This window comes from Oryza glaberrima, chromosome 4, assembly GCF_000147395.1.
Source record: "Oryza glaberrima chromosome 4, OglaRS2, whole genome shotgun sequence".
Taxonomy (NCBI): domain Eukaryota; kingdom Viridiplantae; phylum Streptophyta; class Magnoliopsida; order Poales; family Poaceae; genus Oryza; species Oryza glaberrima.
In genome coordinates, this window is record NC_068329.1 from 2,363,020 (window position 1) to 2,431,809 (window position 68,790).

At 43.0% G+C, this 68,790-nt stretch overlaps 5 protein-coding genes across 6 annotated transcripts; 2 read left to right on the plus strand and 3 right to left on the minus strand.

Annotated features, from left to right (window-relative positions):
* Positions 1-885: 885 nt before the first annotated feature.
* Positions 886-2,619, minus strand: LOC127771406 (stress response protein NST1-like). The gene is made up of 5 exons (XM_052297317.1): positions 2,474-2,619; positions 2,300-2,381; positions 2,009-2,151; positions 1,626-1,901; positions 886-1,322 (listed from the first exon to the last, which is right to left on the minus strand). Exons 1-5 carry the CDS (start codon positions 2,474-2,476, stop codon positions 1,143-1,145), a joined length of 684 nt encoding a protein of 227 aa, XP_052153277.1. The 5' UTR covers positions 2,477-2,619; the 3' UTR covers positions 886-1,142.
* Positions 2,620-3,278: 659 nt separating this feature from the next.
* Positions 3,279-7,401, plus strand: LOC127769827 (uncharacterized). Of its 2 annotated transcripts, none has more exons than XM_052295482.1 (3): positions 3,279-3,680; positions 4,777-4,872; positions 4,980-7,401. In XM_052295482.1, exon 3 carries the CDS (start codon positions 4,986-4,988, stop codon positions 7,248-7,250), a length of 2,265 nt encoding a protein of 754 aa, XP_052151442.1. In that variant the 5' UTR covers positions 3,279-3,680; positions 4,777-4,872; positions 4,980-4,985; the 3' UTR covers positions 7,251-7,401. The 2 variants fall into 2 exon arrangements, with proteins under 2 accessions (XP_052151442.1, XP_052151443.1); XM_052295483.1 differs by having other exon boundaries at positions 4,983-7,401.
* A 2,849-nt stretch (positions 7,402-10,250) lies between these two features.
* LOC127769514 (uncharacterized) lies at positions 10,251-12,602 on the minus strand. Its single transcript, XM_052295103.1, has one exon. The coding sequence runs from the start codon at positions 12,594-12,596 to the stop codon at positions 10,251-10,253; it is 2,346 nt and encodes a 781-aa protein (XP_052151063.1). The 5' UTR covers positions 12,597-12,602.
* An 8,602-nt stretch (positions 12,603-21,204) lies between these two features.
* LOC127772120 (uncharacterized) lies at positions 21,205-22,078 on the plus strand. Its single transcript, XM_052298107.1, has 2 exons — positions 21,205-21,274; positions 21,406-22,078. Exons 1-2 carry the CDS (start codon positions 21,260-21,262, stop codon positions 21,793-21,795), a joined length of 405 nt encoding a protein of 134 aa, XP_052154067.1. The 5' UTR covers positions 21,205-21,259; the 3' UTR covers positions 21,796-22,078.
* A 31,122-nt stretch (positions 22,079-53,200) lies between these two features.
* LOC127770669 (protein argonaute 4B) lies at positions 53,201-60,599 on the minus strand. Its single transcript, XM_052296467.1, has 23 exons — positions 60,492-60,599; positions 58,324-58,571; positions 58,009-58,214; positions 57,692-57,916; positions 57,416-57,552; positions 57,174-57,271; positions 56,980-57,077; positions 56,657-56,822; positions 56,445-56,561; positions 56,234-56,341; positions 56,082-56,144; positions 55,885-55,998; positions 55,648-55,813; positions 55,464-55,576; positions 55,242-55,379; positions 54,983-55,110; positions 54,815-54,880; positions 54,623-54,686; positions 54,274-54,385; positions 54,102-54,175; positions 53,908-54,002; positions 53,793-53,824; positions 53,201-53,695 (listed from the first exon to the last, which is right to left on the minus strand). Exons 2-23 carry the CDS (start codon positions 58,561-58,563, stop codon positions 53,520-53,522), a joined length of 2,736 nt encoding a protein of 911 aa, XP_052152427.1. The 5' UTR covers positions 58,564-58,571; positions 60,492-60,599; the 3' UTR covers positions 53,201-53,519.
* Between the last annotated feature and the right edge of the window lie 8,191 nt (positions 60,600-68,790).

The window sequence follows — 68,790 nt, forward strand, 5'->3', positions numbered from 1 at the left end:
GCTAAGGTGGATCAGGCGGCGGGGAGAAGGTGGTGGAGGCGTAGTGAAGGGCGGCGGCAGGAGGCTCCTCGGCTCCTCCTTCACCACTACCGGGCGGGAGCAGCCGGGTGGGGGATTGAGCGGCGGGCGGGAGTAGGAGCCGCAAGTAGCTCGGCAGCGGTGGATATGGCGGTAGGGAGCACAGAGGCAGTAGATCTGTCAACGGGGAGGGCGGCAGCAATTGGGAGGGACGCCGGCGGTGGGGACCTCAGTGGCAGCTGATCTGGTAATGGGGAGGGCGGTGGCGGTTGGGAGGTGCGACAGAGGTGGATTCGGTGGCGGGGAGTTCCCCGGGAAGGGGACTCGGAAACACCGATGACAACGAGGAGCTGTCGGGCTTTGACGACAACGATAATGAGCTGTGCTCGGCTTCGGCAATGGCGACGGCAGATGTGATTTTTTGGATTTTCACTTTTTTTGTGAAATTAATTTTTGCGTGCGGGTGCACCAACCGTAGGAAAAGTATTGATTTTTACAAACATCTTCGGGCAGACGGACAGTCTTACCGCATGAAAAAATAGGTTTTGGTTGTATGCAAAAATGCTTTCTTTTGAGTAGCGTCACATGCTTGGTTCGTTCAGTCCACGTGCTGAATATTGTAGGTAGAGCGAGAGATGGAGCATCCAGTATTCCAGTGGCTCCAATCGGCTGCCAGCAATGAGAATACCGTCATATTTGTAAGGATGATGTAATTAATTAAGACACTTTCTGATAAAAATAAAGACCAAATAGATCAGCTTGGCTCAGTAATGCAAGGTTGGGTTGATAATTGAAGCTAGTTTGACTTGGTGTCTTGGAGACTCTTAAGGATGCCATCTAATAATCCTACCCGAGACTGCCGAAAATGAGAAAACGTTTGATGTCCATTACATTACATTGCCCTTTTCACATCGTTACAATTTCAGTCTCAGCTCAGACATTCAGTAGAACAAAACGGTTCCTAATAATGCAGCTTTCTTGTTATTGTTTTATTATTAGACATGTTATGGAAGAGAGAAAAAACTCACAACCGAGAAACACAAGCAAATAAACCATACACCAAAATAGGTTGGCACCCACAAAGCACACATATATATCTAGCGTTGGTAATATTTATAAGCGGATCAATTTCTTCCGTGGCCAAGCTGCTGCAGGAGTTGTCCATGCCCCCTCCCATTAGCGTTTCCATGATCGTTGTCGGATATCTTAAGCTTGCGAACGACTTCATGCATGTGTACCTCCTGATGCATATGATTCATCTTCTGATGCACCTCCACGCCGTGATACTCAATTGATGTCCCTCCCTGCAGACCAAAAAAGAAGAGGAAAATCAGCAGCACGAATGCACGCTTGGATGGACTGAGGCAAAATGTAGAACATCTGTCTGTAGCATGAGGGTTTGCAATTTCGTAAAAACCAAAATTCCAGGAACTTCGTTATTTTTCTGCAATAAATTATTTGGAATTTTACCAAATTTTGATTGCTTTTGAAAGAAATTAAATGAAAATTTCGGATGAGACATTTGCTTGCCCGGGGGGAGATGGGGGGATATTCCGAAATTTCTGTACCCTGCAGTATAGCATCATAGCATGGATTTAGCTTAATACCTTGTGCTTTTGCTCGAGATCCTTAATTTTTCGCTGCAATTTCTTGTTCTCCTCCTCGAGACGCCTGTTCTCTTTCCTCTTTGTGTCTACCTTTAAATTGAGATTTTCTTTGTCTCTCTTCAATCTTTTCTGCTCTTCCTCGGCAGCTGTTTTGTCGGCCTGGAGAACCTTTTTTTCTTCCCTTTTTTCCCTTAGCTTTAACTCTAGATCTTCCTTCTGTCTCTTCATTCTTTCAAGGTCTTTCTTGTATCTCTCTATTTCTTCCTTTACATCATCCTGGATTCATGAAAGATTCAAACAATAACCCAAAAGATATATTAACGAATTGATGTACCCGTCAATCTTGCACAAGATCAATTAAGATGCAAATAGTACATGCATACCGGAATAACCGATTCAATCTTGACACTGGATGCCATCTTCTTGAGGCGTTCGTAGAGCTTCCCCACATCCATAGTTCCTCGCACCTCCACCTTCAAACTGCTGCTCTCTGGATTTTTGCTGAAGTTTCTATAGTCGATAGATTCTAAAAATCATAGAAAGAAGGATGAACAACACAGGTAATAGTAAAGGAAATTCCTTGTATACCGCTGAAATTTTAGCTGATCCTCTCTGCACCTCTGAGTTTTGCTCGTTCCTTTTCGAGAACAGAAAATAAAAGATGGTAATTAAACCTTTGAATTCTTGACGAAGTACATTCTTGACCTCAGTCTCGCTTGCACCCCGAACCTTTAGCTTCACTTGTTTCTTGTCACCCTACCAAGTATATATACATCACCAAAAAAAATGTTGATTTGAACCAGAAAGACAACCGAGTGCAGCAACAAATATTCAAGAACAACACATACCATTTTGCTTCAGCTATGGAATGAAACAAAAATGAGAAGGAAGTCAGAGACAAGTGCAAGATCGAGCTAGCTAGTTCTGCTTCAAGCACAATATCGCCATGTGTTCTGAACTTAAATACTGAGATTCCTGAAGAACAGATTCTGGAAGACGCGTGCATTCCATCTGAGTACGCGGTTTGCTGAAGTGGGCTCGGTGACGACACATGAGTCAGAAGCAAATCAGGATTCGATAACGTTCATGCTTTCCTTGACTTGACCTATAAAGTAACGTTCTTATTACTCCCGTCAATGAATATGTATATCGTCGTATTAAGAAGATAATGCGCTGCATCATGCACCTAACCTGATGTTCTTTTTCAATACGGGTGAATCCGAAGAGAATGATGACTCTCTGAATAGTGGATGAATTATTAGATCGGAGGGATTGTGGTTAGGGAATCTTTTAAAACATAGACACTATTTTACAAGATATTTACAGAAATAAGGAAGCAAGAACTACTTAAAAAAGCATTTTTGCCGACGTTGGGTCTTTTTTCTCGCAGGTGGGTATGACCCTCGAAGCCAAATATCCGCCTATAAAAATGTAAACCGAGGTGGATTTTCATCGTCCGCCTGCGAAAATCAATTTTTCCAGGTGCACCACTTAAGAGGTCCGCCTGCGAAAAAACTTTTATTTCGTAGGCGGACCTCTTAATTGATCCGCCTGAAAAAATATGATTTTTGCAGGCAGAACCTTATGTGGTCCGCCTAAAAAAAATCATGCCTACATAAAAAAACTAACTCCTATTTTATCTTCTCCTCTTCCATCTTATTCTCTCCCCACCACTCATTCCCTCCTCTCTCTTGCGCGTTTCCCTCTGGCTTCCTCCCCTCCCCTTCCTTCCTTCCGGCGGAGGGTGTCGGCGGCTGCATCGGTGGAGGCGCGGGCAGAGGGGGTCAGCAGCGGGGCGCGGGCGGAAGGCGTTGGCGGAGGCGCATGCGGAGAGCGTCGCCGTCGCCGGATCCACCGCCCCCGTGCCTCCCCACCGCCGCCGACGCCATCCTCCCCTCTAGCTGCACCGCTGTCGATGCCCATCCCCTCCACCGGATCTAGGAGGGAAGCAAGAGGGGAGGGAGGGGAGAGGTCGTGCCGCCTCGTCCGCACGCTGCATGTGCTCCCCCTCTGGCCACGCGGGGAGGGAAGGAAGGGGAGAAGGAAGGATTAATGGTTAGCGCCATGTGACCGCACTTTGCTTCCATTCTCCGTTTCTCCCCCAACCCATTACTGTATTGTTTACTCTATTTGAGACTAGTCCAATAGCTAATAATTATAGTTCGGAACCCTGTGCTTACTTGTCTATTGTATCGAAGACTGATCTGATCTTACCGTAACTAGAAGGGAACGCAGCGTGCATCTGCGCACACAGACATGACTATAAACATGACTTGAGCATAAATTTTATTAGTTAAATTCAGAGTAGGTATATTATTGGTTGAAAATTTCCTGTAATTCCATTTAACATAAAATGGTGATTTTAAAACATTGTGTCATAATTGGAAGCATTCCACAAAATAATTCAAAAGGTAAGAAAAATTAACTAATTGCCAATAGGGGTGGCAATTCCCCCGCTGGGGCTAGGACCCCACCCCAATGGGGGCAGAGGCCAAGTCGGGTTTCACACCCGCGGGTGAGCGGGGGCGGAGGAGGTTATATTCACCTGCAGGTGACCCAGTGGGGCCCCGGGGCTGTTAACGCGTAACGCTGCAACCACCCTCCGTCCCTCCTCCTCCGAGTCGTCGGCTTGCCCTGCCCATCAACACGTGACGCTGCGACCACCCTTTATCCCTTCCCCTTGTCGGAGCTGTGGGGCCCACTCACCCGTCGGGTCCTCTACGGGGGCGCGGGTGTGGCTCAAGTTATTCACCCGGTGGCCAATGTGAGGCCAGGAGTGGGGAGAAATGTGGGGGCGTTCCTGCCCAACCCGGCCCCGCCCCACCCCGCTGCCACTCGTAATTGCCATTGAAATCTTGTCCTCCATGTTCATACCATTACTTGCCTGGTATCGCACATGTACATTAATTAAAATATAACCATCAGGTTTATACCATGGTCGCTAACGATATGTAAATAGGTTCACCTAATTTGTCATTGTTTATAGAATCAACTGATTAAAAAGATAGATCAGGTTAGCTTCGAACGTGGGCTATAAGCCTGTTGGGCTAATGAAATGTAAAGCACATGCATAGACGCTAATTAAATGTAAAGCACATGCATAAACTACACTACCACTAAGTTCAGATCTTGTCCCGTGTTCTTCTTTCAGTTGTAGCTTCCAAGCTGTGCATATCTCAGGCTTAGTGTCCGTCAGTGATCAACTGCAAGGCGCCGCATACTAGCCAGCAGATTCCAAGAGCGTTCGGTACGCCCTGTCTATTTCACGTAATATCTGGTTTTGTGTCCTTGATTTATATGGTTTTTTTTTCATTGATATTAATTCTTGCTCAACTAACACACATGTGTTAGCAGCAGACGATGCCTGGATGGATGGTTCGCACGGTGTTCTTGCTCAATTCGTGGGTAATCCGGGCGTTGGTGGTATTCAGCTTCGCAGCGCATGTCACCATCGTCTTCTTGGCCGGAGTTCGCCGTCGTACGGCTATCGGCTTGCCGATAACCATCCTGTGGGCGGCGAACCAGCTGGGCCGGTGGGCCGCGACGTACGCGCTCAGCAAGCTCGCCCTCGGCAGCACGCCGCAGGAGCTGCAGCTGGTGACGCTCTGGGGGGCGTTCCTGCTGCTCCATGCCGCTGGTCTGGACAACATCACCGCCTACTCCTTGGAGGACAATGTTCTGTCGACGCGCCAGAAGGTGGAAATGATCTTGCAGGTATCAGGAGCAGTATTTGCCATGTACAAGAATATAGTCATCAGAAGCGGGTCCGGTACGATGGTCTGGGTCTCCTCTTTCATGTTCATCATGGGCATTTTTAAGTATTGGGAGAGGGCGAAGGCTATGCAGCTCGCCAACCTAGAAAACTTGCGAAGCTCAATCAAGAAGAAGAAGGAGACAAGGAGACGACGAAGCTTGAGAAATGTTAGGCGTCCAAGCAGTTCAAAGCATGATAATGACGAGGAGGCACTGCTGGTTGCTCATGGCCTGCTCGACATCACCAAAGGCGCCTTCGTTGATTCTTCAGTCGACGAGCATCAAATCCCTGAATATGCTGCCAGGAGACGAGAGATATTCCCTAAAAGTGGCTGGGGGATGATGTACAAGGTGGTCGACATGGAGCTCTCCCTCATGTACGACATCCTCTACACCAAGGCGACCATGGTGCACACCTGGTATGGCTACGCCATTCGTGCCGCCTCTCCGTTTGCCACATCCATGGCCTTCATGCTGTTTTGGTTTGAAAGCAAGCAAGGCCAGCGGAAGACCGACGTTTTGATCACTTATGTCTTGCTGGGAGGCACAGTCCTCCTGGACATCAGATGGCTTCTTAGAGCAGTGGCATCAACATGGACCTATTCGTTCCTCAATGATAGGCCACATTTGTGGGTTTATCACGCATTTTTGTGCTCTGGGAAGTGGCGCCTGCTCCGTCGTCTCATTGTCTCCCTGGATCCGTCATTGATCCTCGCCAAGGAACCAAGTAGCTACAGGAAGTGGTCAGGAAAAATTGGGCAGTATAACTTGTTGCACGAGTGCACTGGTGATAAGGACGAAAGGACCAGAGACTACTTGAGCTCTGTGGTGGAGAAAGTAGCATCGGAGGACACGTGGATGGAGTACGAGTACCACAACTTGAGGGGTATTCATATTTCACATGATTTCAAGAAGAAATTGTTGGATTGTATTTGGGACTATATGTATTTAGCATACCCAGGTGAAGACGTGGAGGAGAAGAAGGAGGAGGAGAAGAAGAAGAAAGAGGCGGAGAAGAAGCCAGAAGGCCCACCACCGCCAATGATGCCGGTTGAACACCACAATGTTGAGAACATTCGGAAATTGGAAGAAGCTCTGGATTTTCTTCCTGAATTTCAGGAGTCCATTCTTATCATGCACATCGCTACAGATGTCGTCTTCATGTACACTGAATTTGAACAAAATGCAGCATCGTCCAAATCTAAAGACAATATGGAGGTGATCAAAGCCTTGTCGGATTACATGATGTTCCTTGTCGCGGTGCGACCCACCATGCTACCTGGTCTCAAGCTGCGCAGCCTGTATGAAGCTACCGAGGATGCTCTTGCCAAAATATGGTCTAAGAAAGAATCTTCCCGCTGTAGCTCCAGAACAAGACAAAAGTGTCTTTCTGACATCCTGCGATGCATGGAGAACAAAAGAAGAGAGAAAAGGCCAGATAAATCCGACAACTGGAGGCTAGGCTACAGGACCCGGAACTGGCAGCCAGACTATACAACCGACCTTTACAGCGTTAGTATTGTTCTGTCAGATGGGATTAAACTAGCTGATCATTTGCTGCAATGGCTACATCGTGATTACTGGGTCAAATTTCCCAAATCTGAATACTCGTACGAGGCAAAATTTGCGCAGATGTTTCCAAAATTGAGGAAAATCCTGAACAGGCGCCCGATGTACGACCACCCCGATAAATGGTCGCAACTGCTGGAACACATTTTCTTGGAGTGGGTGCGTCTGCTGATTAACGCGTCCGTCAAGTGTACAAGAGATTCTCACGCCAAGCAGCTCAGCCGTGGTGGTGAGCTCACGACCGTCGTTTGGATCCTGGTTGAACACGCTGGCGTATTTCGCGTCGACCGTCAAAAGAGATGAAACTGTTTGTTGCGACAATTCCTACTGAATCGAGGGGTTCATATATAAGTTGAGATGTCTGTCTTCTCTTGTCGTCTGTACCTGTAAAACTCAATTTGTAGCTCACATGGTTCTCAATTATATATTACCTGTACAATCTTTTTCTCCTAGATATGATAAATCTACCACGGGTCCAAAATATTCAAAAATATATCCTTTACTTGTTTATGATTTAAAAAATCCCGAAATTCAAACAGAAGGCAATAAGCTTACCAATAAAGATGTCAGGAAAATTTTAAACACAAACTATAATTGTACACTAGAAGCTTCAGCAATTTATGCAAATGCTACTCCAGAAAACGTGTTTCGGTGCCAGTTGGGAACCAGCCATAGGTGCTGGATTGCCCAACTGGCACCCAGCAAGCGGCACCTTTGAGTCTCCTCAAAGGTGCTAGTTTAGAAACCAGCACATTTAAGGTTCCCAGGATGAAAAAAAAGGGACACTGGCTCAAATCGAGCCGATGCACCAAGTGCATCCACCCCACTTCGCCCCCAAAATCACCCCCACCCCCCTCCCAAAAAAAAAATCAATCGACCACTGCATGGACCACTTATTACCAATTGGCATATTGGCTATAACTTGTCATGAAAAAATATTGTCTGACTACCAAAAGAACACGGGGACTTGGTAGCAATGTTATGAGAACCACTTTATCTATTTATATGCCTAGTGTGTTTTTATGGATGTGATAGAAATGTTGAAGATGTGTGTGCTAGCCAATGATCATGGGACTGTACGTACAGTGTACGCTCCAGTTATTCGGCAATTTCATCCCCGGGTGCTGACAAAATTAGTACTTTGATAAATGTAAGAATCATAATTATTTATGTATTATGTTTACATTATTGTCCTAATGCTTACAGTCACAATCCTCAATCCAAATCATCGACCCGGGGTCATCGACCTGCATGACTTGGAGCCACGTCCCATCTTTGTCAGGATCGTGGTCCATAACGGTAGATTGGTGTCCCAAGGAGGTATACTCCCGTCGTACCACACTTTTTCCAAGTGTCATTCCTCGACCCAGTCGACCCATATTTCTGGTGACTATGCCTTAACCACAGTTGTCGTGGTCGCGTGCGGTTGAGGTCTCGCGTGGACCGTGACGCTTCGCCTGCATCTGTGCCACTGTCGCCTTGATCCGGCGTCAGAACGAGCCCCCACCTTCGCCTTCTAGCTCGTCGTCGTCGCTGAGCCTTGCTGAGCCCTGCCTTGCCTCACCTCGATCTGCCCATGTGTCGCCGCCTGGATTCGCTGCTAAGCCCGCTGAGCCTTGCCTAGATCCGCCGTCGAGCCCTGCCTCAGATCCACACCGCCAAGCCGTGCGCCGCCAAGCCCCACCTCGGATCCGTGCGCCCGAGCACCGCCACCTGGGTGTGTCGTCGCCCCAAGCTTGAGAGCGATGGAGATCGAGAGGGTGTGAGGGAGAAGAGGAGGGAGGAGAGATCTAGAGAGAGGAAATGTAGATGAGGGAGAGGTAGGTGACTGTTTTTTATAGGGCCTGTAGCTTATTTTTTACAGCGGCCAGTTAAAAGAACTGCTTGCGAAAATCTATTTTTATAAGCCGCGCTCTTAAAAAGACCATTCGTAAAATTATATTTTTGCAAGCGGTTATTACCTAGGGACCTCCAATTGCATCTTCATAAGCTTTCTTATTTTCTTCGCCATAAATAAAAATGGTGACTGCATGAAAATTTTTTTTAAGTAATGTATCTTCTCGACGATCCAAAAATTAATCTCTACTTATACTTTTTTTTCATTTTGATATAGAATGATGCCTATATTGGCTGACAAATTTCTTCCAAAATAACACATTCTACATAAGCCAAGTCTTTGGCGGCTGTCAGAAAAACTATATACCTACCTTGCAACCTACTCCATGCGTCTGCTTGTGATCCCCAAGATCTAGACTGCTCACAGTGCACAGATGCCTGTCAACTTTACAAAGATTCCGTCATCCCACAAATCTGTCCAATGAGCTGACTCCTTTAACGATGACAAATTAATTAAGGATAAATGATGATTTGGAAACAAGTGTGCCACAGATATGCTAATGATATCCACACATTGTCCCTGTTGCGTTTCTTTAGAGTCGAACTAATTAAACGCCGAAAGTTATTCCATATTTTTTTACAATGAAAAATGTATTATGTAATTTGTCCTAACATAAAGATTATTTAATTAGCCTATAGGATTGCCAACTAGAAGGCCTAGAAACTCAGTTATTTTAGTCCCCATGTTTCATACTACTAAATAAAGAAAATTGGCCTTGGTTTTTCTTTAGTGTCGTGGTGTGTTTGTGCTTATGTTGACAAAGGATCATGCTAAGAAAAGAGTCAAACACATGGCAAATGGGCACTCATATGATATTTTCATAAGTTGATATATATATTAGTACCGAAATGACAAGAAAATATTTAAAAAGTGGATATAGAAAAGGAGAAGAAAATCCATTCTTCAGTTCACAAGAAAATTTGTAATCCTCATTCTACTGTTCATATTGAACTTTCCATCGCATCACGCATGCGACTGATCATACGAGCAGCTGGGTCAGCTTATCCGCTCTAGGTGGGAAATTGCCGGCTAGCCAAGTGAGACCGTGGGGGCAATGGGCCGAAGGCCCATCTAACCCAGCAAGGCAGGGAGGGCTGCGAGGTTCTCTCGCACAGTGCACGTGTCTGCCCCAGAAATATACGAAACCGATACGATGACTGTGACGTACAAAAAATTGAGACAAAAAAACCTTAAACTTTTGTAGAGATAGAGATAAAGGAATAGGTTAAATCGCTGGTCCACAGGTAAATTGAGTGTAGAGAATAATTGAGAACCCTGCAAATTAGTTAATTACTAGCTACAAGTCGATCGAGTTACACAGGTACACACACAGGAGAAATGAAAAACGACGTCCTAACTAAAGGAGATCAAATGAACACATCAACCAGAGACGCTATAGATATCTGTCAGTAGCGAGACACATGAATGCCTAGTCCATCGTAGCTATCTGCTGGTTTCCTCTTCGTCGTCTTTTTCACACGAAGAATGCGAGCGTGTTCAGCGAGGATCCACACAACGGTGGTGAGCTCACCACCACGAGCAAGCTGCTTGGCATGGGAATTCCTAGTACATCTGATGGACACGTTAATCAGGAGACGCACCCACTCTCTGAAGATGATGTCCCTCACTTCCTTGGGCATTTGATACTCTAATTCAGTCTCAGTCGCCTCACCGGACTTCATCAAATCCGGAAACTGCCGCTTAAGTTTCTCTTCGAGTACTTTGTCTCCAATTTCGATCTTAGAACCAGGTTTCCATTTTAGCAGAAGATCGGCTAGTCTAGCTCCATATGATAGAATATAACTAGAGTCGTAAAGAACACTTAGATAGGCTCCTGGTGACAGTATCTCAGTTTTGTTACCTTGATACCACTTGAAGGTTCTCATGGGTGTCCTTCCATTCTTCTTCATCTCCTTGTCAAGCAGACTTTTGGCAAGGCACTTCTCTCTCATCATGGAGTTGTTGAAGGAGGAAGAATTTTTGATCTCCTCCCATTGTTCACCCAAAGCATCAAGGAGAGCTTCGTACCGGCTGCTGAGTGCGAGGCCCGGTAGCATGGTGGGTCGCACCGCGACGAGGAACATCATGTAATCCGACAACGCCTTGATCGCCTTCCCCCACTCTGACTGATCTTGATTTGGACCGGATTCCGTGTGAAAGAGGAAGATGTCTGTGGCGATGTGCAGGACAAGAATGGTCTCCTGTAAATCAGGAGTGAAATCCAGGGCATCATTTAGTTCCTGATCGAAACCAGTAATAATAGGTTGAGGAGGAGGAGGAGGAGGAGGCGCCATTCCCATAAGAGGCATCGGATAAGGAGGTGGCAACGGATGCTCTACAGGTATCCGTTCTGGAAACGCTAACTCCATGTTTTTCCAAACACGGTCAAACAGCTTGTTCCTGAAATCTCTTGAAATAGCAATGCCTCTCGAGTTGTGGTATTCGTACTCCATCCATGTTTCTTCCGGTGCATTCTTCTTCCACTGAGAACTCCAGAAGTTGCTGGTCTTCTGGTCCTCCTCGCGAGTGCACTCACTCAACAAGTTGTACTGCCCAATGGTTCCTGACCACATCCTGTACTTAGTTGGATTCTTATTATTGGCAAGGAACCGAAACAGATTCAGAGAGAGGATGAATCGACGGATCATGCGCCATTTTCCTGAGCACAGGAGTGCATGATGAAGCCACGATCGTGGCCTATCATTCAGGTAAGAATAGGTCCATGTCGACATCACTGCTCGAAGAAGCCATTTGATATCCAAGATGACAGCGCCGCCCATCAAGACATAGGTGACTCCAACGTCCGCCGTCGCCTGGCCTTTCTTGCTGTGGAACCAAAACAGCAGGAATGCAGTTGCTCCGAGGAATGGAGAGGCGAAACGGATGGTGTAGCCACCCCAAGTTTGTACCATGACCTTCTTGGTGTAGAGGATGTCGTACATGAGGGAGAGCTCCATACTGACAACCTTGTACAATGTCTCATCCCAGGTACCAGAGAGTGCTTCTTGCTCGTCGTCGTCATCGTCATTCTTTTTGTCCAAATAATCCATGAAGGCATTCTTGGTGATATAGAGCATATCATGAGCAATGAGCAGGATCTGCTCATCATCCAGCTTCCTGCAACCTCCACGGCTAGCATTCTGGAGGCTGCTGCTGCTGCTTCGTCTTCTTGGACGTCGACTGATCATCTCCTTCACCTTCTCCTTCTTCTTCTCCTCCTTTCTTGAGCTTCTCATGTTCTCCAAGTTTCCGCGCTGCAGCGCGTAGTATGCACCCTCCAAGTACTTGGCGATAGCCATGAGGCAGACGAAGGAGGAGATCCAGAGCATGGAGTCGCCAGGCATGGCGAGCGTATTCAGGTACAGGATATAGGCAGGTGACACGGGACCAAACACCTGAACAATCACATCTACCCTCTGTCGCAGCGAGAGGACGCTGTCCTCCAACGAGTAGGCGGTGATGTTGTCCGGCATGGCAGCGTGCAGCAGCATGAACGCCGCCCAGAGCGTCGCCTGCTGCCTCTCCTGGACCGTGCTGCCGATGGTTATCATGCCCAGCGCGGCGGTCGGGGCCCAACGGGCGCCCTGGTTCGCCACCCACAGGAGGAATGTCGCCCCGCCGGTCGCTTGACGGCGGCGGACTCCGGCGAACAAGACGAGGACGACATGAGCAACGAAGCTGAGGGTTACCACTCCCCGGAGCGAAAAAATAAACCCTCTGATGAACATCAAGGTGCTCATCCATCCAGGCATCGACCCTGCTAATTAATGCATGAATCTGGTTAATTATTAGTCGAAAAGGACGTAATTTATAAACAATTAACTAGAAGTACGTGAAACAATCAACCACGAGACGTACCGGCCATGCGCTCGTTGAATCTGATGGCGTTACAGTTAATTTGCCACTGATGGACTGCACCTGACTGATATATATCACTATCAAGCTGATTGGAATCTACAAGTGCTAGAACAACAGCGAACAAGATGTACACTGGTGCCTTGGTGTGTTTAACAATGCTTGTAGCCATCCAGGAATATTTATAGGGATCTGGGCATTTCATTAGTATCTCTGTTATTGCATGCATGCGCTTTACAGGGAAAGTGATTTTATGCATGTTACCTAAATACCATCGAAAAATTTTAAAAAAATTGACAAGATAGATTAAATGCTACAGCTTACAGTGCATGCTAGCATGATGATCAAACCATTTTTTATTCATCTGCGCTATTCTAAGCAAGGATGTACTAGGTATACAACTGTGCTTTTGCTAGCCACCTAATACAAACAAACTAAAGGGACTAAAGGTAACGCACTGATCTATAAATATCAATTGTTTGGTACGACTATATTTTGTAGCACCACATGAGCATCACTACTACCGTGGAATTTATGGGATCCCAGTTGCTTCTGCCACAGCTGTATTTGCTAAAACTCCTCTTCCACAACCTCCAAGTGAATCTAGCCATCTAGGTAGTAGATAACTAATCTACTTGAAGGATGCTCTCTTCTCAGAATCATAAGGAATGTTTCTTCTTCATTTCATGTTTTGTCTAACAACATTTCAAATTACAGCATCTTATTTACACCACCGGCCGGTTTCAATATTATTGAAGAAATTAAAAACATGTTCCTGCGCGCGTAATGGCAGAAATAGAACTGAAGTTTTGGACATATTTTGTAAGAATATAAATATTTTTTCTGAACCAAAAAAAATGCTGCAAAGAATATTCTGCCAGGTGGGCCGACAGAGAACTAAAATTTCAATCCAGAATTTAAAATATGACCGACCTAAGAGCATCACTAAGAGATTGACAATAATCAATTCTCAAAACTATGTTTTTTGGAGCTGCTAAACTGAATATAGGAAATGAGAAAACTAATATTTCCAAGAGGTAGCCTAAAATTGATTTCCTATAATGAAAAGTGGGCCCTCCCTTTAACTACCAACAGTAAAAATTAGTTTTTTTTCCGCCCCTACGCGCTGTTAACAGCGAAATTTGGTAAGCCCAAAGTCATCATCGGCTTAGAGTCAGTATCGGCTGCAGCATCTCGGAATCAGCCGATGGGAGTTATCAAGTTGCCAATAGTCGGATTCCTGCTATATTCGGTTAAGGAAATCAATCAATTAAAGGAAGCTTATCCATAAGTGACCGAGTTCAAAGAGGATGCGGCATGGCAGTTTTATCTATTAATTAGGAATAGTTTGTTAGTTTCCTTTTATCTTTAGGAAAGTGTGTTTAGTGTCCGATAAGGACTTTATGTTTTCCTTTTATCTTTAGTTTCTTTCTTGTCCTACAAGGACTAGTATCTCCCCATGGGTATAAATATGTACACCCGGGGTCATTCTAATATATCGATCTCGATCAATAAAACTACTCTCGGTGCATCGCCACCCTCTTCCCTGAGGTTTTTACTTATCTTCCGGCAGAATTTGGGCACCTTACGCGGGGCTGCATCGGCTTTCGATCTCCGGCGAAGGGGTAAGTCCTACGTTCCGTCAGACCCTGGTGAATCTGTCATCTACATCGGCGTCGTTCAAGGCTGCATCGCTTCGATCTCTTGGATCAATCTGGTTTGGTTGATTGATTTGCCTACCTGATATCTCAAGTCTATCTCTAATTCCATTGTGTTTAAAGACGCATCGGTTTAGCTGGAACTGTCTCGGTTAGGTCTGATCTTCTATCTTAGCCGATATATCTCTACAATCACAATGTTGTTCTAAATAGATTTGTCATATCCATCACATTAGACAGATCTATCGGCTCATCGAGTATTAGATTATCATATATAATCTCGTGCTGCATCGGTTAGGTTCGACCTACTAGATTATTGTTGATAATATAAGTCTTGTTAAGCCGATAGGTTCATGCTAATGTTTTATCGTGGTGATAGCCGATAAGTTATCTGGACGTTGCATCGGCTAATAAGGACTGCATATACATATAAGTTGGATTTAGCCGATGACAACAGAGACTTCACTGTTTAATCTAATCTTGTGGATTTTATGACATCGGACCTCCAGCCGATGTATGCTTTAACCTTCGGATCAATACTTGTTCTATTATATCATATTGCTGGCGGATTGGTTTATACTGGATTATATTGTTATTTTATTACTTCGTCATCAGCCGATTGCCTTTATATCATTATCTACATTGGACATATAGCCAATAGCTTAGAATCCTATCGTTATCGGCTGTTATCGGCATCAGCTGGAATTACTCCATCGGCTTGTCAGCCGATCGGCTGTTTTATCTGCTGTTTACATATCTTGTCAGTTGCAAGATCAAACTGACTGGCACGCCTGCATCTCATTATCTTTTGGACCTGCACTGGAGCTAAGCAGATCTCCCAGACCAGTGTGTTCGATTTTTTCGTCAACACGCGCGCACCGTGCCAGGCCAGCTCCTCCATCTCGTGATTTTTTTTCTCCATGCGCACACGAGAGAGCGATCGGAACAAAAAAAATCGCTCCCTTAATGTAGGGAACGAGATATCTGGAGTTGGGAATTGTATTATTGGGAGACAGGTTAGGGATCACTAGTACGAAAAATATTTTTCTATGCGGTTAAAATGGATTTTCCCGTGCGGAGGTTTTGCCCGTCTACACTCCGGGGTCTGAAAAATCAATATTTTCACGTGTAGTCGAGTTAAGTGGACCGCACGGGATAATCGATTATCCTGTGCGGTCAAATTATACCGCCCGCACGCAACCCAAAAGAACAAAAAAATATAATCAAAAAAATAAAAAAACCCTAACCTAACCCTATAGTCGGCCCCCGCCGCACCCGGCTGCCGCCACCGCGACCTGCCGCAGCCATCGCTCCCGGCCGCCGCAACTCGTCGTCGCCGTCGTCGCGCCACTTCATGCACCCGGTCGCCGCCGCCGCGACCAGCCGCAGCCACCTCAACTCGTCGTCGCCGTCGTCGCTCCGCTGCACGCTCCCAGCCTCCACCGCCGCGACCAGCCGCGGCCGCTACTCCCGGCCACCGCAACTCGTCGTCGCCGTCATCGCGCCGCCACATGCACACGGCCACCGCCGCCGCGACCGTCATCGTTGTCGAGCCCACCACCGTCGTCATCGTCAAGCCCACCACCGTCATCATCATCAAGCCCGCGCGCCGCCGCCACCATCGCGCCGGCCGCCACCGCCGCTAGATTCGGGCGGAGGACGGGCGCAGCTGCCGGATCTGGGCGGTGCCGTTGCCCCTCGCCGCCGCGCCCGCCCGGTCGCCGCCTCGCCCGGTCGCCACCGCGCCCATCCGATCGCTCCCTCGTCACCAGTCGGCCGCCTCCCGTGGAGAGGAGAGGAGAAGAGAAGAGAAAGAGATAGAGAGGAGGAAAGTGTGAGAGAGAGAGAGTAAAAATAAAAAGTAAAAGAAGGGAGAGGAGGTGTGAAAATTTTGAAGTGAGTGAGAGGGAAACATTTTTTCGTGTGCGGTCCACTTAATATGCCCGCACATTAAAATCGATTTTTCCGTGTGGTCCTCTTAAGGAGTCGCACATGAAAATGGTCTATTTTCGCGTGCGCTCGACTTAAGACGCCCGCACGGGATAATCGATTTTTCCGTGAGGGTGCTGCCTTGACCCCGGTTAATCGATTTTCCTGTGCGGCGTAACTTACGGCCTGCCTGGAAAAATCCGGGGGGCTCGTACACGAAAATCGTTTCTGTACTAGTGGATTTTGTTGGATGCAAATTTTGGCCAAAAATTTCTAAATCTGAGGATAAGGAATAGAATAAAAAAAGTTGTTGATCAAGCTCTAAGGAATAACTATTAGAATGGAAACAAACAGAGTGTGGACCACATGAAAGTCTAAGCAGTATCCGTGCATTATGAACACACTGCGACTCAGAAGTCAGAACAGCTACATGTGCTCCCTTTCAGCTATTGTTATAGACAACAACCGTTCTTAAATATCGATTCCCCAGCAGTGAACGGATCGATCAGTGTCACAAGTTGCGCCAGCTTTCAGGAGAACCCGACTAATAAACCACATTGAGATGGAAGAAATTCCGGAAGAACTACTCAATGAGGCAGAAGAACAAATAACTGAGGAACAAGTACCACCTGAGGAGCTGAACCTGCACCAAGACATGGACTAAGTACCAAGATCGACATACAAAGACCATCATGCTTTTGCCAAAGGCCCAAAGAATAAAGTCAGCAGTACCAAGCTAGCTTTGAAGGATCGATACCACCCTAGTTGTTAAGTTGCCCTAGTTCTCCCTTCCAAGCCGGTGTCGCTTCCTTTATTATGAATCTTCGGGTAAAGATCCTTTTTGAGAGGGTAAGTTTGTAACACCCTAATTTTCTCATGATGTTAAAAACTATTTAAAATAAAACCCTTATTGCAAAAGTTTTGGATCTTTGTGTGTGATCAAGGATCTAAGTGCCAAAGATCTCAAAATCCCTCTTTGAGACCCAAAATTTCTTTCCAAACTCAAATCTCAGGATTCGAATTTTGAAATTTCATTTTTCTTCCGTTCTTTCCAAATCTCCCAAATCCAGAAGCCACCAAATGTCTCCAACAAAAAATCTATTTTTCTTTAAATGTCCTTCCTTGGGCTGCTCTTGAGTTTGAGTTCAAATGTCAAATTTGAACTCACATTGAAAGTCAAAATCATCCAATTCTTTTCCGAACTCTCCCTTGAAAATTCCCATGTGGTACTGTTCATATGGACCGTATCATCCCTCTTTCCTTCTGATCCTGCCCTACGGCCCTTTTAACCTCCCCCTCCACATGACTCATCATTCTATGACTCTCCATGGCCCATGGCCTCACCTCCTCCCACGCGTTAACTGACTGGCCAGGCCCACCCTCCGCCTGATAGCAGTCACGCGGCTGTCCCCTACCTCTAGTATCGCCCCATGCCCGCCACCAGTTCGACGATGCGAGCGTGTGTCGGCTACCGAGCCATGCGGGACCACTTCTCATCCCACGCAGGCAAGGCTCCAGCCTAGGGGGGGAGGGGGGAGGAGCAGTGCAACCGCACTCAGCCCCCAAACCATTGGGCAATACATTCACATTGGTGGCGCCGGTGCATCAGCATCCATCTGTCTTGCATTCTCCCTTTCTCCGCTGACCTCCCCTTCCCATTCCTTCCTCCTTCCTCTCCTTCTCAAAAATACCGCAACCAACTATTACTGTCCCGAGCCTAATCACCAACCCCAAATAGTCACCACCGGCTACCAAACCGCACCACCACCAAACCACCTCCACCTCTCGCGGCCTGCCATCCCTGGCACCCTCTTATCCAATCCGAACTATCCATCTTCATCGTCGACCCTCACTCGTTCCAATCCTGTGCTTAGCCATCGTTGGTCGTCGATATGGTCCCAGGTCAGCATGGACCTGGACAGCGCCGACGTGGAGCCATAAGCCTGCCAGGCCGCGAGCCGCCCCACGCTGCCTCACCTATGCATCGACCTTGCTTTTGGTCCAAGCCACAGCTCTGGGCAGTCCAACAATGCAACCAATCTGAATCAGTCTTGGCCTCCTTCCAGAATCAAAAAACCCAGTAACCCTTTCACCCAAATTAAATAGGAATAAGTCCAGTTTAAACCCTTCATCTTGACGCTGAGTTTGAATTACATCCTCAAACCCAATACTAGATGTAATGTGTTCTTCAACTTGTAAAATCGGTCTACCTAATGTCCCAGGCAGTATATATAGTGTTTGGTTTTGGCTAATGTGGCAAGTGGGACCCACATGTCGGGGCTATTCCCAAAAAGAAAAATAATGACATAAAAACTAGTTACACGAATGACGCATCATTCTGTCTACGTGAGGAAGCCATGGAAACTATCACCTGCAATGGGCTTAATTGCTACCAAGGCTTCCTCACAGCAGCCAGCTACAACCGCGCTGTGAACCCATGCCCCTCACCTCGCCTTGGCCAGTTTCGTGTGAGAGCGAGGATGGCGCAAGAAGAGCATGGAAGGGCCTCTCGACAAGGGTCTCGGTCGGAATGCCATCATCGTCGCTGCCATGGCAGGGAGAGGGAGAGGTGTCGCATGGGTGGAGATTGAAGGAGTGGATGAGGCCGTCGGCAGCAGAGCTAGGGAGCTGCTGGGTGGCAACGGGGCAGTCTGAGGTGGGGAGACGGAGGAAGGGACTCCCTTCCTCTGGTGAGGCCACTGTTGCGGCTGCGGCGGCATGGATGAGAAGGAGCGTGAGTAGAATCGGAAATGGAGAGAGAAGAATCAGAGATCGAGAGAGGGGGTTGGAGGATGAAGAAATAGCCCTGATATATGGGACTCACATGGGTCTCACTCACCACATCAGCTAAACTAGGCACTATATTGTCTAGAATCTCAAGTACACCGGTTTTGCAAGTTGAGATATGCGTTATATCTGCTATTGCGGTTCGAGCACGTAATTCAAATTAAGCATCAAGATGAGAGACCTAAAGTGAACTTATTCCAATTAAATATGTCCAGTTTTTACCTTCCTCCACACCTCCGGCCCAACAGACTTGAGCCCAATTACACTCTCAACAAAAAAAAATGATTTTTCTATATATTTGTTCACAAATTTTTTTCTTAAAAATTTAACAGATGTAAATATAATATAATCACAGTATAATTACATTGTAACTTGCATGTAACAACAATGTAACTTACATATAACTGTAATATAATTTTGAGCCGTTCGATTTGCTTTAAAATTCGTGCAAGGGAGGTAGGAAATAATCACAACCCACACGCATGTGAGGAGATTCAATACCATTATACCTTCGTTTTCACGAAAATAGAATGTCACCTAGGGATTTTTGAAACTTATATACAATTACACTATAGTTACATGCAACTTAAAATGTAATTACATCACGATTATACTATATTTATATCTGTTAATTTTTTTTATTAAAATTTGATGACAAATATATAGCTAGTTCCAAAAAAAATGTCTAATTAGTTCCCTTTTCCCCAACCTCACCTGTCAGCTTCTGTTCGTTTAAATGATTTTAATTATCTAGAAAATTATTTAATCTTCCAAAAGTCACATCTCCTAATCCGTAACTCCGATCCATCTATCCCGTTCAAGTCTCCAAATTTTCAAAACTTGAGACTTATCCAATGTCTCTAAGTAATAGTATATTTATCATTAGGGTTTTACTTGGTTTTCTCTTTTTTGCGCGTGGTCGACGCGACAAAAATTATTTCAGATGTGAGATTTTGAAGATTTCAAAGACGAAGATATGTGCAAAAGGTATACAAGTTGACATCCCGAGATATTAGAATCCTCTCCCTGCATTGTATTTCTGATCTCGACTAAATAGAGTTGATGGCGTGAACAATTGAGCCCGAAGAAAGCATATCTATTGCACCCCCACTTAATGGAACATGGAACAAACCCAAGACTTAATAAACTGCAACATACAGGTTATCGAAAAAGTTGTGCTCAGAGTCTAAGTTGGCGGCTAGCTAGGATCATGCAAACGTTCAGACAGTACGAGAAAATTCCTAAATCGGTTGCGGTCATACTAATTAAATAAACAACGCTGATTGATGACAAGACCATTCTACGTCAGCAAAGGAATTAAAAATGACCGTCTCGGTCCTAATAGAAGGGAACGGGGCCGGTGAGCACAAAGAGAGTGCCCCTTCGATAGTGTTTTCTACAAGTAGTACCTGAAATTATTTAGACTTTTTTCTTACCCAATAAACTGTATCTATTTCTACTTTTAGTACACCTTAACTAGTACTAGTAGTCCTCTAAAAAATACTAGTACTAGTAGTTAAAAAGGTATAATTGTTTATGTTGAAATTAGAACACAATCAATGGTTTAGATCATTTACCTGGTGATATTACTGTGTGCAGTGGAACTATTGACCTTATGGCACTTTGTAAGAGGGATTAAACATATCTGGCAAAGAGTGAAAAATAGGTCAATATAATCTGACGATGAAGAAATGCTACTAATTAATTAATAGAGAGCACCATAATGATATGCACGATAACGCTTTTTTTTAAAAAAAAAAGAGGGCAAAAGTTTTGTATATAATGATAGAGCAGAGAAAAAAATATTCACAGAGCTTTTATAAGGACAAGAACCCACAAAAAGGCTAAGGACCATGAGGAATATAAAAGAAACTTTATGTATTTATATCGAGGGGGTTTCTCAATTTAATTATGACTTCAGCTTGGTGTGTTCAATTGACACACACACATATATCTGTGTGTGTGTGTGTGTGTGTCAAGCACTAACCCATTATAACTACTTTATCTTAAACAACAATTTCTTTAGGACAACAACTAAGTAATGACAGAGAAAAAGCCACTAAGTTAGGATAAGCACGCATTGCCCAATGCCAAATCCCAACGCCTATTTAAGTGGATACCAGGCTTCATTGACAAATTGAGAGAATGAATTAGCAAAGCTGATCAAGAGCACACTAGTTTCCACAATGAAGAAGTCTGAGGTAGTCATAGACCTGAAGAAATTTGATTGCTATCGCGTTAGATATGTTTGTCTAAATTTGTCGTGCTTGTTAATTTTCATTTCTTTTTGTTGGGATCTAAAGGTGCCATTCAATAATACTTTTTGTTGCAGCTGGTCAGTGTTTCTTCATCGTCGGGAAGATCGGTCACAAACAGTGCTGCTGAAAATTTTATTGATGGCGTCAACAAACAAATCATCGGTTTCCAGCAATACAAGACAGAGATCAATGATCTCAAGAGGCAGAATAAGGAGCTGTCTAAGCAGAACAAGGAGCTGATGGATCAGTACCAAGAGCTGCCTGCTCTTCGAAAAAAGTATGAAGATCTGACCAAGAAGTATGAAAATCTGACTAAAAAACGGAACGAAGATCTAGCCAAGCTTAACAAGAAGAAGGAAGATGTGGCCAAGCTCAACAAGGAGAAGACAGATATGGAGAAGGAGATACGAGGGCTTCAGCAGAGGATCAAAGAGCTAGATGGGGGCTGTTGTGTAATTCTATGATTAATTGTGTGTATTTTCCTAGCCAAAAACGAGTTTACGCACGGCCACGCGTGCTGTTATGTCAGAATATTGCATGCTAGGTGTTGAGTTTGGGTTAAAAAGTGTTGCTGTTTCGTGATGTAATGCATGCACTTTGTGTTCTGTTGGTGCGTTTGTCTTATCAGGCAGCCGGTTGTAGACGTTATAGCACTTATAAAGTTGTCCCCTGTTTGATGTTTTCTAGTTGTGAAATTTGACCAAATTTTTGTCAAAGGTTCGAAAGAATTCCGTAATTTTCGGTTACATTCCCCCCTCCCCGCGATTAGTAAAACTGTACATTAAACCCTGATTATAGTACTGAATTTTATAATTACTTTGTGATGAAACATTTATGATGATGTCATACCACTAGTACAGAAAAGATTTTTCTGTACCGCACGGGATAATCGGTGGGCTGGGTCCGGGGAAGAGACCGCACGGGATAATCGATTATCCCGTGCGGGCCACTTAAGCCGACCACACGCAATAATCGCTATTATCCCGTGCGGTCAGTTTAAGTGGCCCGCACGGGATAATCAATTATCCCGTGCAGGCCTCTTAATATAACCGCACGCGATGATGCATGGGCTATATAGCCCCAGCCTGACCCAGCTCCATTTGGTCCGGCAGTTTCTCTCTCCTAAACTCTCCAAAACTTAGGGGGGGAAGGTTTTCAACCTCAAATCTGCTTGGGATCCATATAAAAGGTGCTATGCTTGTTCTCCTCCTTCATTTGCTTCCTTTTATTTCAATTTTCGTTGGTCAAATGCGAAGAAATTTGCACTTCATTAAATGGGGGTAACGTAGGCACTTTTTTCCCTAACATATTGTGTGTGCATGGCATGTTGTTAGAAGTATTTAGTGGTCCATAATTTTTTAGTGTAATCTTGATTAGGTTTGACTCCATTTATTTCGATTTTCATCTGATAAAATTGAAGAATTATTTTTAATTTTGTAAGTTGGCCAATTTGTTATGTAATAAATATATTATTGGCATGCATAAACTTGAATAGTAGTATGTAGTACTGCGTAGTACTTGAAATTACACTTTGTATAGTTTCCTCCATTTATTTTAGAATATTTCAGTGGAATGTGACAAGTGCTAAGGCCAGATTATTTGATGATACCGTAGAGAATGATCTTCCTCCGGAAACACGAACTGGTCAATACGTCATCGACATGACAAAGAAGATTAAGATCATGTCTGGGAAGGGAAAGAAGAAGGCAGGCAAGAGGAAGAAAGCAACTGATCAGGATAGTACAGATGAACCTGATTAGGAAAATACGTTCCGTTTCAAGAAGCACTCAATATTTTTCAGGTAGCTGGATTACTGGATAGACCTAGAGATTTGTCATGCCATTGACGTAATGCATCTTGAGAAGAATGTGTTCGACAACACTATTGGCACTTTACTAGACAACCCGAGTAAGACGAAAGATGGGCTGAAGTCACGTACCGACCTGGTCAATATGGGCATTAGGCATGATCTTCACCCAAAAGAGCTAGCAAATGGGAAGATCAATATTCCTCCGGCATGGTACTCACTAACAGCAGAAGAGAAAAAAGTCTTTTTGTAGATGCTTGCATAGTTTGAAAGTACCGACTGGTTTCTCATCGAACATCAGAAAACATGTATCCATGAAAGATCTGACCATCTCTGGGTACAATGCTCATGACTGTCACAACATGTTAACTGTCTTCCTATCTATTGCTATACGAGCGGTCAAGTCAGTGCACACTAAGTTAGTGATAACAAAGTTGTGCTACTTTTTCAATAGAATATCACAGAAGGTTTTTTACCCTGAAGAGCTAGGCCCCTTCAAACATTCGCAATCGAGACATCGTGCCAGCTTGAGATGTTTTTCCCTCCTTACTTCAATATGATGGAACATCTGATTGTCCAAATCGTCCCTCAGATTATTAAAATTGGTCCCTTATATCTACATCAGATGTGGGCGTATGAGAGGTACATGTCGGTTCTGAAAGGGTATGTCGATAACCGAGCTCATCTGGAGGGATCAATGATAGAGGGGTATACAACTGAGGAGGTGGTTGAATGTTGTATAGATTACATGAAGGACGCTACACCCATTGGTGTACCTCCCGCTGTACACGAGGGTCGGTTAACTGGGAAGGGGACCGTAGGCAAGAAAAGTTTCTATGATGATGGCTACAAAAATGTAGCGGAAGCACATAGTAGCGTGCTGTAACAACTCGCCATCCTCGAGCTGTACATTGAGGAACACATGAATGAGATAAGATCCTTCAACCCTAGAAGAACAGCGACTTGGGTCTCCAAAAGGAACAGAAACGCAAATTTCCTGAATGGTTGAAGGCAAAAAAAACCTGCCTTTCAGTGAATCGCTCGAGGAAAAAACATTGCACAGGCCGGCAGCTGGCCCAAGTAGCCTAGTGAATTCATGGCAAGGGGACGACATCGGCGGATATACGTTTTACACGATACACAAGGACAAGAAAAGCGCAACTCAGGATAGCGGAGTTCATGTGGAGGCGTTCGACGACGCAACAGGCGAGAAGAAGTCATACTACGGGATCGTACAAGACATTTGGGAGCTTGACTATGGCCTTAACATCCAGATCCCAGTGCTTCGATGCCATTGGGTCAGAGACACAATAGGCGTATCCATTGATAACTACGGCCTTACAGTTGTGGAACGCAGTAAGCTCGGCCACAAGGATGATCTGTGGGTTCTAGCTGAGTGTGTTGCATAGGTTTTCTATGTGAAGGACCCATCCGACGAGAAAATGAACATTACTATACCGGGAAAACAACACATCGTTGGAATTGATAACATTGAAGACGCATCAGATTACAACCAATACGACGACGTCCCATTGTTCACAGATCTTTCTAACCGGATCAAGCTAATTGAGGCAACCCTTGATGAAGAGAAGTTTTCGTCCGTGCGGAAAGATGGTGTTGCAAAAATTGTGAAACATTTAGTGCATACGTTGTTGTGTACAACTTGTTTTGTAAACGAACGTATCAAACTTATGGTCTTTGCGAATTAATGTGGTTCCATGTTTGTCCCTACTATATATCGTTCTAAATTTATATGGTTGAATAATTTATTTATATTAATCATATGGTTGAATAATTACATCGATTATTTAAGTTGGGGTTTAATTAACTATTACTATATTAAGTTATAGTTAAATAATTATACAGTTGAATAATTATATTGATTAATTAACTACAATTTAGATGGGATTTCAATTGTTGAAATAATTGAATTTATTTTTGCGTACGAGTATCTTAAGCCACCCGCACGCGAAGATCGATTATCCCATGCGGGCGGCTAATACCACCCGCACGCCTTATGATAGACCTATAAGGTCACCAAACTCCCCAAATTTTTCTAAGTCCCGAGCGTTCACTCCACTGCATCCGCCAGGCTGCCCAAATTTTCACCGAGCGCGCCACCTCACCGACCGCTGCCTTCGCCTCCTCTCCTCCTCGCCCTCGCCACCACCACCTCCTCATCTCCACGTCCCCGAACACCGCCGCCGGCGAGATCCACCACCTCGCCGTGGCTTCTTATGGCTCTCCTTCTCGTCAAGACCGCCACCGCCAGCACCCTCCTCCCCGGCCGCCGCCTCCTCTCCTCCTCGCCCTCGACGCCGGCCGCCGCCTCCACTACTCCACACCCTCGCCACCGGCCTCTTCTCCTCGTCGACCGCTACCGTCATGGGCTCTCCTCCTCGCCCTCCATGCCTGTGACCTCCTCCCCGGCAGCGGCCTCCTCCCCAGCCGCCTCCTCCTCCATGGACACCACCGCCGCTGCCTCCTCTCCTCCTCGCTAGATCTAGCCACCGCCTTTCCTCCTCACCGCCACCGGCCTCCCCGACCTCCTCCACCTTCAGCGACCTCCTCCCTGACCTCCGCCGCCGCCGGCCTCCTTCCTCGGCGTCAAGACCACCACCACCAGCGACCTCCTCCCCGACCACCGCTGTTGGTATTTCTTAGCCACATTACTAGAAATTTTCATTCCAGCAATGTCACCAGAAATGTCCTTGGTGGTTACAGAAATGATCCGCAAGCGTACGAATATACCATTGTAGCATTTCACCAGGGAGTATTCTAAAGTATCGTATTTTTAATCCCAAGGGAAGATAATAAGAGTGGACTATGCTAATACTCTTTATATATGCATTACTTGTATTCACCAAAGTCTAAGCAGGGGTTAATTTTAATATAAGGGTAGAATGACACGAAGCAAAGCTATTCAAATCCTCGTAATAAATAATTCTAACTAAGTGGAAGAAGAAATAGAAAGTAACCAATTCCTATACTTCTATTATACACTTAATTCCTAGTTTACATCTGTCAATATAGAATCATGTGGCCAATACCCCCTAACAGTGCCCTCCTGATACTTCGAGAGACCACCCCGGGTTGCCGAGTTTCTTACAACAACCTGTCATGGCCGTCCAACCGGTGCTAAATACGGAGGAGTACCCTCCCCAGGAATTTGTCTTAGGAGTATATACTAACGTGGAGGAATACCCGTACTGAGCTGTCACCATCAGCGGCCCACCTCTACTGTCCTGCAGCATATACGCCCAGATAATGATACTTACTAACCTAAGCACCATGCTTACATTAATAAATACTACTCTACACCCCTGCAAATGATATAGAGCAACCGATAAATCAGATATTAAACCCGCACCATTGCACCTCTCTGGTAGGCTACCTACACAATTGATACGACACAAATATAAAATAAGAACAGTACTCAGACTAAACAAAGTACCGAAGATGTATAAAGAAGAGTATTTCATTAATTCCGAAAGTATTACAGAAGAGGATAGAACAGCTACTAGAGCCATACCCAAAACTCTTCCGAAGACTCCGAGGACTCCGAATACTATTCTACTTTACTCAACTTAGCACTAAAATACTAGACGAAAGTATGAAGAGGAATTTGAGCTTGCTTGAGTGTGTTGAGAAGTGAAGTGAGCTCCTCCTTTTATAGGGCCGGTATGACGGTTAGTCTGATGTGCAATGTCCATTTTACCCTCGTAACCGTCATAAGCAACGCATCCTAGACATCCACGTGCAAGGGGGGGCGAGCCAGCTTGACTAGGGTTCGGCCGAACCAGGGCTGGCTCCAATCGACCTCCCCTTCAGCAGAGGCACTGACATGTGGTTCCTTTAGACGGTTATGGATGCAGAGGCAGTTTCCATGACAGTTACGTCTGTCTTGTGGGCCCTCTTATCCATAAGCTTGTTTAGGAGTGAGGTTTCTTCACTTTCTCTTTATTTTATTTGATAAATTCCTGCAACATGTTATTCTCTAAGTACAACTGGAACTATATTATTCTGAAATAAATATGTATTGTAAGCATAGCTAATCCTCCATTATTTTAGTTATATTGATGGTCGAAGTTGTGTCTATAACGACCGTCAACAGCCGCCTCCTCCCCGACCTCCGCCGCCACCGGCTCCTTCCACGGCGTCATGACCGCCACCACCAGTGACCTCCTCCCCAAGACACCGGCCTCCCCCATCTCCGCCGCCACAGCCGGTAAGCATTTCCGATTTCATTTAATTTTTCATATGTGCAATTTGTGATATGTCAAATGTGTGATATGTGCAATTTGTGATATTGTGGAATTTGTGATATGTGCAATGTGTGATAAGGGAAATTTGTGATAATGTGCAAGTTGTGATATGTGCAAATTTGCGATATGTGCAATTTGGGACATAGGGTGATAATGTGCAATTTGTGATATGTGCAAATTTGAGATGTGTGCAATTTGAGACTTAGGGTGATAATGTGCAATTTGTGATATTTGTGCAATTTGGGACTTAGCATATGTGTTTTTGGTGAAAATTTGTGATGTTCATTTAGGGTTATTTTTGTTGAGTTAGGCCATTTTAGTGTAATTTAATTATACATGTGACTAAGATTTTGTTGATGTTGAGATGTGTCATGGTTATGGATACCATATACCTAGTAGTAGTTGACTAAATCTCGGCGGGACCCACCATATACCAAGTCTTATACGGAATCATACCTCGAATATAGAATGAGTTCCGGATAAGGAAGGATAAATAGAGTTTTATATGGAAACTATGTGGACTACTCAGATTGTATCCATATTGGTCTCCCTAGCTCTACTTGGATAATGGGACATCTATGGGTATAAATACAAGGCCCCCTGGGAGGAGGGGGGGAGGAGACAACAGATCAAGACAATCACAACATACATAGATCAATACAAGCCAACATACGCAAAGGCAATTCACCGAATATCGACATCAGAGATATGCCTAGACCAACCGAATCTGGCATTTGCGGGAGCCGTCAAGAGGGATCTAGCGCTATCTTTGATCTCGCCGAGTGCAGATTCAAGGAAGAAGACTACCTCGTCGTCGACTACGTGATGGTATTTCAAGCCGCCAAGTCGACAACGGTTAGATAGGTTATCCCAAATATTGTACTTATGTGATTATGATGAATAAAGAGCACACCGGCTTCGGCCAACAGGAGTAGGGCTATTACCTATCAGATAAGGGGCTTGAACCTGTATAAAAATCCTCATCTCCATCTCCTTTACTTCAATCTCGCATATACCCCTGTACCAACGATCCTCATACTATGCAAAATACCGTAGTTGCAGTACCACCCGTTAACAGTGGCGTGCCACGTAGGGGATTTTTGTGCTTTAAGGTTTCGACAAGATGGGTTCAAGAGATGGGTTCTCCAACAAACTACTCAACGACTTCGACTGTGGGGTGATATGACCCAAACGAAGTGCGTTCTCCGATGGATCGGGACCTTCGTCAAGCATCGTCAAGTCATCATCACCATGGATTTTTCGACGAGGGATACTTCCGCTACTTTGGACCTAGGAAGTCTGACCCGACCAGAGTACGTACCCCGATAAGATCGGAACCATCGTCGTCAACAACTTGATCTATCGAGATCATCCAAGCCTCAAGACACGTGGCGTACCAAAAGAGGTTGGATCGCATGATGTTGAATGAGTACGCAATAAGATCATACAATATTGTCAGATCCATGACTTATTATGTTCACCTAGAGCATGTTTTTTTATACAATATCTATTGTGCGAGTGTTTCCGATTAGGCCGACTACGGTTTAATGCTGGGGGCTCGCTCTATTTTCTTCTTGTATAAACCATTCTTGTTTACGGTTTACATAATGCCTGATATTTAATCTGCTCGTTATATCATGATGATACAAGATAGATTCATGCAATTGTTTGAGTACATACTCGATATTCTCTGCTATACATCTTGTCTTCTAGAAAATATTTTTTTCAGAAACAATTGAGCACTCGAGTAGGTTGTGGTCGAGTACACCCCATTATCGAGAACGTTCTCGACAAATGCAGAGTTGTCGCACCCAACCTACCAAAGAAGACCGACGACCTATCTCATGTATAGCGCTGGCTATAGCTGGACTATTTGGGAATAGGTTGTTAACGGATAATTCCTCGCGAACGTTGTCGGCTTGATCACCTGACATGATTGCAAACAGACACCTGGATATGCTATAAGTTGGATATGTGAGTCATGCTAGCCACATGAGATGCACATGTAATAACCAACTCTAACGCCCCTATAGGTGATTGAGAGATGCCTACTCCTGGTTATCGACCAGACAATTGTAGCGACATCTAGCCACCTATCAATTTAAATTCACTTGTGAACCGTCGGACTCCATTCAATGTTGTCGAGAACTCTATGTCTCTACGGTCTTACACCGGGATCGACCAAAGTGAGTACGGCAAATATTAAGGGGAGTCACGGATAACAAGAGATGCCTTCGAAAATACAATTTGTTTCCGTATGCCTATAAGTTGCCTTTAGGTGATCAGGAGAGGCCTACTCCAGGTTGTCAACCAGATGGTCGTAGCGAAATCTCGACACCTAATGTGACAATCAACATGATCGTGGTAACGACAACCGAGACCAACAAGATCGCTGTAGTCACCCGGACGACAACGTCCAGGACTGACGAGATCAAGGTGACAACGGACAGGGTTAATGATATCACGACATCACATGGCGATGACGAAGCTCGAGATACCCAGATTTCTAGAGGACCCGAGGACGAGGCCGTAGGTCCAAGAGCCGATCCTCCGACTACGATAATTCCTCATTGTCTTCGTCATCATCAAGAGGAAGTTCTCGCATGTTGCGAAGACGCCGTCCATAAAAACGGTAGAGAGGCTCCTACTCACTAGTTCTCGAACCAGTAGATCATAGCGATCTCTTGTACCCCGACTTCAAATCGGTCGAGAGGCTCTTACTCCTGGTTCTCGAACCAGTAGGTCGTAGCGATCTCTCATACCTCGACATCAAAACAGTCGAGAGGCTCCTACTCACTGGTTCTCGAACCAGTAGATCGTAGCGATCTCTTGTACCTCAACTTCAAATCGGTCGAGAGGCTCCTACTCACTGGTTCTCGAACCAGTAGATCGTAGCGATCTCTCGGACCTCGACATCAAAACGGTCGAGAGGCTCCTACTCACTGGTTCTTGAACCAGTAGGTCATAGCGATTTCTCGTACCTTGACTTCAAATCGTCGAGAGGCTCCTACTCCTCGTTCTTGAACCAGTAGGTCGTAGCGATCTCTCATACCTCCACTTCAAGTGGTCGAGTTATGACTACCCCTGGTTTCGACTATCGGTGTAACGATTCTCCCACTACTTCTGCGATTTGTTGAGTACAACTAAACACCTGGTCTTCGTCCAGTGTGGTAGTCTCTCATCATCTACGTCAATTTATGTAAGTTTTTATATGTGCAATATTTGTCCATTGATCCCCTTTTCTTATATCGCCTCGTCTTGAATTCGGTCCTATCATCCCTTTACGGTAATCTGACATAGACTCTGAGAGACCTAAGGGAATTTTGGCTGGGGACGCCTAGAGCGGATAAGGCTTTGTTAGATGCTAAGAGCCGAACGACCATGTAAGACCTGACTATGTAAGAGTGCTCAATGGAGGCATATTAACCGAGCCGTGTAATCGGGAATTGGTTTTCCCAACTTCACGGCTGGGGGCTAGGATTCGTCATCTTCAGCATGGTTTGTTATAAGATTTGAGCTGCTTTTGTGGAAAATAGCTTTTCCATAAAAACAGCTGGGGGCTAGGAAGAGTATCAAACTCAGTTTGCTGAGGGCAACTCTAGAGAGCGTACTCTTTTATTGTCACACGCAGATTCAATACATTTTCAATTTTTCCATCCATATTTGTTGACGCGAAAAACACAAACTGGCCTGGGAGATCTGCTTAGCTCTAGTGCAGGTCCAAAGGTTGATGAGATGCAGGCGTGCCAGTCAGTTTGATCCTGCAACTGACAAGATATGTAAACCGTAGATCAAATAGCCGATCGGCTAACAAGCCGATGGAATAGTTCCAGCCGATGCCGATAATAGCCGATGCCGATATCAGTCGATAGCGATAGGGTTTAAGCAATCGGCTATATGTCCAATATAGATAACGATATAAAGGCAATTGGCTGATGATGATGTAATAAAATAACAATATAATCCAGTATAAACCAATCGGCAAATAATGATATGATAAATAAGCGTCGATCCGAAGGTTAAAGCATACATCGGCTGGAGGTCCGATGTCATAAAATCCACATGATTAGATTAAATAGTGTAACCTTTGTTGTCATCGGCTAAATCCAACTTATATATGCAATTCTTATAAGTCGATGCAACGTCCAGATAATTCATCGGCTGAAACCCCGATGAAACCCTTATTGGCAGTCAAAAAGCAGGCTAGATATTATGGTTCTAAGCATGACTTAGTAGATCAAACTTAACTGATGCAGCACTAAGTATGAAAAGAAACACAATATCTAGACAATCAAGCCCTTGACTAATTTTCAGGGTGGTAGATGCCTAAGCTAATCTAATCTAGCAACACGATTTAGCCGATACCGGCAGAAACCCTACAGAGAGAAGCAGCCGATAAAGCTAAATTGAGATGCTAACACTAGATTAACAGAGACATATGATAAATAAGTAGGCAAATATATCATCCAAACCGGAGCAATCCAAGAGGTCGAATGTACTGATGTAGCCTTGAACGACGCCGACGTAGATGACAGATTCACCAGGGCCCGACGGAACGTAGGACTTACCCCTTCGCCGGAGATCGAACTGAACCGATGCAGCCCCGCGTCAGGTGCCCAAATTCCGCCGGAAGATAAGTAAAAACCTCGGTAAAGAGGGTGGCGATACGCCGAGAGTAGTTGTATTGATCGAGATTGATAGATTACATAGACCCTAGGTGTACAAATTTATACCCATGGGTTGATACAAGTCCTTGTCGGACAAGAAAGAAACTATCCTAAAGATAAAAGGAAAACATAAAGTCATTATCGGACACTAAACACACTTTCCTAAAGATAAAAGGAAACTAACAAACTATTCCTAATTAATAGATAAACTGCCATGCCGCATCCTTCTTGAACTCGGACTCTTCTGGATAAATTCCTTTTAGTTGATCCGACTCCATCAAGAATACGGTTGCTGGCGATTTGACGACTCCCATCGGCTGATTCCATAACTCTGAAGCCAATACTGACTCTAAGCCGATGATGACTTTGGGCTTACCAAATTTCGTCGTTAACAATATTATATCATGTTACCCTTTGAGCGTTCGCTCGGGGGCTATTTCTATCTAACAATCTGTTTTGAAGTATTGATTTCAGGAAAGTCAGACATTAGAACAGTCGAGTCAGATTTTAAGGCTTTGTCGTAGACTCTGCGCTTTCTCGATTACCCGAGAATGGTTGATGGAGCTCGACAAGGAATATGGAATGAAGCGATGGTGTACCCGCCGAGAAGGAATTTCTTGACTTCAATCCAAATTCTCGACTACAACAAGACGGCAGACTTGGTCGCATGTTCCGTACCTTCTCAGTCGACATCAGAGATTGACTTAGACAAACCCAATATAGAGCCTGCGAAGGCCGATAAGGGGAATCTAACGCTATCTCTGATCTCACCGATAATGGTCAAGTGAGCACGACAACAGTTATTCCAAGGTCTTCGGTCAAGAACATGAATTCGTTCATTTGCATTGAAATCGGGGGCTACTGTCATGGTTATGGATACCACATACCTAATAGTAATTGACTAAATCTCGGCAGGACCCACCATATACCAAGTCTTATATGGAATCATACCTCGAATATAGAATGAGTTCCGGATAAGGAAGGATAAATAGAGTTCTATATGGAAACTATATGGACTACTCGGATTGTATCCATATTGGTCTCCCTAGTTCTACCTGGACAAGAAGACATCTATGGGTATAAATACAAGGCCCCCTAGGAGGAGGAGGGGGAGGAGACAACAGATCAAGACAATCACAACATACATAGATCAATACAAGCCAACGGTTAGATAGGTTATCCCTGATCAACATACATAGATCAATACAAGCCGTCAAGAGGGATCTAGCGCTATCTCTGATCTCGCCGAATGCAGATTGAAGGAAGAAGACTACCCCATCGTCGACTACATGATGGTATTTCAAGCCGCCAAGTCGACAACGGTTAGATAGGTTATCCCAAATATTGTACTTGTGTGATTATGATGAATAAAGAGCAACACCGGCTTCGGCCAACAGGAGTAAGGCTATTACCTATCAGATAAGGGGCCCGAACCTGTATAAAAATCCTTGTCTCCATCTCTTTTACTTCAATCTTACATATACCCTGGTACCAACGATCCCCATACTATGCAAAATACCGTAGTGCGGTAACACCTGTTGACAAGATGTGATTTTGTTGATGTTGAGATGTGAGATTTAGTTGATGTTGAGATGTGATATTTAGTTTCATGGTTATCAAACCATCACAGAATACGAAGTGCATGGGTCTTCAGGTTGGTTTGGCCAGGGTAGTCCACAGACGGAACAGACCAAGACACCCTGATGCCCCATGCACTTCGTAATCTGTCATTTTTTGATAGTTAAGAAACTTAGAGGTTTAGTGCAGTTGTATATTCATGGATTTAGTTCCTAGGTTATCAAGTCATCACATAATACGAGGTGCTCTGGGTGCTAGGTTGGTTTGGTCGGGTTAGTGTGTGCACAGCACCGACCAAGACACCCTGGCAACATGTGCACCTCGTAGTCTGTCATTTTTTGATAATTAAGGAACTTAAGGGTCTTTCATTAATATGGAACTTAGGGGTTACCTTAGTGATGAATGATGCTTAATGGATGATTGATTGTAGGGTTATTCATTTATTTATGGATTAAGTTCCTAGGTTATCAAGTCATCACAGAATACGAAGTGCTCTAGGTGCCAAATTGGTTTGGTTGGGCTAGGGCATGCACGGAACCAACCAAGACACCTTGGCACCCTAAGCACTTCGTAGTCTGTCATTTTTTGATAATTAATGAACTTAAGGGCCTTTCATTACTATGGAACTTAGGGGTTATTTTAGTGAATGAATAATGCTTGCTGGATGATTGACTATAGGGACATGTACATTTGTATGGATTAAGTTCCTAGGTTATCAAGTCATCACAAAATACGAAGTGCATGGGTCTTCCGGTTGGTTTGGTCGGGATAGTCCACGGACAGAACCGACCAAGACACCATGATGCCCCATGCACTTCGTAATCTGTCATTTTCTGATAATTAAGGAACTTAGGGGTTTGTGCAGTTGTATATTTATTTTTAGTTCTTCGTTGTCAAATCATCACACAATTTGCGGTTATTTTAGTGATGTTGAGATGTAAGATGTACTTCCTAGGTTATCAAACCATCACAGAATACAAAGTGCATGGGTGTTCACGTTGGTTTGGTTGAGGTAGTCCATGGACGGAACCGACCAAGACACCCTAATACCCCATGCACTTCATAATCTGTTATTTTTTGATAATTAAGGAACTTAGGGGTTTAGTGCAATTGTATAATTAATCTGTAATTTACGGTTTTTACGGGTTTAGTGGAAATGTATGAAATTTCAAATATAAAATGAGTTTCAAATTTTTCCCTTCGAAGAACGCGCAAAGTAGAAGATGGCGAACAACAAAGTTCCCTCCAAGACACCCGTTCCAATATCGGGCACAGAATGGACGGTCAATCAGCCCTCCCCGACACCCTTAGCTGCGACGGGCGCAAAGCCCACGAACAATCCTCCCTCGTCGACTCACCAAGTAGCTACCAGAAAACAGGCGACGTCGAGCGAGGAATCGTGGCGCACACCGAGCGACCCATGGAGCAGGCAGTAAGTCCTAAATCCTGCCCATTGTAGATTTGTTAACGTTCCCGATCATAGACGTCTAATGGCTTAACGGTGCAGATGGCTACTCGGCGTTGGTCGAAACGAAAGGTCATGCAGATAACCGCCAAAGCTGAAGCTGAGGCGAACACAGCTACATCGGGTCCAAATTCAACGAGCACGTCCGCGAGTGGAGGAGGACGTGCAAAGAAACATCGTGGTGAGAGGAGCAGGAACCAGCTGCCGAAGGAGACCTACAACATTGCTGCTCATAACGAAGATGGGAAGCCAGTAGAGCCAAGACACGTTATGTCCAAGTTCAGCAACGCTTGCGGTACGGTGGCAAGACTTCATGGGCTGCTGAACGTGGATGAGTGGAAGGACGTGAACCCACACATCAAGAGATTAATGTGGGACGAGCTGCAGAATTACCTTGTGTATCCGCCTGGATCAGAGGGCAATGGGAAGAAATATGCCTTGAGTACAATGGCCCATCAGTGGCAACAATGGAAGTCAGACATAAACACTTACTATGTTCAGCAAAACAAGCCTCCATTTGAAAAATACGGCAATATCTCTATAGCCGAATGGGACACGTTTGTGGCCAAGATGACAACACTTGAAGCTTTGGCAAGGAGGAAGAAGATGTCGGACCTGGCGAAGAGAAACAAATATAATATCCACACCGATTGCGGTCAAGTAGATAGGACGGTCACGTGGACCAATGGCGAGCTACGGAGGAAAAGTTTGCAGCTGAAGGCAAACCGTTGCTGGTCCAGCCCCTAAATCCATGAACTAGAAATTGGATTTGGGCAAGAAGTACGGGGCAAATCCATGAACTAGAAATTGGATTTGGGCAAGAAGTATGGGACAAATGACAGACGACGGCGAGATGCTCTTCGAGACTCCTGACATCGAGCACGTTACCACATCTCTCCATCAGATCATCGAGAAGGAGAAGCCAGGGGAGTTTGTCGCCAGAAGGGAGCATGACGAGCTCACCGCTGTTTTGGGGACTACCGAACACTCCGGCCGGGTGAGAGGACAATCTTCAAGGACTAGCTGGAAGGTAGGGTTTCCGAAGGAATCCAAAATTTACAAGAAGCAGGACGCGTATAAAAGAAGATGCGTGACGAAATCACCGAACAAGTAACCCAGCAAGTCACACAACAATTCTACAGGCTTGTCGCACAAAATCCACAAGCCTTCCCAAACAGTGTCGGGAAGATGCACAGAAGATGGTGTAGATCCCCAGCAGTGTCGGGTCGGTAGAAAGAACAACCTAACCGATGGATCTTATTACCGGTCCGACACCGTGCAGCCTAGTCATTCCCATAGGGAGAGCCCAGAAAACAAAGGAGGTTGCGTTCGGATTGGAAATACCAAGGACAAGGTTCCATAACAGCCCAATTCCAGAAGACTACGCACGGGTACAAGTGGCTAGGGTTAATGCCGATCAGATGTCGTTGGAGCTGGACATCCCAACACCAGAGGGGATAGAACTACTCGGAGATGCGGTGAACCAGTTCATCCTCTGGTATCGTCGAGGCATCATCCTCATGGGACAATCATCGTCGACGACCCTAGCTCCATCGGTGCCACAGACGGCTGCCCCTCCGGCACCGCCATCCCCACCGAATTCCCCAACCCCACCCGGATCTCCTATCCCACCAAGATCCCCTAGCCCACCACGATCTCCGTCCCCAATTCGAGTACCTACTCCACCTGCAGAGCCAGCCGCACAGGATTCCCCAACTCCACTACCTCGATAGCCGTCTCCTGCTCAGCAATCGCCTCGTACTCCACACTCTGGTCCCTTGCAACCTGTGGCACCTCCCCAGAAAGAAAATTCTATCCAGAAGCCAAGTACTTCGCAAGCCCGCAAACTCATACCATAGATGGTTTCAATGTACAAAAAGGAAGAAATGGCAGAGCATGAGGCGAGGATAATTTTCAAGTATTTCATGGGACAGCCTCCGCCAAAGACTGTTAAAGCTAAGCCGCTAAAGACAGCTAAAGCTGAACCGCTTTCGGATGCCCAGAAAAGCATACTAGGTCATGCAGACAAAATGCAATCTTGCGATTCTACAGAAGTGTCAAAGGAGTACGAATATGGCAAGCCGTTCTTGCCGTTCCATGTCATGCTTGAACTCCCATGGCCAATGAGGTTGCTTCAGGACTAGTACCTGAGGGCAACTGAGAAGGGTCTAGGCATGATTACTATATATGTTCCGGATAACGCTTTTGCCGATGGACTCAGCGGAAAATTTGTCATCACTTTCAAGGACCTACATGCCTTCTTCAAGATGGATAGAATGGATATCAATCTTATCGGCGTGTGGTGCCTGTAAGTTTTTCCTCCTGTTTGTTCTTAGCTAATGTGTGCCAACAAACAATATGCCATTTAACTTGCATATTTCCTCAGGTCACAATGGGTAGACGCCCAAACGAACGGGGACCTCAATAGGATACGTAAACACAATGATGGTTTGCGAGACGGCCCACACTGTGACTCTAAATTTGGAAGGTCTGGAACTAAAGGATAAGATGTCGGAGGAGCAAAACGCATATGTGGACAAGTTGCATAAGAAAAATATGATCGAGGTGGCAACTTGCTTGGGCCAAGCTATGCTCGCACACGCGGACAAACGAGTCTTGATGGTCCCATACCACCTAAGGTAAGCAACTTCCCCTCCGTTTCGTTATATTACAATAGATCATCAAAATATCTACCACATGACTTACGTAATTCATAAATCATGTTTGCAGCGATCACTACATACTATTCCTCGTATATCCAAAGGACCACATCGCCGTAGTTCTTGATCCGGCCAACTACGATGAGAAGAGGTTCATGGAGTTCCTTCTCTTGCTGAATTTGTAAGTTTGAAACAATCCCTCTGCATACCGTACTAATTAGATGTAATTTCAAAGTTATCTCAATTAAAAATTTAATCTTTTTAGAGGACACGACTATTACACAAGACATGGCGGGTTCGTAATGGACCAAAAGAGAACAAAACTTCACGTAAAGGGACGCTGGCCGGTATGTGATCATATATTCGTTAAGTAAATGATGATTCTATATTGTCGGTTCTTAATACTGAGATGTGTACTGTTCTTACACAGTGCTATAAGCAACCCAGCGCCACCAACCTATGCGGGTATTACGTGTGCGAGATGCTTAGAGTTTGTGGAAGATATAGAACAGAGTTTACGGATGTAAGTCTTTGTGCTCCTTACATATAGGAAATACTCCATTTAAGTTGATTTTAACACATCATTTTTCTTCTATTTTCCGTAACTCCCGAGCATCCCATATACTGCAAACCGATTCGATTAGAGAACGCTCCTCAACTTCTGCGCTGACTTATACCGGTTCATTATCGCGACATCTGCAACCATCTAGGGGAGTTCTACGACCATTGTAGCGAACTTGCCACCAACCCCCAATTTAAAAACCTCAGGGAGTGGGAGAGGAACATGCACTAGAGTAAAAGATCTACTTCCAAGACAGTAACTTGTAATATTATAAACACTACACATGTACATTGCTATGTAATTATATATTGATGTTTCTAATTGAGCCCGTATAATTTATTTACAATTCAAAAACACACACAAAAAAAATGTTTGACTGCGTACATCTTCCCAAATGGCTAGCATGGGCTAGGGTGACCACATGAATCTATTATCCCGTGCGGTCGCCCTAGCACATACTAGCTGTCTGGGATAACCTACTATCCTGTGCGGTCGGTATAACAGGACCATACAGGATAATCGATTATCCCGTGTGATCGGCATAAATCAACCGCACGGGATAATCGATTATCCCGTGCGGTTGGGCTGCCCGCACGTGAAAATGTGGATTTTTGCAGACGATCAGCCGCAGACGGGCCCGACCTCCGCCCGCAAAAATGTGTTTCGACCGCACGCAAAAATGGTTTCTGTACTAGTGTACATGCATGTCAGCGTTCATAGAGATTGCCCAATGTAATATGAGAAGAAAAATAACACATTTTTTTCCATATAAGAATAAGGTGAGTCAAACTTATGGCTAAAGAATGAACTTGTGAAACCATGTGAGGGTTGAAGTCTTGCTAAGTTTTTCTCATCTTCTTTTTAGATCCGGCTTATCCTATAGCTAGCTACGATCTAAATAAAAATTTAGAGAAATATTTTGATAAGTATTTTTGGGGACAAATTTGAAGTCTCTATATTCATCCCCTTCCCCTATAGCGACTTTTGATCCTTCAGAACTTTTGGTTAATCCAATTATATCGTCATGAAACCAGAGTAGTTCTCAATCTTATGTTATTTAAACATTTTTCAATGAGGATTGTATTATATGCAGTTGTAGATGCATGTGGGAATTATCGTTATGAAACCTGACTAGTTCTCAATCTTATGTTATTTAAACATTTTTAAATGAGGATTGTATTATATGCAGTTGCAGATGCATGCGGGTGCAGTTCTAATGGTTAGCTTATAATTTGTTTTCCTTTTATAATAACAATTTTGTATTTTTAAAGTTGTTCATATTTATTTGGGACCTGCCAACTGAGAATGTACCTATCATAAACAATAAACTGCTGCTTTGAACTAAATAGTTAATGACTTCATGCAAAGACACGTCTAATTGCTGACGTGGGGAATATTTCACCTGATCAACTACGCGTTTTTGGCCCTCAAAAGTATTATTACTTACTGTAAAGATAAATTGAAAGGCAATCTAGATTTGATTAGCTTGACCATGACCTATAAAGAAAAGGACGTAGTAGTGTCGATTATACTCACACATAATTGACTTCACCTGTAAAACAAGCGAGCGAATTGATCACATCAGTCAATGGTTGTAGACCACAACGAACCTGCATCTGCTGCTTTGTTCCCCACCCATCTGCTGCTTTGTTGCCCACCCATCCATCCGGTTCGAAGCAAACCATCTAGCTAGGTACCATGCAGCAAACCAGTTTTATATGAGCCTCACTCCGGTGCTCGTAGTAGAAAATAATATAAACCGTTGATCATATTTGATCGAAGGGTTTAGATTCATTTGTACTACCACCCCATTTAACGGTAGTAGAAATGTGGAGGGTTATTATTGTAAAAAAAAAATAGGTGTTGAGAGGTATAATCGTTATTTAATGGTGACTAAATATTTTTTTTCTTTTTTCTTTTTCGATGGAATATGAGCGATGCCAACGGAATGAATGATCACAAATCGATAAAAAAACATAAATAACAAAGTTACCCCTAATCACCGTATTAGTAAATTACTAATTTACTCTTAATTCTATTGGTAGTATAATACTACAAGTAGAGAGCACCGGAGCATCGCTTATATGTACTTCATCCGTTTCATGTTATAAGTCATTTAATTTTTTTCTAATAAAAAATTATTAGGTTTGACCAAGTTTATAAAAAAATTAGCAACATCTCAAATATCAAACTAGTTTTATTAAATCTGTCATTGAATATGTTTTAATAATATATTTGTTTTATGTTGAAACTACTATTATATTTTTTCATAAACTTGATCATTTGACTAAAAAAATTCAAATGACTTATAATATGAAACGGAGGGAGTATCAGATATATATATATATATGTAAGTGCCAAATCTAGAAACCAAATACTAGAACTGATACCTATTAAGTACCAGAACTGATACCTATTAAGTACCAGGTACCAGCTCTGATATCATGGTCGTTTTTACAAGAGATACATCTACAGGTTACCACATGTCGCATGTGAGACGGAGCGCCAGACAAAACGTTCTTAGCAGATATAAATTTGAGAAGAAATTGAGTTCGATCGTAACTAACTTCTTGTAAAAAAGCTGATTGGAATAAGCTTTATGTATTCATATCAAGGGGGCCGGAGTTTTCAATTTATTATGACTTTAGCTTGATGGCTTCAATTCACCTATGGGCAGCACCAACCCACTATAACTACTTTAGTAGTAATTTCTTTAGGACTGCAACTGACTTATGGCGGAGAAAGAATCCTTCAGTTAGACCAAATCCAACATCTATTTAAGTAGAAACAAGGCACCATGGACGAATTGAGAGCATGAATTAGCAAGCTAGCAAAGCTGATCAGGAGCACACTAGATTCCATAAATGAAGAAATCGGAGGTAGCAATAGAAGAAACAAGGAGCTTGGCCAGATCTTCCTTCTTCTCCTCGAGCCTGGCCGAGCCTGATTAAGAAGCGAAACGAGGATCAGGCCAAGCTTAAGGAGAAGAAAGAAGACCTGGCCAAGCTCAGGAAGGATAAGGAAGATCAGCAGGTTGATTTCAAGAAACACCGCTAAAAAAGGGTTTTTCACATGGTCAGATCCTATTTTCACATGCGGTTGGCCAGGCCGTCTGCAAGAAGGTCTACGAAAATCGCTATTTTTACATACGGGTGCGCCACCCGCATGAGAAAATCGCCATTTCTCATGTGGGTGCTTATGTGAGCCGCATGCAAAAATAAAAATCTAAAATAAAAAGATAAAATCACAAAGAAAAAATCATGCCGTCCCCTCCCGCCGCCGGCTGCCCATCGGCGTCGTACCGTCCACTCCCGCTGCCCCTGCCGCTCCAACCATCGGGGAAGGTGGATCCGTCCGCCGCCACCTGCTGCCAGTGCTCCCAAGTCCGTCGTCGTCAAGTGCGGAGCTGGGCAACGGACAGCCGCCGCCGCCGGATCTGAGCGGGAGGAGCCCTGACGAACCGCCCGCCACTTCCGTCGACTGCTGCCGAGCCGCCCGCCAGATCAGTACGCGCGGGGCCAGGCGAGGGACAGCCGCCGCCGCCAGATCCGGGTGAGAGGAGCCCCGCTGAGCCGCCCGCCGTTGCAGTCGACTGTCGTCTAGCCGCTTGTCACCCGCCATCGCCACTGCCGCCAGCCGCAAGCCGCTGTCACACCCACCACCGCAGCCACCCGCTGGCTGAAGAGAAGAAAGGAGAGCAGGTGGAGAGGAGAAGAGGTGAGAGAGAGAGAGGGGCGAAGAGAAGATAAGGTTGATTAGTTGAGAAGAAATTTTTGAAGTGTTGAGGAGGCATGTTAAACTTTTAGGAGGCTCCTTAAGAGGCTCACTTGCAAAAATCGATTTTTGCTGTGGATCTCTTAAGATCATTTTTACATGCGGCCCTTTAAGAGGTCCACATGTAAAATTCGATTTTCGCAAATGGGCCTCTTAAGGAGACATATGCGAAAATAGAGATCGATTTTTGCAGACGCGGTTAGCTATGATCTGTCTGCAATCTAACGAGGGTCTCGTCCAGAAATATTATTTTTTAGAGTAAATTTCACAAAACTACAGATACTTTGATTAAATTATCGCAAAACTACATATTTAACATGATGTATCACAAAACTACAGATTTAACACTAATTTTATCACAAAACTACAGATTTAAGGTAAAATATCGCAAAACTATAGATTTAATAACAAAGTTATCACAAACATACAGGTTTAATGTCAATTTAATTACAAAACTTGGATATTTATAACTCAAACATTACAGTAGTGCAAAGGATTTAAATCCTAAAATCTGTAGTTTTGTGATAATTTTATTCTAAAATATATAGTGTTGTGATAGTTAGTTTTAAACCTGTAGTTTTATGATATATTTGTTGCTAAATATGTAGTTCTATGATATACGACCTTAAATCTGTAGTTTTGTGATAATTTGGTCAAAATATATGTAGTTTTATGAAATTTACTCTATTTTTTAATAGTGAAAGAGAAAGAAGATCTGGAGAGGGAGATACGAAAACATAAAGAGGAGATCAAACAGCTAGAGTGCTGTTGTGTCATGCTATGATTACTTATTTAATTGTGTATGTTTCCCCGTCAAAAATAGGTTTGCACACGACCTAGTGTTAGTAAACACGTGTTGTCAATTGTTATGTCATGTTATTATTGCAAGGGATTGAAGGTGGTTACAACTATTATTGTTTCTGTTTCGTGATACACTGCATGTGTCGTAGATGTTTTCATACAGAAGTTTGTAGTTACTTTTATGATGTTATGATGTTATCATAGATGTAAGCTGGCGTTCAAAGAGATTACCCAATATAAGATAAGAAGCAAAATGAACACTTTTTTTTCGAAAGAAGGCTAACGCAACAAAAACTTATGGCTTAATAATGAACTTTTTACTTTTGCTTAATCTAATTGCTGACATGGACACAATTACATTACCTGAGACGTCATCAAAAGTATTTTGGTGGGTTGTAAAGGTAAACTAAAAGAAAAAAGATGGATTTGATTATAACTACAAGAAAAATGCTTTGTAAATACATTTTTCTAGTACCGTAGAGGCAATTTTCAAATGCCTTTACAATACTGTAGAGGTATTTTTAAAAATATCTCATAAGTGTCTTATGGCGAATTGTCTCTACAAACGAAGAGATATTTTATAAAATATCTATAAGATAATAGATGCATTTTCTAGAGATATTAAATTGTACCACACAAACACAAACATATGTCTAATAAGTGTCTTATGGTAAATTGTCTCTATACACGAAGAGACATTTTATAAAATATCTATAAGATGATAGATGTATTTTCTAGAGACATTAAATTGTACCACAAATATATGAAACCAATCTAAAAAGGAGAATAAAAGATGCATTTCCTAGAGGTATTAAATTGTACCACAAACATATGTCTAATAAGTGTCTTATGGTGAATTGTCTCTACAAATGAAGAGACATTTTATAAAATGTCTATGAGATGGCAGATGTATTTTCTAGAGACATTAAATTGTACCACAAATATATGAAACCAGTCAAAAAAAAGGAGAATAAAATAATTTCCTTGCTTTTGTCAAGCCTTGAACTCAAGATCTCTTGGACTAATCATTTTTAAATACAATACACTAACCAACTCAACTACATGTCATTACTTTTATCTTTTGTGCCTTTAGTTACTTATATTTAGTCCGTTAGTACATATTATCATTCTAAAAAATGTAAAATGTCTCTACATAGTTTAAAATGTCTCAAGAAAATGCCTTTACATATCAGACGCATTTTACAGTGCCGAAAGAATGCCTATACAAGATAAAATCTTATAAACTGAGCTAAAAATATCTCTAGATTAAAAGTTTTTTAAGCAATTTTAAAGTGTCTCTACATTATAAAACTTATGATCATAGAAGCAATTTACAAAACGCATCTACAAAAGTGCCTCTATATGTGTACGTTGACGTATAAAAAGAAAGCATAATTGACTACTTTACTTGAAAAACAAACCCCAAAATCAATATATATATATGGTGGTAGACCACAACGACCCTACATGCAACCTTGAGAAATTTCCCGCACTTAAGAGGCACCACTTAAATATAAATTTTGATATGTTTTAGTGCCTTATGTATTGGAAATATGATCATAATTCGGTATATTTTAATCCAAAACATTACATGTGTAGCAAGAATTGATCTAGTGATAGTGCTAAACATGAACATGCTAATAACTAGAAAAGCATCATCGATAAACATGTTTAACACTATAGTGAAAAAGGTAACATAGCAGGAGAATGCTCCAGTACTAGATGAGGCATTATTGGTGTTGTTGCCTCCGTTGATATTGCAATTCTCGCCTCCTCCAGTGCCACTGTCTCCATCAATACCATTGCCGCCAGCGCCTCCACCAGTAGACATGTTGAAGTAGTAAGAATAGACGAGCTGTGCAATGAGCCGATGTAGAGGAAGAAGATGGTGCAGTGCAGAACTGATGCATAGCAGTCGCGCTAGAAAGTGCTCCCAAAAACTTGATCGCCCGCCTACCCGAGCAGGTACTCAAGCGAACGGAGTTTCGGAGACCTGCTCGTCCCAAGCACTTGTCTGCGCAAGTACTCGGAACCGGGGAAGCAGAGGCTTAGCGCAGCAACGAAAGAATCAGAGTGTGCCGCGGGAGAGAGCAGAGCAGAGCAGAGAGTTGTTTCTTCTGTCTGTTCTAGTGGTGAGCTTGTATAGCACACGAGAGGAGGAGGAATCCATTCGTCCGTTATTGGAGTAACAGCGGAATCAATCCGATAATCAAATCGGGATTGATTCATTCATCCATTATAGGAGTAATGGCCTTGATTCAATTCCCGTTCGTTGCAAAACAGCGGGAGAGGGTAGAGCAAAGAGTTGTTTCTTCTGTCTGTTCCAGTGTTGAGCTTATATAGTGCACGAGAGGGAGAGGAATCAATTCATCCATTACTAGAGTAACAACAGAATCAATCCGATAATCAAATCGGGATTGATTCGTTAGCTTATATAGCACGCGAGAGGGAGGGGAACCATTTTGCCCGTTACTAGAGTAACAACGGAATCAATCCAATAATCAAATCGGGAATGATTCATTCATCTGTTACAGGAGTAATGGCCTTGATTCAATTCCCATCTGTTGCAAAACATGCAGGAGAGAGGAGAGCAGAGAGTTGTTTCTTCTGTCTATCCCGGTGTTGAGCTTATATAGTGTGAGAGGGAGAGGAACCAATTCGTCCATTACTAGAGTAACAACGGAATCAATCCGATAATCAAATCGGGATTGATTCGTTCATCCTGTTGCAGGAGTAATGGCCGTGATTCAATTCCCGTCCATTGCAAAACATAATGAGAGATAGCAGAGCAAGCGAGCAGCCGTGGCTCGGCCCGGCGCACGCACGTGGCAATCCCACCACCATCTCAACTGCTCAACATGTGCTCTCCCATAACAACCTATTTAAGTTAAGATCTCTCCACATTAGTTTTCAAGGTGATATTAATCTCTTATCATTGATTTGTGGGCGCATGAAATTTATTAGGAGCCTAATTTAATATAACATTAAGGACCTAAAAACCACTCTGCTAAACCTATGTTTTGCACACCTGCTGGTGGCTGAGTAGAGATCGGACTTTGGTATGTGTATTTACATGCATCATTTTTCACCACTTAATTGTCCCACGACCATTTTTTGCTGTGGTATTTATTAATAAGTTGAACTAGATGATACTCCGCATATTGCTGCGGAATATCTGAATGTCAAATTTCGGAAATTTCGGTTCTATTGACCCTGCTCATGCATACTAAGGAAGGAGAGGAAAATGTTAAAACTAAAATTGGCCATGCATGGAGTGAAGTTTGTAAAATAGAGCATTACTCGAGAAATCTCAGAATGATAATATTAATGAAATAATATAAAACAAATTGTATGCCCTCAATATTTTTATAATGCATTATAGAGATATGTTACTCTCAACTTTAAGGAAAAACAAATAGCTTACCCAATGCAATCCATCATGAAACGGATGATGTTGTAGACTTGCAGCTGACAGTGTGCATTTTAACAGTAATTCTCGATGACACTGCGATAGTAGTAAATTGTACATTCTGCTTTTGTTAGTCAATTGGATTATGGTACTAACCTACAGGGCAGGATAAAATGATGTAAGATTCTTAAAAAATATAATGGCACAGATACACAAACTTGGAAGAAAAAAACATAGAGGACTGATGGCTAAAACATGTTTAAACAAATCATATGGCTATAAGAATAAAGTTGACAATGATAATGATAAACAACAGCGGATCTAGCTTACCGGTGGCGATAACATCGAACTGAAACTGCAGCTAGATATACGGAAGCCATGCTATAAACATCGATGATGGACGCTAGAGATGGGATTACCAGATGATCCCCAATGAATTAGAATGGAAAGCAAAAATCACATGCTCTCTTTGATTGCTCGCTTTCTTTTAAGTACTGGATGTTTGGCTGGTTATCAGAAGATGCAGAGGCTCAACGGTTTCCATTTTTAATTTTCTGGAAGATTAAGAGGCTCTACAGTTTCCAAAAAATTACGTTATGGCCTCTAAATGGTGCAATTAAAGGAAGAGAACTAAATGGGCTTGAATGCATTGGCCCAATTAGGATGGAAGGGACATGCAAGCAGATTGGACTCAAAGATGACGATCTTAGATGTCTGATGCAAATCCAGTGGCTAGATTAATTTAGGGTTCATGGGATCCATGCCATTGCAAATATACCAATTTGAAAAAAAAGTCACTACTATTCAGCATATCAACTATGTGCCACTGGAAATTGGAACCGTGCCACTCCATCCCATTTTTTATCTAATAGCCCCCAATTGTGCGTGGGCCCCACCTCCCGCCCCTCTCTTCTCTTTCCCCTTCCTCTCTCACTGACAGGGAAGACGAGGGGATGGTGGAGAGCGCGGTGGCACGGGTGGAGCGGCTAGCATCGGAGAGTGCGGGAGGGTGATGGCTGAGGGGAATTGACGAGCTCCATGGGGTAGGTGCAGAGGGTGGAAGCGACTCCGGCGACGAACGGGACGGGAATGGGGATCTTGGCAAGCTCGCCATCCTCCGGGGTGAGGCACTTCTTCGCCCCTGTCGTAGGTGCTGCACGCCGCCATGGATTCGATCACGAGAAATTCAGAAAAGAAAAACAAAGTGGCGTTTGTGAGGTCGGTTGGTTGGTTACCTCGATGGCCTTGCTGGGGGCGACGTGGAGGACGTTGACGGCGTTGTCGTGGAAGACACCGGTCCAGCCCTCGGTGCGTATGATCCAGTGGAAAACCTCGGCCATGGAGCCAGCGCCGCAGCTGCCGACCATGAGGTGGGTGCGGATGGTCTCCAGCGGCGCCACAAAGGTGCACGACACAGCGCCAGCGATAGCGCCGCCTCACCAGCCGTCGCAGGTGGGGGTTCCCGATCTTCACCGTCACCTTCCTCAGCGCCAGCAGCCCGCCGCCCTTGATCTTCCTGCCCTGCCTCTTCTTCCCCGCCGCCGCCGCCTCCTCGGCCTCCTTTGCGGCGAACTGCCATGTGACGTAGCAGTTGTCCCGGCCCTTCGCACTCCTCCACCTCCCTCCTGCGCTCTCTAGCGCCAGCTGCTCCACCTGCGCCACCGCGCTCTCCACCATCGGCGCCGGCGCCGCCGTCCCTCGTCTTCCCCGTCGGTGAGAGAGAGGAAGAGGAAAGAGAAGAGAGGGGAGGGAGGTGGGGGCCCACGTGCAGTTGGGGGTAACGGGATTTTTTATGGAAAATGGGATGGAGGGGCACGGTTCCGATTTCTCCAATTTTCAGTGGCACGTAGCCGATATGCTGAATAGTAGTGTCATTTTTTTTGAATTAGCATATTTACAGTGGCATGGATCCAATTAACCTATTAATTTAAGGTGACGTGGATGCCTGTGAGAACAAAGAATTAAAATTAATTGCACTTAGTGGAGACTAACTTTATAAGTATAAAGTGTTATTATACCTATTTATACTATCACATTAACTAATTAATGTTAATAGTATATTTTTTTTTACTTGTAATAGAATATACGAATCAATGAATTACCACTTTTACAGATAACAATACAAGTAGTGGTAAAATCCTAATGGTAGAGATAGCTGTAAAATTAATGTTTGCATCTCTGTGGTTCCTTAATGTGTGCTAGACATGCATCCACCATTGATTTCTGAAGAGAAAATTAGAAATATAAATAAATCACATAACCATTTGTTTTCTGTAGAGAAAAACCAAAAACCCTTTCCCCTTGACACATGGATCGCATCGCATGGTCTGGGTTTTAATCCAAATCCCCTACACTTGTTTTAACTAAGAGGTACGGTCAGCGAGTGACTTTTTAAACCAACGTTGGTTTAAGAGTTAACTCTTAAAATTTCCATCTCAAGAGGAATCAAACCCATGAACTGGTAGATGCTACTAGGCTGATGTAACCACTGGCCACCATATAAGTATTATGGCTTATATATAAGTATTAAATTTTTGGAAAGAGTCCAGTTTACACCATCGAACTCTTATGCTTGTTTAAAATACACCCCCAACTATAAAACCGGATATAATACATCCTCAAATGTTAATACCGGATACTTAATCCCCGGGCTATTTTTACCGTAGTTTTTGACACGTCAGATTGCTCGTCAGCCCTCACCACATCAGCTCACAGGATTATATGGGCAAAGCCCATATTCTCTCTCTCTTTCTCTCTCCCTCACGAGTGGCGGCGGCATTGCCAGGGTTGCGGAGGTTTGCTGTGGACGGCGGCGCAGGGAAGAAGCATCTCCTACAGGTTGCGCGTGGTCATCGGTGGAAGCCTCTGCGCGCTATCAAGGGCAGAAGCTCTGGGAGTCGTCGCCGCACACGCCTGTGGAGATCGCTCAGCAGGGAAGAATTAGCTCGACGCGGGGCAGAAGCAACAACGAGTTGGTAGCGTGTTCAGCCGGCGGAATAAGCAGATAGAGGGGCACGAGCTGCTATGGAAATGGCAGCAGATCCAGTCAAGGCAGAAGCAATCCACCTACGATTCAGCCTCTGCTTCTTGTCCACAAGCATGTACAGGCCCCCATCTTATTTTCTACTCCAAAAGCTGCAACCAGCAACAAGCTACTTCCTCGCCCAATCGATAATCGTGTGTCGTGAGCAGAGCAGCATAAAGCCTTCTATTTTCTCGTCTTTTTACCTGTCTTGGTCCTGTTCGTACGGATTTACTCTTTGGTGCAAGCCGTCATCACCGTTAGCCCCATTGACTACCATCTAATTTTAGTTGTACAACCTGTCAAAATGGATGGTTTGTTTCATGTCATCGACGCCGCCGCCTTAGCTGCTTGTCTCCGCCGCCCGTCGTGGCCCTCATTCACGCTGTAAGTCGCGGCATCATCAACTCCACTTGGTCGTGCACCACCTGCGCTGATGGCGAGAACCTCAGCCACCGCGGCCACCACTACCGCCACCTAAGGGTGTAAGTGGCTAACCCATGAATCCCACTTATAAGCTAAAATAAGTCGCGAATCCGTTTATTTTAATCTATAAGTGGGTTCGTAACTGACCTACTTACACCCCTACCGCACCGCCACCGCGCACTTGCTCACTTGCTCGTGAGGGAGAGAACCATGAACAGGGAGGAGAGAGCACAAGAGTCAATATGGGCTTGGCCCATATAATCATGTGGGCTGGCGTGGCATTCGCCGTGTCAAAAACCATGATAAAAATAGCCCGAGCGGTTAAGTGTCCGGTATTGACAGTTTAAGGGTGTATTATATTTATACCCGGTTTTGTAGTTCGGAGATGTATTTTAGACAAGCATAAGAGTTCGAGGGTGTAAAATGGACTTTTTCCTAAATTTTTAGTTTATATATCCAAACCCCGTCAAAAAAAATTCACGAGTAGTTCTCGCTCTTACGTTATTTAAACTTGTTTAAATGAGGATTGCATTATATATACGTAGTTGTAGATGCATGTCGATTTCAAAAAGTTGTAGATGCATGTGGCAGGTCCGACAGGTAGCTTATGATTTTCCCTTTTGTAATAGCATTTGTATTTCTGAGCGAGATAGAACAAGGTCAGAAGGCAAAAATGTGATAGCAATATCTTCCAACGGAATGCTCTTTTTTATAATAAAGACATCTAATTGCATTGAAACACAACTACAAGCAAACCGCCAGAGACAATCCAACTACAACTACGCCAGAAGCTACAAATTCCCTGGCTTGGCTCTAATATGGTGAGCCAGAAGCCATGGCAACAGCACCAAAGGAGTCCAGATAGACGGAAATGAGATCGTCTGACTTCAGGGGGTGAAGTCAGAGATGCACAGTACCTCTGACTTCACCCCATCTCAGCCGTTCGATGTACATCCGACGATCGAGATCAATCGCCACAGTGCACTATATTTTCACTGTTGCTACAGTGATCCACTGCAGAGGTGTTGTTGAGTACTGTAGCACCAGACTCGTTTTACTGTGCACCTCTGACTTCACGCACCGAAGTTAGAGAAGCCGAATCCGACAGACGACCACCTTTGTTACATATTTTGGGCAAACAGAAACAATAAATTGATCAAAAGAGATATTCCCTCCGTTCTAAAATATAGTCAATCTAATATAAGGTAAGACATATCTTAGTACTATTAATATGAACAAGAGATCAGTTCAACTTTATAATACTCTAATGGTTGCTATATATCTTAAGACGGAGGAAATACTCAAGAACGCCATAATCTCCTTAAACAGAGCTCCATCCGGGCTGCGATCCATAGCTTGCAATGTAATTGCTCGTTCCGGGTTGACCGCATATGTTTCAACATTAATCTTGCAATATCGAGTTGCGCCGCTGTCTCCTAGCTTCTCGACATCACCATGGCATCCGCCAGTAATACGCTAGCTGCAGCAGGTTCAAAATTACTATAGCTCCCGCCTCCAGAAATTCCCCTGATTCATTCCTAGCAACAAAACCCCATCCACCTTTAATTTGCCAGAGCCTATGAAAAATGATGCATCCACAATCACCATGTAGAGCCAGCTGGCGGCGAGTTCCAAAAGTATTTTTACCCAATTTCGGTGGCTCTAAAAGATGAATGAAAATGCAAAAAAAACTGGGTTCAGTTATCTTTTGACCATCAGCTGTAAAGTGAAAAAGGGATGAGATGGTAAACCACAACGAACCTGCGTGCAGCTTTTACCACCCATCAACCTACTTTTATGTTGTTTTGGACACATTCTGTTTCTTGTGGATGTGGAATTGTGGATGGACAGATCGTACAAAAAAAAAAGGTGAGCACATACCATTGTACCGTCACTTTTCGATATCTATTCTCATCACTTATGAATGCTAAACTCGCACCAGTAATCGCTAAGGTTGAGTTTGAAGGAGCATTTTGGCTTAAATTTTTCTGCTAATCATGCTCATGCTTTCAAATTGTTAAGGTGTACTACCTCCGTCCCACAATACTTGTCGCTTTGAGTTTTTATTTGTAATGTTTGATCATACGTCTTATTCAAAAAATTATAGAAATATTATTTATCTTATTTGTGACTCGTTTTATTATCAAAAGTACTTTATATATGACTTATTATTTTTTTGTATTTGCATTAATTTTTTAAATAAGACGAATGTAAGCGACAACTAATTTGGGACAGAGGTAGTATTTCATTAAAAAAATTATAACTAGGTATGAGCTAGTGATTTGTTAAGGTGTATTTCATTAAAAAAAATCCATAACTCGGTATGAGCTAATGATTCATCTCGTCTTAGATACCACTAAGTTGCTTAAGCCCAAACTTAACATAGAATGCTAATTATTATCCGTAGTTACTACTCTGCTATCTTCAGCAGGAGTGATACAACAATTTGGCGTAGAATTCACAGTACAACCGCTGTTGTTGTGCGAAATTCCTAATGAGCGATCAATCGCGCCGCACGATCAGCTCGTTAGATCGGCGCTAAGATAGCTAATTAGCGATCAATCCCAGGCGATCGTTCTTTTTCACCATTTTTTTTTTGCCACCATATAGTTTTTCTTTTTAGGTAAGTTCCCTCAAGTTTATACATCTAAAGTTTACACACCTAAAATTACCCATAATTTATAAGTCAAAAGTTTATATACCCGATTCAAATTTGAATTTGAATTCAAATATTTTTTATATATAGTACATCTAAAGTTTATACACCTAAAATTTATAGACCCAAAGTTTATAAGTCAAAAGTTTATATACCCGATTCAAATTTGAATTTGAATTCAAATATTTTTTATATATGATACACCTCAAGTTTACACATCTAAAATTTATACACTTAAAGTTTAGACCCAAAGTTTATAAGTCAAAAGTTTATATACCCGATTCAAATTTGAATTTAAATTCAAATATTTTTTATATATAATATTTATATACATATAAAGTTTATACGTGTGAAATTTACGGTATAAAGTCTATACATAAGTATAGAGTCTATGCATGTAAATAAGAGTATTAGATTTTTTTTCTTCTATTTTTTACTTTTTTTTACTTGTTTTTTATTTTTTTAAAATTTTATGATGTAGTATGAAGAGAAAAGGCGAGGAGGAAGGGGAGAGGAGCGTGTTAGTGGAGGGATGCGGGCTGATCGCCCACAACGATCACCCGCCCATTAGCGATCCCCGTTGTGGGGAAGAAAATTGTCGATCGAACAACACCATAATTTCATCCATGCCAGTTATATTTTACCCGTCAGTGAACTGAACTGATGATCAGTAATCCTGAAGATATCAGTGATGTCATGATAACCACAAGGAAAGATTTCCTTGGTCATCCATCCCCAGCCTCGAACAGATCAGATACTCTTTCTAACATCAACTCAGACAAAGGGAAACGCACATCGCTATATAGGAGGGAAGGGACCATAACCAGCAATAGGCATAGCTGCACAAACGTCGCAGTCTGGAAACTAACACCACATACTAAACGGCAGTCCATTAAACCAAACTTAAAAGCTAAAAGGGTTTGGTTAAAGGATACTCCTACCAGCAGATAATCCATGACACAGGCAGCATGCCAAGGGCAGGTACATAGGTTCCATACATGTTCCTAATTATGAGAATCAAAAGTACTAGTAGTTCCCCCAGGCCGGTCACCGGATTTCTGAATGTTGGCGAGCATTTGATCGAGAGGCGGCGCGATCAGCAGAAAAACATGGAGCTCCTCACTTTCTCATGGAGGCGAGGCAGCTCAGGCACCGGTACACTTCCGACAGACGTATGACCTCCTTGGCTGGACGACGCGTCCGACATATCTTCGAACTTGAGGAATGTGCCCACCTGAGCAGCAGCAAGATGGGCATAGCAAATCGGAGCAACTGCACACAAATGCGCAAGATCAGGCACCAACAGGACAGTACAGTGATCTTACCCGAAGAGAACTAGAAATGGCATTACAATTTACAAGCTACATACCAACTGATATGGCTGTTGTGCTTCTCTGATACCTGAAATGGACACAGGCAGCAAATCAGAACAGAACTAGCTAACGGATCGCAGGGATGAAATGCCAGTGCAGTTTTCAACATACACATAAGAGAGTGAGTGCACTAGCTCCTGCAGATCATCAGGGGAGAAACCTATCTCATCGTGCAGAACATGATAATGTGTTGGCCTCGTCGTTCCCTGAAACAACAAACATCTTATAAACACAAGCAACGGAGAGCATACAAAGCAATGAGCTCACAATAAGTGCACTGCAGGTGGAAACCAGAGATAGCTTACAATCATTCCAGCATGAGCACACATGTAGAAGTCATAATTCCTTGGATGGCACACTTGTTTGTCCACAACAGTACCTACAGAAGGCCGTTTACCATTTATCTTTAGCCTCGCCATGATTTCATCACAGTAAAATGATATAACATAGGTATCAGAAAACTGCCTAAAGAGTTACCTGGCGGAACATTATCTGGAGATCCAGACTGAAAAAATTTGGTATGATGATTCTTCTGAGCAACAATCACTGTGAACTTTGGTGACCACTTCTCATCGAGAAATTTGCATGCCTGCATTGATTAAAAGCCAAAGAAACAGTGATGCACAATATGTGATATTTTTCAGATGAGTCCTAGGCATAATTACTACTTGATGAGCTGCATCAATTAAAAGCAAAACAATGAAAGCGATGGGCAATAGGTTACATTTAAAGAAAAATGAGCAATAGGGCATAGCTACTACTTGGTGAGTACAGAAGTTGGACGTGCGGTAGCAGGTATGGGAGGGCTAATGAAATAAACACACACCTCAATGATCTGATCAAGCTCAATGTTAATGACCTGAGTAAACTGGCTTTCACTAACTCCATCCCTAAAAAATAGAAAGTATTTACATCAGTTGCTGGGACAGCTTCAGTTAACAATTTGAGTAAATGAACATCTAAGATATTACTACAGAATTCAGAGAGATTCACAGACAACAATTTTTGAACTCGAAACCTGAAAACAATAACATGATCCGGTTTCCGTTTTCCAGAACTAGTGTAGAAGTCAATCAGCGATTCCCTGAAAAATCCCAAATGCAAAGATAAGCATCTATAGAAAGGATACTTGTGAGCAATCATAGTATACATTGGCAACAATGGTTTATCAAATAATATCTCTTACCGAATGAGGCCATCATCTTCAGTTCCTCGTGGCTTAAACAAGGAAGACATCATTTCTAGCTTAGGTGACTGAGTGTGCACCGATGCTCTGTATTTAGAGATGAGAGGCCATTGGCGAGAGCTAACCACCTAAACAACTCCAAAGGTATACAATAACCAATTAAGCACCCCAACTTAGAAATTGAGAAATCCATGCATATGACATGAGCTACAACAGTTCAGTGTGTGGAGTTATGAGAGTAAAAGTATATCCCTCTTACCGCAGCAATGGAAGGTCTATCAGATTGTCCTGGTTGACCGTGTGACACATCCATACCTAAGATGATGGTAGGTGTCTTCGATACAAGAGGTATTGAAGGGGATGCTTCAATTTGCAGCAATGAGTTTATTCCACCAAGCTGGTTAGTAACAGGGGAAGAGCAAGTCCATAAGCTTACATAAATGGATAATGCAGTAAGAAAAGACAAGGTTACGTTAAATACCTTGGCATTTATCTTCAATAGCAAATTGAGTAGGTACTGATCATTGACTCTTTGTGGAGCAAGGCATTGTGTGACAATACCGAATTCAGCAAGACACTTCCTCTTCCAAGGACCTGGTTGAAACAAAACAATGTAAATTTTGCAAGGGAGTGAATGACTTTAGGGAGTGGAAACAATGACGAACCATAAACTTCACAATTTTTCCTCTCAGGAAGAAGGCACAAGAGGAATTTCGGAGCTCCAGGAAGTTTCGATTTTATCTGTTCAAACATATCATCTACTCTTCTTGATACAGGTGCTCGCCTCAATGAGGGGCTCTCTTCAAACACATCAAAAGGTTCGGCCATTTGCTGCAAAGTTAACAAAGTTCAGTGCAAAGAAATATCAGGCGTAAAATATGTGATAAAAAGCTAAAACATACAATCCCCTTCGCAGATGCATTTCTTATGAGGTCCCGGATAAGATTTCGCACATCACAGCGTGCAGAGAAATTAACTACTGCCCACTTATCGACAGAACAGGTCTGAATCAGTTTCTGAAAAAAGGGAAAGAAATCAGAATGTTCCTCGACCTCCTCCATACCAAGAATAAAGATATGATAAAGAAAATCATTCTGACCTTATTGTTGAAGTTCCACCGACCATTGCGTGGGAATATATCTTCACCATTGCCAGCTTTCAGCTACATGATACAATATATACTTAGACGCGGTACGTTGAATAGAACATGGAGCATGTGAAAACATACGAATTCAGAGAATCCTCACCAACCTTTGGGGGTTGCAGGACCCTTCCTTCAACTTGAGTAAAATTTTGGGCAATTGAAATGCCAGATGCCCTCAACATGGGATCAGAATCATAGTTACTACGTCGAAGTGCCTTGCATTTAGGGTAAACATGAATCATCACTTACCAGTCATGTTGACAATTCCAACCATTTCTATATGATTGTAGCAGGTTAGAATCAAGAATAGTAACTCACATCATTAAGGACTGACATTCTTTCCTGGGGCTTCTGTCTGGATTTCTCAACAAGGGAGGACCTTTGCAGTGTTGACAAAGCTTTGGTGTATCTTTGTAGTGGAATAAGAGAGCATAGCTGGTAATACAAGAATATTCACAACAGGAGTTTGAAATAATAAATAATTCTAGTAAACTTTTTTAAACATGTAGAATAGCAAAAATTAAACAGACCTCTATTGGAAAATAAGTTGGACGCTTTGGTTTCCCCACATTTATGCAAGGAAGATTGCCAGAATAGCGCAGCTCTATGCCTTTGTTTTTCACAAAGTAATCATAGACTGTAACTTCAACTTCATCAACATCCCCATTGTTCCCATTCCTCTGCCTCAACGAAAACCTAGTCAAGCATGCCAATCAGAAAGCAATCGATAATAGCAGAATGATTAGGAAAAAAAACTGCAATACAAGCTCAAAACAATTGGGTGCCTTTTCCAAAATATTAATTTAAGAATTGCTTTAGATGAATAAAATAGCAAGGAAGAATATGCTCTCACATCTGTTCGTTGCAATTTCTGTCACTCAAACCAATGATCTTGAATTCGGAATTCACAGGGGTGGTTCTTATCCTCAAGTTCTTGAGAGCACGCTTGGCCTGTATTGAGCAAGAAAACATCCAAGTAAGAATGTACCAATATGGTTGGATGATTACTAACACATAAACATCAATGATATTAAATAAAAAGCTCACCTTTTGCCAATCAATTCTGTCAGGGTGATCAACTTTCTGGTTGGCAAGAAGAAAATCGATAACAGGACCAGGTTTAACAATCATAGTTGTCGAAACATCTGAAAATTCAGGAAGATTACTTAAATATAGGATTATATAAGGACCACAAATAAACAATGCAATTGCACAACGATATGTCAGGACAAAATACAAACCGATAAATAATGCAATTGCACAACGATATGTCAGGACAAAATACAAACCGATATTCAGAGAAAGTCCACTCTGTGTGCCACGGAAACTTGAATGGAATCCTCGACAGCCCATCACACCACCACCCAGGTCAACAAAGTTATTAGGATTGTTGTGGAAAAATGACTGGCGTACTAAAAGGCAGCCCCTGTAGATAGTGAAAAAAAATTAATGCAGTCATGAGGTGATACACTTGTGGTTGACACGGTGGTATAGAGCATACAAAAACCCAAATACAGCAGAGCACTTTTAAATCACAGGGATAATGCACTTGTGGAGAAACATACTGTTTAGCAGAGTGCTGCCTTAATATTATATCAAGAACTCTGAGAGCTTCTTGGGAGTTCTCTGATTCTTGACCTTTTATGGCCTGAGCAATTGCATTCATAGGGATCTTTGCTGCAAAGCACAGCTCCACTTTGAAAGTCTTGGTCTGGTATGGTCTCCTAACTCTCTTCCTGTCACTACCTCCAGGGCTGTCATTACCTCCAGGGCTTCCATTGGCAGCAGTCCTACAAACAAGAAATAGTTAAACAAGACATAATACCAAACATAATATTAGGAAAGCACAAACAGCAAAAAAACAAATCAAGGATAAACTAACTTTCCAGTTGAAACATCCTCCAACACCACTGTGAACTCATTAGTTACTTGTGGAAGAGCACCAATTGTAAACAGGCTCTTTTCACCATCATAGGCAAAGTCCTTGCTTGAAAGCTCAGAACGGTAGGTTTGCTGCAGTTTATCAATCACCTTTCGACCTACCCCTTTCCCATCAACCGGTCGATCATCCTCATACTTCAGAATAACCTATTAATAAAGTACCACAGAACTAGAAATCAGCCAGGTACATATGTTGATTATGGTTATGAATTCCCATAAATTGAATATAAGATAATAAATTAGAAAAGAAACCTACATTGTAGTGGAAGAAATATTCTTCACTACTCTTGACAGAAACTTTGTAATGATTCGCCAAGAGCTGGATTGGCTGTCCTTTTCTCCCTAAACCAGGCCTGGCCATTGGAAACCGCTTAGGTTTTGCTGGTTTGTTTGCTGGCACCTCGCTCTCAACGTCATCAACTTTAATAGGCACCACATTTGCAGGTACGGGAGGAGGCGGCGGCAACTCATCGGCCTCACCATCATGAGCGTCCATTCTATGAGCTGCAAATAGGGGGATTAATCAATGTTACAATAGGGGAGATTACCCCTTTGAGGAATTGACATCAATGTGATAAACACATTATATTCAACATGTTGAATTCAATAATGCAATGACAGTTGCATCAATACGGAAAGTTTTGTTGCTGAATAAATAAAAAAGGGAGGTAACAAAACAATTGTAATCATTAACAAACCAGCCAGATATAATTGCTTGCAGCAGCAGATTAAAAGCTTTTAAGCGCAAAACCTGTATTACGGCAATTCCTTTTTAAGAAAGTTTGGCTCATTCTCCAACCGAATCCACCCTATTGTTATTAGTTGCATGTATTGTAGTGATTACTGCCTTGAGAAGTTAATCTTTTGTTGTTTTAATGCATGTATCAGCTGAAAAGGGGTAGCCTTCGGTCTAAATCACACTTACTGAAAAGAAATTTTAAATCGTACCAGAATAAAAGCTTGTATACAGCACTTGAGTTAAAAAGAAAGGACTTTTGAACCAAACAAACTAAGCAAGCGCATTAACCATTTAACCCTCTAGGGATAAATTTGAATCACAGCAATCGGAATAAAAGCAGGCCTCCACAAGAATTCTTTTCATTGTTGTTTTCATGCCTATATCAGCTGAGAAGGGGGAGCCTATGGTCTAAATCACACTTCTTTTCAAAAAGAAATTTCAAATCAGACCAACTTGAAGCGCTTGTATACAACATTTGAGTTAAAAGACAAACTTTTGAACCAAGAGCCTTAAGCACGGCAAATTGGCCCTCCAGGACATAGCAAACTGAAGAGCTTGTATACAACATTTGAGTTAAAAAGACAAACTATCGATTTTTTTTTATCCAAGAAATGCAGTACAGCACATTGACTTCTCAGAGAGTAGCAAGCTGAAGGGCTTTTATACAATAGTTGAATTAAAAAGTCGAACTTTTGAACCAAGAAACCTATAAGAACAGCACATTGACCCTTCAGGGAGTACTAATAGCAACCTGAAGGGCATGTATAATATAGTTGAATTAAAAGGATGGAACTATTTGGAACCAAGAAACTGAAGAACTTGTGTTGTCCTTAGGTTTCTTGGTTCAAAAGTTCATCTTTTTAATTCAACTATTGTATGAAAACCTTTCGGCTTTCTACTCCTTGAAAAGTCAATGTGCCGTACGGCATTTCTTGGTTCAAACCCCCCAGGGAGTAGCAACCTGAAGGTCTTGTATTGTATACAATAGGTGAATTAAAAAGACGAACTTATAAACCAAGAAACCTAAGCTCAGCACATTAACTCTCCATAGAGTAGCAAACTGAAGAACTTGTACACAACAGTGGAGTTAAAAACATGACCTTTTGAACCAAGAAACTTAAGCACAGCATATTGACCCTCCAGGGAGAAATTTTAAATCAAACCAAACAGATTAAAAGGCATGCCCCCCACAAGAAGCATCGACAACCATCTACATTTGGGGATAAAAAAAACAAAAGAAACAAAACCCCATATTTGAGCAAGAAGGCGAATGCACCATTGTTACGGGAAGAGATGGGATATTGCAAGAAGCGGATACAAGAGCGTATTCACAAACTGGTTGCAAGAAACCAATACATATATAGATCTATATCATGCAAGTACATACTACTCACCAGATACCAATAAACCTAGGGTTTAGTTGAACCCCCAAAAAAAAATTTTAAGGGGGAAACGTTACAGGAGCGGATCCAACTTGAGACATAGGGGTTCAGTTAAACCCTCAAACTTTTTGGGGAACAAACAGATTGTTACTTGTATTAAGGTTATGGCGCTGAAAAGAAGAGAAGAGCTTCTTCCAAGATTTAGAAGAGAAGCTAGGATTGACGAACGCAAGCAAATTCCAGAAAAAAGTAGTCCCGGTGGGAGAGAGAGAGATGAATCAGAAAGAGGATGCGGATGCTCACCAGGATCCCCTGCTCTGCTCGCGACCCCTGTTCAGCCGCGAGATGGCGCAAGGAACGGAGACGACGAGACGGGAGATTTTCTTTTACGCGAGGAGGAATGGGGAGATACTCGAGTACTACTGACTACTACTCCGCCTTTTATCTCAAAAATTTTCTAATGACTGTGACCCACGTGTCAGCGTTACTCAGGAATAAAAATGCAACAAAGGCTCGGTTGGGAATTAATTAGGCTAAAGCCGGATTAATTAGGATGAGTAGATTCATCGGAATAATTTGTTTTTTTATTAGTTTACGTTTAATATTTTAAATGTGTGTTCATATACTTAAAAAAAATTAAAATGGAACTAAACACGGCCTATGTCCATGGGCCATGTTTAGATTCAACTTTTTTTTCAAAAACGTCACACCTAATATTTGGACACATGCATGAAGCATTAAATGTGGACGAAAAAAAACAATTGCACAATTTGTATGTAAATTGCGAGACGAATCTTTTGAGCCTAATTACGCCATGATTTGACAATGTGATGGTGCAGTAAACATTTGCTAATGATGGATTAATTAGGCTTAATGATTTCGTCTCGCAGTTTACAGGTGGAATCTTTAATTTGTTTTGTTATTAGACAACATTTAATACTTCAAATGTGTGTGTCCGTATACTTCAAAAATATTTGGCCAGGGAACTAAACACAGGCCATGTCAAAATTTAGTGCGATTCTCTAATTGATTCGGTTAAGCAAAGAACTCAATTGGTAGATCGAAGCTTATTTAGAATAGACCAAGTTCAAAAAGAAAATCATGAAGACCACGACATAACGGTTTAATTTTATTTATTAATTAGACATGATTTAGTAATTTTATATTTTATCTTTAGATTAGAAAGTTTCTTCTAGTATCGGATGACTTGTATCTTTTTTTTTTATCTTTAGGAAACATGTGTGGTCTCCAATCACGACTTGTATTAATACAAAGGTATAAATATGTACACCTAGAGACTATGTAAGACATCTTTACATATCAATACAATTATTTTCGGTGCGCCATCACCTTTTATTCTGGCGAGTTCTTAATTTTGAGTTGGGCTGCATCGGTTTTGATCTCCGGCAAGGAAGTAAGTTCTGTCAACTTTGCTTGTATCAGCGTGACTAGAACTTTTTCGGTTAAGTCTGATATTCTATTCAGGTTGGCGCAAGCATTGTCTATTTGATATATTGGTTCTATTTTTAACTTCATCCCTATTTAGAGTCATATCAGCTTAGTTAGGACTTTCTTGATTAGGTCTGATATTATGACGAGTCGATATTTCTCTAATCATTTAGATAGATTTGTTATATCCATCATGTTTGTATAGATCTATCCAAGACATTGTAAAGAAGAGAAGGCATCACACGGGGAGGGAGTAGAAGTGAGTGTCATAGTGTGATTGAAAATACGAGGATATGATAATTGACTTGGGGGCCACGGCATAAGAAGAGAATAGAATAAGGTTAGGCAGTACATCATTTAGAGGGTGGGAATGATGGGGATGGGAGTTACATATGGGCGGGAACTAGGCTATATGCATTAGGCGTTAGCGGAGGATATTAAGCGAGTTCACCTCGCTCAATTTGGCAAGAAAGTAAGTGTGCAAATGAGCTAAAAAATATTATCAGTAATAGAGAGATGATTGTGAGGACCGTTGAAACATTTATCCTAAAGAGAATACAAATAGACTAGGATAGGGATATGAAGATGATTGGATTTGTTATAATGAGTATGGATGGCGTGGCAGTGGGCACCTGGAGTGGCGGCGGCTACGTGAGCCGTCTAGTTGATGTCTTGGCGGTGGGCGCCCCAAATAACCGGCAGTGGGGATCCAGGTTCCTACTTCACTGACACAATCAGCCGCAATGAATCCAGTATAGGAAATTTGTAGATGCAAGGATTTTAGCAAATAACAATATTTGTATGTATTGGCAATATTTGTATGTAAGGTCCAAAGGACGAGCTTTCTTCCATATTCTTATATAATCCCTCTGTTTTATAATGTAAGACTTTATAGCATTGTCCATATTCATATAAATGTTAATGAATCTAGACACATATATATGTTTAGATTCATCTCTCTCATCCGATTCTTGTGTTTTCCTGTGGTCTAATCAAACGGTTATTCATGTATTTTCCAATCCTCAGTTTTACACTTAAGCCTATAATAGACATCATGTATTCATGTTGTTTAGCACTTAAGCCTATAATAATTATGACTAGATCAACCATTGATTATTTTGTTGTTGTTTGTTGCATTTCTAAGTTGATATTGTGTTGATACATATACACGACACATCCGACGATTTTAATCCGTTTTCAAACCAGGTCCGCACCTAACTCCGCACCAATTTCAACATCTGAAATAATCCGTTCCAATCTGCATCCGCATTAGCTCCGAATCCACATAAGAAAAATATGGTTTAGGATATGGTATTACCATTCTCCGTTTGAATTTGATGTGCTTTCACCCCTACTTGCATCTAATAGGATTAGAGGTATTGGAAACGGATAATTAAAATATGAATTTAAGATAGGGGAAGATGCTAATCAATTAAATAATGCATACATCCTTATATTATGAAATATGTAAAAAAATTTATTTATTTATGCATTATATTTTAGAAGAGTAACGAGAATTTTTAGAATATGCCACCGAATACGCATTGCTTTCAGGGTTTGCCATCCAATTCGCACTACTTTCAGAATATGCCACCGAGGATGTGAATTGCTTCATTCCATGCCACTCCGTCTCCCCGAAGCCGCGCGTCGTCAGTTCATCCCCCTCGCTCCGTTTGCTCGCACGCATCTGGCAGTCGTCGGCGATCTCGTCCTCCCCAACGCTCGCGAGCTCGTCCTTCCCCACGTCGGCAAGCTCCTTCCCCATGCCGGCAAGCTTTTTTTTGCGAATGACGGCGAGCTCTTCCTTCCCCATGCCATCAGCTCTTCCTCTTGCACAATGTCTTCCTTTGGCTTCCTGGATACGCGCGCGGGGAGCGGCTCGTCGACGGTGATTAGCAGTGCTCGACAACACATGCGTGGGAGGACCTCGGGTGGCAAGATCCATGCGGCTACAAGCCGCCGCTGCTTGTTGTCCCATGCCCCTTGATGTGCTGTTGCTTCTTGCTCTGTGTCGTTCGCCACCGCTCGTCATCCCCTTGTTGTCTCCCAGCCAAATGTGTGCGGACAGCGTGAAGTAGCAGTAGGAGGGCGACCTCCGGCGAGCTCACTAGTGTCGTCCCCGAGCTCAGCTGCCGCCGCACCGGGCTGCCTCCACCGCCCCTAGAGCTCGTATAGAGCTCAGCTGCCGGAGCTCGATGCCTTCTACCCTCCACCGCTGCTCCCCTCTCCTCCGGCCCTCCACCGCGTGCGCCGTGCCGTCGTCCGTCCACCACCGCCGTCGTTGTCTTCCATCAACCGTGCCGTCGTTGTCGTCCACCGCTGCCGTCGTTGTCTTCCATCAACCGCCCCGTTGCCGTCCTCACCACCAGCGTTGCCACAAGGCTGAGGCGGACCTGCCCAGAAGACATGGTGGAGTGTAGGATCGTGATGTTGACTAGAGGGGGGTGAATATGCGATTTAAAACTAAATGACACCTAATCAAAACTAACCTAAGTTGGTAGGCTTGGTGAGGGTCAACTCTAACTAAGCAACTAAGTTATGTTTTGCAAACCTAGGGTGATAGTGGCACAATTATATCTCTAGGAAAGTAAATCACACTCCTATGTCAATGTTTAGCAATCCTAGGGTGATATGATCTCAAGTATGTCTCTAGGAATGTAAATTGCACAAATATAAATGCGACAATCAAATGAGACAAGGAGACGAGATTTTTCACCGAGGTTCAGAAACTCGCCGGTTTCCTACTCCCCGTTGAGGCGAGCCCAACTCCACCGCTCAACCACGAAGCCTCCGCACGCCCCCTTCGTCAAGGGGTGGGTAAGGCGGGAGCCGGCCCACGGAGAGGACTACCCAAGCCTCGATCACTAGTGTAGTTCTTCCTTCACTCCAAAGGTGGTGAACTCCAAACCACTCACAAACCGGCACCGGGCCTCCTCCACAATCTTCTCGGAAAGGTCACCGGGCAACTCCTCTACAAGCCGTCTAGGGGGCGGCAACCTCCAAGAGTAACAAGCAATGACCCGGCGTGGAGATGATCAATCAAATGCCACACTAGCTCTACAATGGAAGCGAATGCACTTGACTCTTGGCTAATCAACCCTCTAACACACTAGATGAATGAACACAAAGCTCAAGTGGGTGTGAGAGAGGTGCAAGGGGTGTATGCAATTGAATTGGGTGCCAAGAGAGCCCCCTTGCTGCTGGAGGGGGAGTATTTATACTCCCACCAACCAAAACTAGCCATTAGGGGCGAAATCCCCCAACTCTGTGCTCTGTCGGTCTGACCGGAGGTATGTGGCCGGTCAGACCGTGCTACTCTGCAACGACTAGAAAACTAGCCGTTGTAGCGCTATTAGAGGGCCCCATCGGCCTGGCCGGTCAGACCGACGTTGAGTGGCCGGTCAGACCGGCCTCGGCTCAGTCAGACTGCCATCGACTCGGTCTGACTGAATACGGCTCCGTCGGCTCTGTATTGGCCACCCCGAGTAGCACCATCCCGGCCTACAGGGGGCCGATCTGACCGCGCATGTGCCGCCGGTCAGACCGGCCTTATGCACCGGTCAGACCGCCGTCTTGCGGCCGGTCAGACCGGCCAGGGCACGTCGGTCAGACCGCCACTATGTGGCCGGTCTGACCGCCCCTGGTCAGGCCGAACCCAGTGAGATACAAAGTGATTTTGTGTGTGTGATGAAATGTGAGCACAAGTCTAAATGCATAATGACCTAATGTGGCAATTAAAATCATCTCATTGCTAGGTCATTACCCCTCTTAATAGTACGGCGAAACTAAAAATAAACTAGCAAATTTGATTGCCCTACACCTCGATCAATTCTAAATTAAAGCACTAGTTTTACCGTCTTCTTTCCCTTTGCTTTGCGCCGTCAATTTTAATCCATCGATAATCATCCATGCACACATATGACGTGGACCTAACTTAAAATATATAGCTCAAAGACAACGGTTAGTCCACAATTAGTGCTTGTCATTAATTACCAAAATTAACAACGGGAGCCTAGATACTTCACAGAGGAGTACAACGATGGTGGCGACGGCGCGGCTGACACGGGCGCGAGTGGTGGCGGACTGACGATGGCGGCGCTGAGAGAACGGAGGACGAAAGCCCGACTGACGCTAGGGGACGGAGTGGCATGGATAAAAAAAATTTGCACTCCAATGACGTATTCTGAAAATAACGTGAATTGGGTGGCAAACCTTAAAAACAGTGCATATTCGGTGGTATATTCTGAAAATTATCGTAACATACTCAGTAATAACATGGACAATACACTATTTAATGCACTAGGTTCCATCCACGGCAGGTGCTTGCAACCGCTGATTTAATACAGCATTATACGACAAGTATTATGAGACATGAATGAAGAATTGAGTACAAGTAGTTGGGTAGAGTATTTAGCACAGTGTTTAGTTCCAAAATATTTTTTTAAACTTCCAACTTTTTTATCACATCAAAACTTTCATACATACATAAATTTTAAATTTTTCCGTCACATCATTTTAATTTCAACCAAACTGAGTGAACTAAACACAACCTGAGTTTGATTTTATTGATGGTGGAGTTACCACCCGATCAAGATCTCCTGCAGTGAAAGTTAGGTGACTTTATAACTAATATATGGGTCCCATGATATCTTACCCTACATAGGAATCGTGTATTTAACTGTGGATTATCTCAATCTCTGTAGTACACGGTACACCTACACTCATTACTGGAGTACAGCTTTGAAGACTTGCTACGTGTGCGGATCAGGGGACATCTCGGTTCTGTCATTTTTTGGCTACTTGCAAGTATTCTCCACTCCATAAATAACCGAGCTGCGCTTCTGCTTTCCATGCACGGACACAGACAGGGTGGTTCAGTCAATGGAGGGAGAAAGCTCCGATGCCATTAGCCTTCCTGACACAACTCACACTGCCGCATGGTGGCAACCGGTTCGCATCGGATTTGGGTGCCATCTCAGGCTGTGCTGTAGTTCCTTAAATGAAATGAAAGTGGGTAGTTTGGAAAAAATATTGAAAGTTTATGTGAGGTTCACATTAAACTTTCTCCAAACTTTTAATTTTTCATCATATCACACCACATCTAAAACTTTCCTATACACATAAACTCTCAACTTTTTTTCTAAACTATCAACTTTCTCTAAACTTCTTTCCAATTTTAGGAACTAAATACAGTCTGAGTAGAAAAGTTTTGGATGTGATATGATGTGATGGAAAGTTAGAAGTTTAGGAGAAGTTTGGTGTGAATTAAACCGGTCCTCAATCTCAACTATGGTTCCCCTCTGATTCGCATCGCTCTTAGATTTGACCGCTCACTGCTCGGTGCTCGGTGCTGGCTCCGGTCAAAGGGATTATTTGGTTGTGGTAATATTGTCACATACTCTCCGCACCTAAAAAAAAATTAAATAGTACGAAGTTAATTTCTTTAGATGGAGAGAGTATTTTTTTACTAAGGTTGCTAAGTTTAGGACATCTTTAAATTGCATGATTGAGAAAACGTAGAAATAGGAAAAACATAGGATTTTGATAGGAATGTAAGTGTAAAATAAATGATTGCAAAACGTAGGAAAAACATAGGAATAACCGTTTGATTGAACCGCAGGAATTAGATGAGAGAGATAGACTCAGAGGAAAGTTACTAAGACGTTAAAGTTCTTGCTAAATTTTCTCCAAAATCTCTATAGGATTATCCATTCCATAGGAATTTCAAAGGATTGGAATGGATTCAATCATTCGTTTCAAAGGGCTTCATAGGAAATTTTCCTATAGGATTGAAATCCTCCTAAATTCCCATATTTTTTCTCCAATTCAAAGGGGCCCTTAGTATTATCATATTTTTGTAACAAATAAAATGACAAATTTAGTTTAGATAAAGTTAAGATAAGAAAATAGAGCATACGATATGTGAGTAAGATGGTTAAGAGTTAAGTAGAGTCATAACAGAAACCACACCCCATCTAAGTTAGGTGCGACAAATTTAGTTGCCTATCAAATAAGCTCTAATGCCCATTTGTTTCTAACGGAGACTAACATTACGTATAATTAATTAAATTTTAATTATTATAAAGTTGAAAAATATATTTATTTGATATTTTAAAGCAACATTTATCAAAGAAAGTTTGTTAGTAAAAAAGTGGTGTGGACACGTGTCATGGTTGTTAGCAACCAAAGAAAGAACAAAGATCTACCTGTTACGATTCGCTTAAGCGCCTTCATAGCTCGGCTACTATAGAGAGGCAGCTTGGACTCACCAAGTCTCCCCGCTAGCGCTAATATATGCAGTTGTGCATAAATTTAATATGCCCAATGAACCTTTATATAACTATAAAGATTATATGATAACGTTTTGTTTGTATAAAATATTTCTTGATGTGATTTTAGGCGTATTTCAACACATTCTATGTTTATATGTATATGTGTATGTATGAAGAGTAAATTATATTTTAAAATAAGTGCCACTAAACTACACCAGTTTAATACCATTTTAAAATAAGTGCCACTAAACTACACCAGTTTAATTGACTACCACTATTCATCCTTTTAAATTTTAACTAAAGGTTTGTACCACATAAATTAGTTAATTATATAATCAAATAATCTAAGTAAGAACTATTGGGCGGTTAGCTAGCTGATTTATTATGCAGCTAATCACGTAAGATTATATGTTATATGAGGGTGCCGGGTCAACCCTGGCACTGAAGTGGAATGTCATCGTACTACACCTGACAAATACTTCATCCGTCTCATAAAAAATTAATTTAATACTGAATATAATATGTTATATTACCATATTTCTGAAAATATCTTAATTTAGATTTGTTGTATATTCGGATTATTCACATCTAGATTTATCTTTTTAGGCTGAGAGAGTACGATCGAGCTCTACTGTGACGTCATATGGGCGGCAGCTCGCCGGTCTCCTCTAGCTCGTCATCGTCCTGACCGCTAATAAGCGCGGGCGTGCAGCGTGCCCGCCGACATAGCCAATTTGCATGATTCCTTTCTACTACCAAATCATGCCCACTACTTCTCATATCAGATACTAAAAAATAATTCATGATGAAAAAAAACCCTAAAATCAACTCCAAATATAAAGTTAAAAATCCAAGTTGCCTGATAAATATAAACATAAGTG

Excerpts from the sequence above, each read along its gene's own strand:
- LOC127769827 (XM_052295482.1), top strand. The coding sequence starts at position 4,986 with ATGCCTGGATGGATGGTTCGCACGGTGTTCTTGCTCAATTCGTGGGTA.
- LOC127770669 (XM_052296467.1), bottom strand. The coding sequence starts at position 58,563 with ATGGACGCTCATGATGGTGAGGCCGATGAGTTGCCGCCGCCTCCTCCC. Across the intron at positions 57,272-57,415 it reads TGGACTTTCTCTGAATATCG|ATGTTTCGACAACTATGATT; the intron begins GTTTGTATTTTG and ends CTGAATTTTCAG. Across the intron at positions 55,999-56,081 it reads GGTGGAACTTCAACAATAAG|AAACTGATTCAGACCTGTTC; the intron begins GTCAGAATGATT and ends CCCTTTTTTCAG.
- LOC127769514 (XM_052295103.1), bottom strand. The coding sequence starts at position 12,596 with ATGCCTGGATGGATGAGCACCTTGATGTTCATCAGAGGGTTTATTTTT.
- LOC127771406 (XM_052297317.1), bottom strand. Across the intron at positions 1,902-2,008 it reads AGATTGAATCGGTTATTCCG|GATGATGTAAAGGAAGAAAT; the intron begins GTATGCATGTAC and ends TCATGAATCCAG. Across the intron at positions 1,323-1,625 it reads ATCTCGAGCAAAAGCACAAG|GGAGGGACATCAATTGAGTA; the intron begins GTATTAAGCTAA and ends TTTGGTCTGCAG.